General features: G+C 43.0%; 1 protein-coding gene across 4 annotated transcripts; it reads left to right on the top strand.

The window, feature by feature from the left end:
* Window positions 1-26,476: 26,476 nt before the first annotated feature.
* Window positions 26,477-67,644, top strand: MFAP3L (microfibrillar-associated protein 3-like). 4 transcript variants are annotated; one of them, XM_011967814.1, is made up of 4 exons: window positions 26,477-26,819; window positions 46,844-46,977; window positions 47,569-47,999; window positions 61,911-67,644. In XM_011967814.1, exons 3-4 carry the CDS (start codon window positions 47,702-47,704, stop codon window positions 62,840-62,842), a joined length of 1,230 nt encoding a protein of 409 aa, XP_011823204.1. In that variant the 5' UTR covers window positions 26,477-26,819; window positions 46,844-46,977; window positions 47,569-47,701; the 3' UTR covers window positions 62,843-67,644. The 4 variants fall into 4 exon arrangements, with proteins under 4 accessions (XP_011823204.1, XP_011823203.1, XP_011823206.1 ...); XM_011967813.1 differs by lacking the exons at window positions 26,477-26,819; window positions 46,844-46,977 and adding an exon at window positions 27,299-27,495; XM_011967816.1 differs by lacking the exons at window positions 26,477-26,819; window positions 46,844-46,977; window positions 47,569-47,999 and adding an exon at window positions 27,299-27,495.
* The last annotated feature ends 4,445 nt before the right edge of the window (window positions 67,645-72,089 follow it).

The following is a 72,089-nucleotide window of genomic DNA, read 5'->3' as shown; positions in this document are numbered from 1 at the left end:
CTCCCTTCGCGTGCCTGACTCCTACTCATCCTACGGGGCTCAGAGGAAATTCCACTTCCTGGTAGGACCCTGCCCTGGGCCCTAAGACTAGTTAGGGTCTTCTGTTAATTACACATAGGACACGCAGTCTCTTTTCCTGTGTAGCACTTACCACAATAAGAAGTAATTATTTGTGCGAGTATTTGTTCATTTCTGCCTGTTCCCTTCTCCCCGCAGACCATAATCTCTGTGAGGGCAAGAACTGCGTATCTTCACAGCTGTAACCTCAGAGCCGATTGCAGTGCAGATGTCTTGCTCTCAATAGATATGTGTTCATGGAATTGTACACTTTATTATTTTTTTTTTAATTTCTTTGAGATGGAGTTTCACTCTTGTTACCCAGGCTGGAGTGCAGTGGCACGATCTCGGCTAACCGCAACCTCTGCCTCCCAGGTTCAAGCAATTCTCCTGCCTCAGCTTTCTGAATGGCTAGATTAGAGGTACTCACTACCAGGCCCAGATAATTTTTTTTTTTTTTTTTTTGCATTGTTAGTAAAGACGGGATTTTGCCATGTTGACCAGGCTGGTCTTGAACTCCTCACCCCAGGTGATCCACCAGCCTCGGCCTCCCAAAGTGCTGGGATCACAGGCAAATTGTACATTTTAAATGGGTGGATTTTATGGTATGTGAATTACATCTCAATAAAGCTGTTTTGAAAAAAGGTTACCATGAAAACAAATTAATTGCTTGATTAATTAAACATTAACTGATGAAAACTGGTATACAGTAGCCCATAATGCAGATAGAAAAAGTATTTGAATTGTATTGAGAGGTGACAACATGCTAGCAGCCCTCACTCTCGGCTCCTCCTCAGCCTTGGTGTCCACTCTGGTGGCTCTTGAGGAGCCCTTCAGCCAGCCACTGCACTGTGGGAGCCCCTCTCTGGGCTGGCTGAGGCTGGAGCTGGCTCCCTCAGCTTGTGGGGAGGTGTGGAAGGAGAGGCGCAGGCGGGAACTGGGGCTGCATGCAGAGCTCACAGTCCAGCGCAAGTTCCAGCAAGCCCTGGCACAGGCTTGGCAGACCCCCCACTCAGAGCGGCTGGCAGTCCTGGGTAGTGAGGGGCTTAGCACCTGGGCCAGCAGCTGCAGAGGGTGCGCCAGGTCCCCCAGCACTGCCAGCTCGCATGCACCACTCTCAAATTCTCGTGGGGCCTCAGCCGCCTCCCGGAGGGGCAGGGCTCTGGACCTGCAGCCCCCCATGTCCAAGCAGCCCCCTCCACGGTGGGCTTCCTCAAACCCGAGCCTCCCTGACAGGTGTCGCCCCCTGCTCCGTGGCGCCCAGTCCCATCAACTGCCCAAGGGCTGAGGAGTTCAGGTGGGGCTCGGGACTAGCAGGCAGCTCCGTGGCAGCCCAGGTGCGGGATCCATTAGGTGAAGCCAGCTGGGCTCCTGAATCTAGTGAGGACTTGGAGAACTTTTATGTCTAGCTAAGGGATCCTAAATACACCAATCAGCACTCTGTGTCTAGCTCAGGGTTTGTAAATATACCAATCAGTACTCTGTATCTAGCTAACCTAGTGGGGACTTGGAGAACTTTTCTGTCTAGAACTCTGTGTCTAGCTCAAGGTTTGTAAACACACCAATCATGCTCTGTGTCTAGCTAATCTGGTGGGGACTTGGAGAACCTTTGTGTCTAGCTAGAGGATTGTAAATGCACCAATCAGCACTCTGTATCTAGCTCAGGGATTGTAAACGCACCAATCAGCACTCTTTGTCAAAGCGGACCAATCAGTTTTCTGTAAAATGGACCAGTCAGCAGGATGTGGGTGGGGTCAGATAAGGGAATAAAAGCAGGCTGTCCTAGCCAGTCAGGGGCAACCCACTCGGGTCCCCTTCCACACCTTGGAAGCTCTGTACTTTCGCTCTTTACAATAAATCTTGCTGCTTCTCACTCTTTGGGTCCATGCCACCTTTATGAGCTGTAACACTCACCAGGAAGGTCTGCAGTTTCACTCATGAAGCCAGCAAGACCATGAACCCACTGGGAAGAACCAACAACTGCAGACGTACTGCCTTTAAGAACTGTAACACTCACTGGGAGGGTCTGCAGCTTCACTCGTGAAGTCAGCGAAACCATAAACCCACCGGCAGGAAGAAACTACAGACACATCTGAACATCTGAAGGAAGAAACTCCGGACTACCATCTTTGAGAACTGTAACACTCACCACCAGGGTTTGCAGCTTCATTCTTGAAGTCAGCAAGACCAAGAACCCACCAGTTCCGGACACAGTATGTCTATTGACATAAGAACACATTCAAAACATATGAGGCCAAAGAGTCTTTGTAAAGCAGTTTGTACCATACAATCCCATTTTTATTTGCTAACAAAAGGGTATGTTTATTCAAACTGTGTGTATGGATGCCCACATTGCCAGTAGTCGTTCGGAGTGTTTGTGACCTATCAGTGAATAAGTCCTTGTTATCATGGAGCTTACATTCAAGTATGGGGAAAGTCCATAAGTAATAAGCATCCTAGGCCAGGCTCAGTGCCTCACGCTTGTAATCCTAGCACTTTGAGAGGCCAAGGCGGGGGGATCACTTGAGGTCAGGAGTTCAAAACCAGCCTGGCCAATATGGTGAAACCCCACCTCTACTAAAAATAGAAAAATTAGCTGGAGCACCTGTAGTCCCAGGTACTCCAGACGCCGAGGCAGGAGAGTTGCTCGAACCCAGGAAGCAGAGGTTGCAGTTGTGTCCCCTCACAGAGGTGGTGGCTTGACATGGTGGGCTGCAGGTCCAGAGCCTTGCCCCGTGGAGAGGCGGCTGAGGCCTGGTGAGAATTCGAGTGCAGTGCATGAGGGCCAGCAGTGCTGGGGGACCCTGCGCACCCTCTGCAGCTGCTGGCCCAGGTGCTAAGCCCCTCACTGCCCAGGGCGGCAGGCGGCTCTGAGTGCAGGGCCCTTCGAGCCCTCCCCTGGGCCTGCCGGAACTTCTGCTGGATTGTAAGCTCCGTGCGCAGTCTTGGTTCCCGTCGGAGCCCCTCCCTCCACACCTCCCCGCAAGCAGAGGTAGCTGGCTCGGCCAGCCCAGAGAGGGGCTCCCACGGTGCGATGGTGGGCTGAAGGGCTTTTCAAGCACCACCAGAGTGGACGCCGAGGCCGAGGAGGTGCTGAGAGTGAGGGCTGCTAGCCATTGTCACCTCACAGTGAGCCAAGATCAGGCCACTGCACTTCAGCCTGGGCAACAGAGCAAGACTCTGTCTCAAAAAAATAATAAATAAAAAGGAATAAGCATAATAAATAAGTGCATTGCATAGCATGTTAGAAGTGTAACCATGATGGGTTGGAGAGGGTAAAGAAGAGGGTCTGGGAGTGCAGGGGAGGGGCATGTTGCAGTGTTCGGTTGGGAGGTAGCTCAGTCCTCTTTGAGAAAGTGAGAAGGTGAGCAAAGACTCATGTTAGACAAGCAGTGGCTGAGGGAAGAGCAAGGTCATAAAGCAAGTTTGAGCCTCCTCAATTCAGCAGCCCAGGAACAGGCAGGATACCAGCATGGCAGCAGGAGAGGAAACAAGGAGTGTGCAGGCCTGCCTCACTTTATTGAGCTTCAGTTTATAACACTGTGCAGAGATTGCATTTCTTACAAAGGGAAAGTTGGTGGCAACCTTCAGCATCAGCGCCATTTTTCCAACCACATGCCTTCACTTTCTGTCTCTGTGTCTCATTTGGGTAATTCTCACAATATTTCATTTTTTAATTATTATTATATATGTTATTTTGTTTGATAATTATCTTTGACATTACTATTGTAATTTTTGGGGTTGCCACGAACTGTGCCCCTGTAAGATAACAAACTTCAATAAATGTTGTGTGTGTTCTGTTTCACATACCAGCCATTTCCCCATCTCCTCAGGACTCCCTATTTTCTGAGATGCAACAATATTGAAATTAGGCCAATTAAGAATCCTACAATAGGCTGGGCGTAATGGCTCATGCCTGTAATCCCAGCACTTTGGGAGGCTGAGGCGGGTGGATCATGAGGTCAGGAGATCAAGACCATCCTGACCAACACAGTGAAACCCCGTCTCTACTAAAAACAATACAAGAAATTAGCTGGGCATGGTGGCAGGCACCTGTAGTCCCAGCTCCTTGGGAGGCTGAGGCAGGAGAATGGCGTCAACCCGGGAGGCAGAGCTTGCAGTGAGCCAAGATCGCGCCACTGCACTCCAGCCTGAGCGACAGAGTGAGACTCTGTCTCAAAAATAAATGAATAAATAAAAATAAAAGAATCCTACAATACCAGCCGGGCAGAGTGGCTCACGCCTGTAATCCTAGCACTTTGGGAGGCTAAGGCAGGTGGATCATTGGAGGCCAGGAGTTCGAGACCAGCCTGGCCAACATGGTGAAACCTTGTCTCTCCTAAAAATACAAATCACTCCTAAAAATACAAAACAAAAACAAAACAATACACCTAGCCAGGCATGGTGGCACATGCCTGTAATTCCAGCTACTTGGGAGGCTGAGGCAGGAGAATTGCTTGAACCTGGGAGGTGGAGGTTGCAGTGAGCTGAGATTGCGCCACTGCACTCCAACCTGGGCGACACAGTGAGACTCCATCTCAGTAAATAAATAAATAAATAAACAAACCTACAATAGCCTGTAATCCCAGCACTTTAAGATGCTGAGGCAGGCAGATCACTTGAGTCCAGAAGTTCAAGACCAGCCTGGGCAACATGGAGAAACCCTGTCTCTACAAAAACTACAAAAATTAACTAGCATCCTGGTGCACACCTGTAGTCCCAGCTACTTGGGAGGCTGAGAAGAAAGAATCACCTGAGCCCAGGAAGTGGCGGCTGCAGTGAGCCAAGATCGTGCCACCACACTCTAGCCTGGGTGACAGAGCCAGACCCTGCCTCAAAAAAAAAAAAAAAAAAAAAGGACTCTTACAATAGCCTCTAAGTGTTTAATTGAAAGGAAGAATCTCAAGTCTCTCACTTTAAATCAAAAGCTAGAAATAATTAAGCTTAGTGAGAAAGGCATGTTGAAAGCCGAGATACGCAGAAATCTAGGCCTCTTGCACCAACCAGCTAGCAACCTCCCAGAACCTCGGTTTCCTCCTCATTTGTAAAATGGGGCAAATCTGCTTCCAGTTGTTTTGAACATTAACTTAGGTAATGCATGCAAAGCACATAGCGTCATTGTTGTTATTTGTGAGCCTTAGAAGACTCTGCTATACATGTCTATTATCAGCAGTTAAAAGGGTCACCGAGATGTGAAGCATGACTTTCTCCCTCATCTTTATTGCCAAATCCATTTTTTATTCTCGTTTTCCTTTCTCGTGTACTTTGAAGACCTCCTTCCTTGGCAGACAGACTTTGCAATCCCAGGGACTCCGAGTTTCCTGCATCACCCTTAGCACCACAGAATTCATCTGGAGCCTGGGGAGAAATGCCCCGGGCGTCCTCCAAACATTTGAAGCTTCTCCAGCTTCACTTGTCTGTTTCTTACTTAGTCTGTGCGCATTCCGCCTAACTTTGTATTTGCTAGATGAAGGGGATAATGATTATGACTGTTTCAGTAAGCAAGAGCAAGTGAGGCAATTAGTTCAATAAATGTTAATTAAGTGCTAACTATATGCAGCTACTCTGAGAGGTGCTGGAAATACAAGACCAGGAAAAGAGCCCCTGTCCAGAAGTTCACAAAAATCTCTTAACTATTTTAATCCCAACAACAAAGTAACTTTCCTGGCTGTTATATAATGTCACATTTGAATTTATCAAGATTTCCTTTTTACTTTTCTTGGTCTTACAAATTTCCCATGCCTGAAATTTCTCATGTTTGCCTTTTTTTCCTCAATAGAGTTGATAGATACCTCTGCTGGCTGGGTCTCTCTTGGCCATCCTGAATAAGCGGTGTTCATGATGCAAATTAAGCATTTGGAAAGCACATTCATCTTTTTAAATGCAGTATTTAGCAAGTTCTTGCTACCTGGAAAGTGTTCCGTAAATATTTGTTTTAATCATGAAAAGGATTTTCAAGTTGTCAGGGTACAATTTAATTTCAACATGCTCAGTAAGTCTGGGGAGAGCAGACAGGATGTCCGTAATTTGGTATTCTTGGGAATAAGGAGAAGGTGGAGCACTGTGTGGGAACTGAAACTGACACCCAAGAACTTGCATCTGCACTTCCTTTCTTAGACCTGAGCCCCTTGGAACTCAGCATCAGCCTCAGGTCAGGGCAGGTTGGTGGTTGAAGCATTTTGGGAAGGATGTTTATAACAACTTATTTTTTTACTTATTATAAAAGGATTGCATGCTCATCACAACCAAAATGAGTAATTGAGGTAGCCAGGGGTAGAGCAGGCCTTCAAACTCAGGTTATCTGTCCCCTAGAGTAGGGCTGCCCAACCCCCAGTCCATGGCCCATTAGGAACTGGGCCGCACAGCAGGAGGTGAGCTTCATCTGTATTTACAGTCACTCCCCATCACTCACATTACCTCCTCAGCTCCGCCTCCTGTCAGATCAGCAGGGGCATTAGATTCTCATAGGAGCATGAACCCTATTGTAACTGCACATGCAAGGGATGTAGGTTGCACACTCCTTATGAGAATCTAATACTGGATGATCTGTCACTGTCTCTCCTCTCCCCCAGGTGGAACCATCAAGTTGCAGGAAAACAAGCTCAGGGCTCCCAGATTCTACATTATGGTGACTTGTCTAATCTTTCATTATATATTACAATGTAATAAAAATAGAAATAAAGTTCACAATAAATGTAATGCACTTGAATCATCCCAAAACCATCCCCCCATCCCCGGTTCGTGGAAAAATTGTCTTCCACAAAACCAGTCCCTGGTGCCAAAAAGGTTGGGAACTGCTGCCCTAGAGTCATGATACAAGACTGTGTCATCTTAGGGACGAGCTGAGGATCGCCTGAGTGATGGGTGACCTTGGGGCTGGGCTCAGAGCCAGTGAGAGGAGTGGGGGATATCTTTACGCTGGGGTTCCAGAAGAGGACAAAGCAGCATTGCCATATGTTTGTGAGATGTTGTCAGAAAAAGGTAAGGTAAAGGAATGCAGTTATGCAGCAGGTTCAGCAACACTTAAGAGATCTCTCACCTACAGATGGATGCTTAGCTCACACTGCTCAAGAGAAAGTAGCGTAAATGCAACTTAGCCCCTAAATTGTACATTTCAAAGACTCAGAAATATGCAGCCAGAGATTTGTTATCAACGGTCACCAAGAGGGAAGGACAAACACGAAAAGCTTGTGGGAATGATAATTGTTAGAACGTTCAAGCATCAATAATTTGTGACAATCTAGGACATCTCAAAAGTCTGTATGTTGCATCGCTTTGAATTGTATTTATCACATCCTCTGCTATAGTGAAAAACAAGTTTGAAATGTGAGTGAAGTAACACATCGTGACCAGCAGGCGGCAGTCTTACTTCATATAATTTCTTTAAAAGCGTGCAGAAAGAATTACAGTGAATTATTTTATTCTATGTGATAACAGGACTCTAAATATAAAACTCATATTTAGAATGAATTATAAATTCAATATTACTTAATCATACCATGGCCTGGAGTTCTATGACTAATGTTAACTAAACCTGTTCATTCAACTAACTGCAAAAATACAAGATAATACATGTAGTAATTAGTTGAATGTATCATCAAGACATATTTCAGCACACTAGATAGAAAAGTATAATGTCTAGACTACTCTAAGTCATAGGGGGGCAAATATAGTTAAATATCAATTTTCCAATTAAGATATTTAATTTATTTTGCCTTCCTATTTCAGGCCTATATACTTTTATATTATATACCTCAGAAGTCTCATCCATTTTTTTAAATGTGTAAGTTTTCATTTACTCTAAAGAAATATTACTTTCAATGTTTTAGAAAGGTTAATATATGGTTGCAATTTTTATAACATTTAAAAGCATATGTCACATATGTAGTCCATTTTGTGTTGCTTTAACAGAATGCCACAGGCTAGGTAATTTATAAGGAAAAGAAGTTTATTTGGCTCACGGTTCTGGAGTCCTGGAAGTCCAAGTGCATGATGCTGACATCTGGTGAAGACTTTAGTGCTGCATGATCCCATGGCGGAAGGCAGAAGGGCAAGGGAGGGTGAGGGCAAGAGAGGGCCAAACTTGCTTTTATACCAAACCTGCTCCTACAACAACAACATTAATCTATTCATGAGGGCAGAGCCCTCATGGCCTAAACACCTCTTAACAGTCCCACCTCTTAAACTTGTCACAGGCTGGGCACGGTGGCTCACGCCTGTAATCCCAGCACTTTAGGAGGCCGAAGCAGGTGGATTGCCTGAGGTCAGGAGTTTGAGACCAGCATGAGCAACATGGTGAAACCCTGTCTCTATTAAAAATACAAAAACTAGTCAGGTGTGGCGGCATGCACCTGTTATCCCAGCTACTTGGGAGGCTGAGACAGGAGAATCACTTGACCCGGGAGGCAGAGGATGCGGTTAGCCAAGACCTCCAGCCTGGGTGATAAGAGTGAAACCCTATCTCAAAAAACAAAAACAAAACAAAACAAAACAAAACAAAAAACCTGTCATAATGGCACTTAAATTTCAGCATGAATTTTGGAGGGCGTATTCAAACCATAGTGCATACCATTCAAAATTAAAATGGCAAACTCCACTTGGTAATTATAGTAAATTTATGTTTACTTGCAAAATATTTACTGAGTCTATTACAGTAAGAACACATTTTTCTTTTTTTCTATTTTGAGACAGTCTCACTCTGTTGCCCAGACTGGAGTGCAGTGGCGTGATCTTGGCTCACTGTAACCTCTGCCTCCCGGGTTCAAGCGCTTCTCCTGCCTCAGCCTCCTGAGTAGCTGGGATTAATGGCGCCCCCACCACGCCTGGCTAATTTTTCTATTTTTAGTAGAGACAGGGTTTCACCATGTTGGCCAGGCTGATCTCGAACTCCTGATCTCCAGTGTCTGCCTGTCTCAGACTCCCAAAGTGCTGAGATTTCAGGTGTGAGTCACTGCGCCTGGCCACATTTCTCTTTATTTACTTTATTTACATTCAAGAAGTCTCTGGCTTCACTAATGCTAATGTAATACATTAATAAGCATGCCTCTGCCCTCAGAATTATGCTGGGCTTTAAGAAATAAAGGAAAAGTTTCTCGCCTTCAAGGAGCACATAACCTTGTTACAGAGACAAGCCAAATAGAGTCTGATGTCCCTGGAAACTCTCAAATTCCCGAATACATGATTGCATATACATTCTCAGCCATTTGCTTATGTTATCGAAGTGGAAAATGGCAGCTGGTTTGCTTTTCGGACAATGAATAGTCAGCTGAGCACTCAGTGATTAACAGACTTGTTGCCACCACACTCCTCAACTCCACCCCGACACGTTCACACACCCACTTTTTTTCTTTTTTTTTTTTTTTTTGAGACGGACTCTTGCTCTGTCACCAGACTGGAGTACAGTGGCGCGATCTTGACTTACTGCAACCTCCACCTCCCAAGTTCAAGTGATTCTTCTGCCTCAGTCTCCCGAGTATCTGGGACTACAGGAACACGTCACAACACCCGGCTAATTTTTGTACCGGGTTTCACCATATTGGCCAGGCTGGTCTCGAACTCCTGACCTCATGATCCACCCGTCTCGCCCTCCTAAAGTGCTGGGATTACAGGCGTGAGCCACCGTGCCTGGCCTACATATCCACTGTTAAGATTAATTAAGGTGATTAATCTTAAGGCGGGAAAGTTTCATGTGCCTAAGTATCAGAGTTCCTTTTTATAATAAAACCAGGAAGTGCTCAATTTATAAATGCCAGGAACCTAGTAAATGCATGGCATGATAGATAACATATGGTGGTATACAAGCTTTAAATATCAGCTAGAAAAAAATCAGGAGACAGAATGGACCAAATTGCTAGAGGTTGGTGGTGAAGATTACAAGTGCAGAGTTGGGCAAGATCCCTGCCAATGAGAACAAAGATTTCCTGATGACAATAAGGTGAGCTGGAGCTGAGATGATGGGGAGATTCAGAGAGACAGAGAGGAGGAGAGGGGTCACTGGATTGGGAGAAAGGCATGAGGAGGCCGGGCGCGGTGGCTCACGCCTGTAATCCCAGTACTTTGGGAGGCTGAGGCGGGCAGATCACTTGAGGTCAGAAATTCAAGACCAGCCTGGCCAACATGGTGAAACCCCATCTCTACTAAAAATACAAAAATTAGCCTGGTGTGGTGGCGAGCACCTGTAATCCCAGCTACTTGGAAGGCTGAAGCAGGAGCATTGCTTGAACCTGGGAGGCAGCAGAGGTTGCAGTGAGCTGAGATGGCACCACTGCACCCTAGCCTGGGCAGCAGAGACTGTCTCAAAAAAAAAAAAGAAAGAAAGAAAAAAGAAAAAAAAGGAAAGAAAAAGAAAGGCATGAGTAAATATAAAGGAGCCTTCATTGTTACCTAAAGGGAAGATCCTTTACTTAATTTAATTTCAAAAATAATATGTTCTCTACTGTCCAGTGATCTTTTGTGCAAAATAAGGTTGCACCCAAGAATCTTGCAGAATCCTACTGGTGCTAACCCTCCGTAGGCTGGTTATTGTCATTGTGTCCCCCCAAAATTCATGTCGACATCCTAAACCCAAGAACCTCAGAATGTCAGCTTATTTGGCTGTAAGGTTGTTGCAGATGTAATTAGTTATGATGAGGTCATGCTGGAGTAGGGTGGGCCTTAAATTCAATACGACTGGTGTTCTCATAAAATGGGAATATGTGGATACAGATGCACACAAAGGGAGAATGCTGTGTGAAGACTGGAGTTTGCTGCCGCAAGACAAGGAACTACCAGAAGTTGGGAGAGAAGCCTGGAACAGATGATTCCTTAGTGCCTTCAGCGGGAGCATGGCCCTGCAGACACCTTCATTGTGGACTTCTAGCCTCCAGACCTGTCAGACGATACATTTCTGTTGTTTGAGCCACGTCTGTGTCCACATATTCCCGTTTTATCGGAACACCAGTCATATTGAAATTAAGGGCCCACCCTACTTCAGCATGACCACATCATAACTAATTACATCTGCAACAACCTTATATCCAAATAAGCTGACATTCTAAGCTTCTTGGGGTTAGGATATCAACATGAATCTTTTGGGGACACAATGACAATAACCAACCCATAGAGAGTTAGCATCAGTAGGATTCTGGAAGATTCTTGGGTGCAACCTATTTATGGTACTTTGTTCCAGCAATCCTAGCAGACTAATAACACCTATCAATCAAAACACACTGCCTTTATCTCAATATTTCATATGTATAAACATATACAGTGAAGTCCAACATAAGCAGTCAGAGGTAGTCACCCCGTTAGACTTGCAGATTGGGGAGAAACTCATGCAGAGGACTCTAAGTAAATTCTCATTCACCAATTTATTTATTTATATTTATTTATTTTGAGATGGAGTTTATTATTATCTTATTATCTGTTAACCGTATTTCCCTATAGCAGGCTCAATAACAAAATATAACTCCTTATGTAGGAAAACTCACTTTGTGAAAAATGTTTTGTGTATGTGTGTTTCTGACTTGCTCTTGTTGCCCAGGCTGGAGTGTAATGAATAGGGTGCTCTCGGCTCACTGCAACCTCCGCCTCCCAGTTTCAAGCAATTCTCCTGCCTCAGCCTCCTGAGTAGCTGGAATTACAGGCACGCACCACCAGGCCCAGCTAATTTTTTTTTTTTTTTAGTAGAGACAGGGTTTCACCATGTTGGCCAGGCTGATCTCGAACTCCTGACCTCAGGTGATCCACCTGCCTCGGCCTCCCAAAGTGCTGGGATTACAGTCATGAGCCATTGCACCAATTTAAAATTAAGTGTGGCTGGTGGTGGAAGCCAGCGAAAAAGTAGCAAAAGGGTCCATATGAGGCTACTCTCTGGGTTTTGCATGAGGTAGAAGGCTGGTTGCACCAATGCTCTATAAATCATCAGCTTGTTGGAACATCATCCTGGCTTTAGGTGTCCACACTAGCTTTTGAGTCATTTTTCTTCTTCTCAGCCAAACATTGCCTCAGTTGACTCATGTACCCTGTGCAGTGGAACTGGGCTTTTAGCTTGGACTACCACTCTGAAAGGTGATCCAGAATGCCCCTGATACTGATCCTCAAACCTATGACTCTCCATCTTCAGGGTTAGTACTGTGCTGATTCTGAGAAGAAAAAACAATCTGTCCATATATCCTTGTTTATTTAGTGTACTTATTTCATTGGCATCCCTGTTTCCAAAAAGGACTTGAAATGACTTACAATAAAAACACCTGGCCAAGATGAACATTATCAACCACGTGGCTTGAAACGGACAGGGTAGTTACACATTCTGTCCAGTCAGCTTTCATGGAACGGTAAGTTCTACTCAGATACCACATGGAAATGCATGCCTGGTCTGCGCTATTAGAACAACATAGGCTTATGTTTTGGGATCTTTGGGGTGCTGCTGCTTCTTTGGAGTGTCCGGTGGCACCTTTGCCCAAGTTCTTGTCCTACATCCAGGAAGAATCCAGGAAGAATGAGGTATGTAGACAAATGAAGGGTGAACAGGACCAAGAGGAGCTTTATTAAGTGCTGGAACAGCTCAGAGGAGAGCGACAGTGGGTGGCTCCTTTCTACAGGAAGGTTGTCCCATCAGCTCTGCAGCTCTCAGCAGAGAGGAGGCTCCTCCCAACGGGTGTCCAGCTCTCAGCAGATAGGGTAGCTCCTCTCTGCAGCTGGTCGTCCCATCATCTTCCCAGCTCTCCACAGAGAGGGCAGCTCTTCTCTGCAGCTGGTCCTCTAGGGACTCTTCGTCCTCTGCTCTGCTCTGGCTGAGCTGGGGGGCGGAGTGGGAGTTGCGTTTATGGACCTCATAGGGTAGGACCTTATAGGGTAGGAAGCATGTGCCAGTTGGTTCATGGGCAGGTCCAGAAAAGGCACCACAAGTCCCCACTCCAGTCGGTGGATCTGGAAGCCCCTTCCGCAGGCTTCCGGCCCTCCCTGGCCCCTTCCACCCAGGAATCTGTCTGCCTCCTGTCATTCATGGCACCCAGGCTTGGCCAGACTTTGCTCCAAGATCAGAGCTGGTGCCAACAGTAGGGAGAAGCCACGCAGCAGGGGCAGGGACTTCCAAGCCTGCAAGGGCAGGGGAGCCTTCCTGGGCTCCCAAGAGTGCAGGAATATCTAAGTCTGCAGCCACTGGTTTGGGCAGCTGCAGCTGCGAAGCAGATAGGAACAAGGGCAGGGCTTCGCCTTCTCCCAGCCCCTAAGAGCCCCCAGCTGCACATTGGGATCCCTCTCTGCCTGATCTCCCTGCTCCCCTGTTGTGCTGCTCCTCCCTGCAAGCTGTAGGGGAAAGTGAGTGGGCTGTCTGCCTCCTCCCCATGCCCTGCAGCAGCTGGCGTGATGGTAGCCGCACAAGACAGCTGCTGCTGCTGCCATCACTTTCAAAGCCTGAAACAAGCTTTGTCTACCATGACGTTACTTTTTACATAGAGCAGCTAATCAGAGATAAATTGGTCAATATAATGGCAGAGAAAAGTGGGGGGAAGTTCTCATTTTTCATTCTTATTATCTGTTAACCATATTTCCATATACCAGGCTCAATAACAAAATATAACTCCTTAGGTAGGAAAACTCACTTTGTGAAAAATGTTTCATGTATATGTGTTTCTAACTTGCTCTTGTATATACTTTTTTTTTTTTTTTGAGATAAGGTCTCACTGTCTTGCTCAGGCTGGAGTGCAGTGGCATGATGACAGCTCCCTGCAGCCTAAACCTCCCAGGCCCAAGCAATCCTCCCACCTCAGCCTCCAGAGTAGCTGGGCCCAGAGGCATGCACCACCCTACCCAGCTAATTTTCTTATTTTTTGTAGAGACAGGGTCTCCCTATGTTACCCTGGTTGGTCTCAAACTCCTAGGCTCAAGCAATCCTATTGCCTTGGCCTCCCAAAGTGCTGGGATCACAGGCATGAGCCACCATGACTGGCATTTGTATGTACTCTTAAGTGACAGCACTAAAAAACAAGACACAGAAAAAACTATAATCTGAACCAGTTGTATAACAGGAAAACAAGGAATACAAAAAAAAAAAAAACAAAAAAAAAAACAGTAGAAATAAAAATGAATTAAGTCAGTGAATAAATAATTGTTTCTAAGGAAATAACAATACAAGCACTACAAACACAATTCAAGAAAAGAGGTAGGGGTGGGGAATGATTTATGTAATTTAAATATTTTAACAAATTAATTTTGATTTTAAAAGAAGAAATCAGAGCCCAATAATTTATTTTAGAAAGAGCAAAATGATCATGGGCCTTTTCTCTCAGATATCTTGAATTATACTAAAGTATCCCAAAACAAACTAACAAAAAAGAACCATTCTTCAAAAATACATATATACAGTAGGGTTGCATTTGAAACACAATTCCACATGTACCACCTACACATTACTCCATGGCAACATGGCATGCTCTACTCTGACAGCTTCATTAAATCACATCCTTGCAGAAAGAAAAACTCAGCCAGTCATCTCAGCAGCCCATTGCACTAACATGACACTAATATTGGCCCCTTCTTGAATTGTTAATCAATTGTCTTGTTGTAAACCAATTCCTCTGTACTGGCAGACTTGAGTCACAGTAAGACTGATGAAGGTTGACACTATGTCTGTTTTGGATGAATGTTTTCTATTTCTTTCTTTCTTTCTTTCTTTCTTTTTGGGACAGGGTCTTTCCCTGTTGCAGAGGCTGCAGTGCAGTGGTGCAATCTCGGCTCACTGCAGCCTCCTCCTCCTGGGCTCAAGTGGATTCTCCCACTTCATCTTGTCCAGTAGCTGGGACTACAGGCATGCAGCACCAGACTTGGCTAATTGTTTATATTTTTTGTAGAGACAAGGTCTCACTATATTGCCCAGGCTGGATGAAAGTTTTCTTCTGCTCATATGTGCACAGTTGTCACACAAACCCAGCAGAACTGAACCCATGATTTTTGAGTCTGCAATCCAGGCTGTGATTGTGCTAACCATACCACCACTAAAGTCATGGGACACTTTTATATGGAGCTTCACTTTCAAATGGTGCACTCCACACTTACATACATGAGGTCACAAGCATCTGAGAGAAAGACCATTATCCCCATTGTGGAAATGAGGTGGTGACTCAAAAGGTGGGAATACACAGGCGCGAGGAGAGAAGGGTGCATTGCAGGCTGGCCAAGGATGCTGGCTGGAGGGCCGTCTGCAGAAGACTCCTTCTCCTGAGTAATTCAGTGCATTGGGAGGCAGCTAGTCTGCCTCCATGTAATGCCAGCCCATTGGAAAGGAGTTTATTACATTGCACTCTAGGTGGGAGGTATGAAGTGAAATTAAAATGAGAAGAGCACAAAAATTTTTGGAGCCCATAGAATCATGCTCTCCATCACTTCATTTTTGCTCAACAGTGTGGCAAATGAAAGTGCTCTTGTGACCCCCAGGAAACCATTCTGAAGCTGAAGCTCTTCATAGAATTTTCAGGAATAAATCTCATTGCTCAGTCAGGTCACCATGGTTGCTGATATCTGGAGCTCAAACTTAAGTCAGCATTCCTGGCAACTAAACCATTGTTTCAGGATAAAACTTGCACGAGTTTGACCATACAGGTTTTTCATGCCCCGAAATACAAACAAGTTACAAACAAGGCCCTGGATAGGCCTTAAATTAGTAAGGATCTCATTAAAAGAAAGGCTGAGAAATGTACAGCAGGCTCACACCAATGGACAGAAATACTACATCTTTGCCCAGAAACAGTAGTGATGAACTTTGGATGCATAATCCACTTTAGACTGCTCACCAGATTTTGCACGTTTTCCCCAATCATGGTGACACATTGCACTAGTACACTATGCCTTATACGGTCCCATGGCCATCTTAAGATGGTTGGACAAAGTCTTCCTAAGACCCAGAATAACGTGAAATTAAATTTCAAACATAAATGATATTTTGGTTTTACTGTCATACTGTAGTTCATCATGATCTGAGAGCAGTAACCAATCAAACAGGACTTCATCAAGCAATTCTTTACTGGATCAAAACTTCTCTGAGCAAACCCCACTCCAGGATGGCTAAAGCATGAAGCTCTAGCAACTGTGAAGGGATAGAACTGAATCCGAAAACTGCCATGGATCTCCAGTCTCCTTTCACATCAGATAAAACCATATTCATAAGATAAAGGGCAGCAGGCTCCCTGACTTGAGCATCCGGCCCTTCCCTCCATAACACACAGAAAAGGCGACTCCTTATCAGTTTTAAACCCCATAGTGATACATATTAAAGCCACCATGGTTTAATATTAAGGCTGAATGGAGTAAATCCTATGGGCAAGCAGGAGGCCCGGGACATCTCGCCCTAGCCTTTGCTTACCTGGCCATTTGACAAATCCCTTCAAGACAGATGGCTCTGATTGTCACCCAGACATTGGCATAGGGACTTCCCTTTTATCCCTCATTTTGGAAGTTTTTGTGTGCATAAGAATTACTGCATAGATTATATACTCAAACATATGTTAAATTTTATGGTCAATGCAAGGGATTTTCTAGATTCATTTTTACTATGTACTAACTTTGGAACCTAAACCTCCCTGAGAAGCCACCTCCATGAATACCAACTGGCTTCTAACCAAATAATCTTTTCTTTTTTCTTTTTGGAAAGAAAGAACAGCTACTCAAAATGAAGTCATTGCCTTTCTTTCACATATCTAGTTCCTAATATAGAACAGTTTATTTGAAAACTGTATACATCAATAGTAAGTTTATGTTTTCATTAACAGGCACTCAGCAATACCTTTATGTGTAAGACAATACCTGGATGCAACAGCTGCAAGAACATGAGCTGTGTCCTTTGTTCTCAAGGGGCTTTAGTCCTAGTTTGGGAAGATGGGCAATGTACATTAATATAGTTTGTATAATGAAACAATTTTAATGTGAGTGATAAAAATAATATCACTTATTTTGTTGTGCAGCAAAATTTTTCAGACTGATTAAAAATGTAAAATTCATTTTATTTTTATTGTTGCTGGTATTTTTTTTTCTGTAATTCTGTCACTGAAAATACATTCCTCACGCTTAATGTTTTTATTAATCTTCCACCATAAATAAATCATGGGATAAGAGTCACTGTCCAATTTATTTTACGGCTTAAAAAAAAGGCACTCTAGTTCTTTCATAAATGAACTGTCACAATAAATTATGCAATGTTCCTAAACTGTTAGACAAATCTGGCATATTTATTTTAAATGAATTAAAATGTATGCAGTGGACTAGATTTCCCCACTTATTCACAATACTCGTTTCACTGGTCCGAAATATTGAATCTAATCCATTCTAAAATGCATGAATCATATGGCTAATTTCTCGTGGTGACATTAAGAGCAAATCGTACTGAAGCTCATACGATATTTCCCAATTTACCACTTCAGAGACACAGTGGTGATGTGTAGTCATCTTAATGTCTAGAATGATACAGTCTGAGAGTTAATATGCAACAAATGAAAAATATTCTCTCCCCAAAACAATCAATATGCATTTGTTTATATTAAATATATTGATTCCATTAAAAAGTTACACTTGGTTGACAAGAGCATAAGATGAAGACATACCTACCTGCTTCTTAAATTCTGTTTCCTGTCATTCCAGGGTCCCACCCCCAGGCCTCTCTCAAGCAACTTCTTGCTCTAACTGTCACCCCAGACAGAGCTGCAATTCTGAGAGGTGGACTAGATTTTAGGGGATTCTGAGGAAATCCCCAGGGGTCATCCATAGCACCCAAGGTATCTTGAATAAAACTGGGGCAGGTGTAACAGTGCCTGAAGAAACTGGCACGAAATTAGCAAGCCCGCAGCCCATGCTCAGGGAAGCAGGGACAAGAAGAGGAGAGTGGAAGAGTCCTTTCAGCCCCAACCCCAGGCTTCAACCTCTTCTGCCATCAGGAGGGGCTGGGAGGCCATTGGGTAATTAAGGGCAGTGGTGAATGACTACCACATTCTTCCATCATCCTCAACCCTGGTGATCAAGGACAGGGGCCAGGAAGTGGCTGGAGCATGAAGCAGGGTAGGACACTCCTGACCAAAGGTGACCTTGAGCACTCAACAGGCCTCCATCCTCCTGGGCTGCTTCTCAGCTTCCAGGCCCCCAGGTACTGCTTGCAGAAAGATACTCACACCATGGCCTTCTCCTTGAGGAAGTGAGACCCTGATGGAGCCAGGGGCAGAGGCACTTTAGGGGAAGCTGGGGAGGTTAAGCAAGGACACCTTAAAAGGGAGTTGGTAACACAGCAGCCTCTTTGAAGCAGGCAATATTGATTTCTTAACAGTTAAATGCATTCTGTAGGTTGATCTCACAGATAAACAAATGGTATATTCATGGTGAGTCGAAGAGTCAGAGATCCTTGAAGTATGTAACTTACGTGTTCCTGACTTTGTATCATATCTTATGTCTAATGCCTTAGGATAGACAGCAACTGCTATTTAAAGCAAACCTATGCCTGAGCCAGCTGTCTTATAGGAAATAATCAACCATTTATGCCTGTAGCCTTTGAAAACTGTCCTGGAAGTCAGGCCGACAGGAATGCTGTTGGAGGCTACAACCTGGCTTACATCTGAGAAGTCTCTCGGACGCTTCTAGTAATGGTTTTGGTTCCTCATTTTCCCATAAGTCTTCCCATAATATTATGAAAGAGGGCAAATAATGTCCTCAAGAAAAATAAGTAGCATGAGAGTCAATGCGAGCAAAAACAAGAAGTAGAGACAGAAAACCAGATTAAGCCCTTTAGAACTTGAAGCTTCCAAGTACCAAAACTAGCAGGCAGTCAACGCGCAAACAAGTCCAAGCCATAAAATGAGTGTAAGGCAGGGCGGAGGAGCATGATTGTTCTGTGATGACTCTTTTGGTACTCTTTTGTAATATTGACCTTTTTAGAGCTGTCTTTGATTCTCCCGCTTTTCTGGTGCCCTCAGAACGGGGGCCTGGTGCTAGGTGAATCACAGGCTCGTTAATGGCTAAGCAATAACCAGCAGTTTTGCTCGGAGTAAACTCATTACCTAACTTGTCTCTTATGGGCAATAAGCTACAGTTGACTTTCAATATAATTAAATGTAATATTAATGTAACAGTCCAAGATTCCTGAAGGCATCTGGCAATTCCCTTTTTAATCTTAGTCCATTTTCAGTAATTAGTACTACAGGCCAAAAGCACATACACACACAGCAGTATACATCACTGAAATCAATCACATTGACAGAGATCTGCAGGGTCCTTTTATCCTCCACTTTCTCTCTCTCCCCATCATTGCTAACCCACATCATTATGCTTATTTGCAATTCTTAACTGCCCTTCTTACCCTACACTCCATACTTCTGAGCAGCAAGTTGTAATTTCTATTCATTTTAGCGAACTGTCCCATTTCATTCACAAACACAATGACAACATTCTTCAAATTTTAGGGATGGTTAATTTCCACATGCTTTTAAAATTCCTATTAAAGCAGCAAGGAAGGCTCATTGGAATTAGCAGTGAGGAAGGCTCACTGGAACAAGTAGCAAGGAGGGCTCACTGGATTTAGTAGCAAGGAAGACATTGGAATTAGCAGAAGAAATGCCCACCTATGACGAGAGAGCCCATAAACCACGATGCTGAAAAAACAGCCATTGCTTCAAGGTCATCTGTACATTCGGCCATATATTCATCGTGGATTAATCAATTTTGTCTTTTTGCTGGATGACTGAAGTCAGGGAGAAACATGCTGGTAACAGATCTGAAACATGTCACTAGAGAGAAAAGCAGAATCAATACCAAATAGACTTGAGGCCAAAGTCTGAATGATATTTCAGACAAACCAAGTGGACTGATGGTTATCTGTATTTTAAAATGCCTTCCTCCAGGATTCTCCAGCATGAGGTTCTACCACCAACTTCCAGCAGATAATTCAACAAAATGTATTGGCATCTCTTGTGTGCCAGAAACTTTACTAGATTAGACCAAAAAGACTCCTAAAGAAAAGCTGCAAAGCTTATAAATGCCTGAATATCATAAAAGAAACATAATTTCTTAAGAAATTAGGTCCAAATAAAGAAACCTACTTCCTCAGCTGGATAACTGCAGTTATGACATATGCTCCACATAATCCATAAATAAAGAAAAACTACTGACAAGCATATTTCTCCATGATGGAGAACAAAACAAACCAGCCAATCATTCCTGGAATGAAGGATAGAAATGGTATTTATTACTTTGGGAAGACAGAGCCAGCATCATACCGAAGGTGACAGCATTTGGCCTCTTATGATGGGAGGAAAAAAAGGTTCAATTTGTTAGGAAACTTCATTTCTGGGGTTGGATCAAGTCAAAATTGTGACATCATCTAAAGTAGACTTTAGTGTCAACACACTTTCCCATTGTGACAATCCGCTTGCACATGGCCCGGGTCTTTGGGCTCCCCACTGTGGAGCCTCTCACAGCGGACCCAGGCTTTGGAGAGCTGGCTCCATGCTCTAGCAAAGCCTCACTTCGCAGTGGGGAGGTCCCAAGAAGAGAAACCAGATACCCATATAAAGCTAGCCTGCTTAGCCTTCCAGGGTCCTTCAGCTCTTACCAAATGAAAGCCGGCTTGCTCCACCTACTGCCAAGCCAGCATCTTATTCTTCCCATTCTTGTCTCTGTAAGTCCCCCAGACACCACTACTAAGGCCTTTGTACACCTCTACCATCCACCTCAGCCTCATCCCTCCTGGCCTTGGCCATACCTTGGGGCTTCTCCTCAGCCTCTGCCTTCAAAAGAGCCACTGTGCCCACACCAGGATTTTTGGCATCACGACTATCCAAAAGATAAAAGACAAGGCTGGGTGTAGTAGCCCATGCCTGTAATTCCAGCAGTACTTTGGGAAGCCAAGGTGGGAGGATCACTTGAGGCAGGAGTTGGAGACCAGACTGGGGAACATAGCAAGACACCCATCTCTACAAAAAATTGAAAAATTACCCGGGCATGACAGTGTGCACCTATAGTTCCAGCTACTTAGGTGGCCCAGGTGGGAGGATTGCCCGAGTCCAGAAGTTGGAGGCTGCAGTGAGCCATGATTGCACCACTGTACTCCAGCATGGGCAACAGAGCAAGACCCTGTCTCAAAATAAATAAATAAATAAACAAACAAACAGAATTCTGTTTCTTCTCTCTTAATTCTAGTAAACAACTACTCAAAAAAGAGAGCCATGAAAGTTACCGGCCTAGAAAATTACAATCAACTTCAGGAGCTTCATTTGGATTTCTCATCATGCAATAGCAAAGTCACAGTTATTCCTACTAAGATCACAATGGCGCTGTCAGAGCCTCCCCTGAGCTTGAGAGCCCCCCTCTTCTAAGCAGCATTTGGAGGTGAGTGGCACGGCCTCCCTGTCAAGTCTGGGGATGAAGGATTCACCTGGTGGGCCGCACTCCTGGAGAATATGTTGGCATCTTTGTATGTTTCTTTTCCCATATGTTGACTGCTGATGTTTGTTTCCTTGCTTATTTGTTTACTTGGGTCACCCAACTCCAACATCCTCCATTGTATAGTGGGAAAGTGGATGTCTGGCTTTCCTTCCTTCCTGAGGAAATTATGAACTAGAAGAACAAACTCCAAGCTAAATACAAGTCATGACTTTTCCAGAATCCAAAAGCAAAGTAACTGTGAAGTCAGATTCTTTACAAAGGGGTCCCCTCTAGAGCTCAGCCATCCCCCTACTCGGAGCCTCCAGGGCTCTGTTTCATACTTCCCTCACCAAGACATTCCTTTGCTAACCTTCCTCTGCAAATATCCACCCACCTTTCAAGAAATGCCACCCCTACACACAAGAGGCAAAGTTCCAGATGCATCCTTTCTCCTGCCAATAATCCATGGCCCCACATCTGAGTTACGGACTAAAGTGAAACCCTGGTGGGGTGGAAGGCTCAGCTGTGATGGTCATTAGTGTCCCAAGCTGGCAAACTGTTCAGGAGGTGAGGGCTTTGGTGTGGTCTCAGAGTGAGGTCCAGGAAGGATGTGAGCCTTCACGCTGGGTCTTCTGCCCGCTGTGAGTTGCAAGCATGCAATTTGATCTCCTGATCCTTCCAGCTGGATAACCACTTAACCCACACACATGCACACCCCTCCAAGAGACCAACGTCAATGCTGAGTCCAAACCCAGAATGAGGAAGGGGAACATCTTCCTAATACAATATTGACTCAGCCTTTTCAAGAGGCCTTGCTCTCCTTAACCAGCAAATCACAAGACTAGAGAGAAGTACTGGCTTTCTTTCATTCTTCCCCTAACCCTCCTTCTAATTGTGCTGTTTCAAACTCCCAGGACTAAGGGAAAGCCTAATGTAGGTAGGATCATCCACCTTTTATTGTCCTCTTCCAGGAAGACTGTGAGGTCAAAACTTCCAATGCTCCACTCACTCTCTGTTGGAGGGGTTAGAATTTAGGAGAAACTGGAGAGTACAACTGGGCCTTGCATCGATTACCAAGTAAAATCTCTATGTGGTTCAACAAGTGGAAACACAAGCAACTACTTTACCAGGTTACTCTTCTATGTTCTCCAGACCCTCTAATATAAGCCAAAGCTATGTAATAAGCACAGATATAAATAACACTTTTATTAATGGGCAGATACCTCTCCCACCCACATAGATCTCTCTGCCAAAGAAAACCCAATACAGGGGCTACTTGAAGTTTTTGACCAAGAGTTATTATTCTTCCTTTTATCCATATGACTTAGAACTGTTTCTCACAGAGTGTGTAGAGTCACCAGGAGGACTTGTTAAAAATCACTGCCTCCTGGACTACTCTATCCAGAGGTCTGGAATGGGAACTTCATCCCCCAGGTGATCCTGAGGCTGGTGATCAGTTCGTCCACCCATAGTGAGTACCAGGTGCCCCCAGCAGACACTATGAGCTGATAGAACTGTAAAAATTATGCTCATTCCCAAAAGGCTAGTCTGCCCTCCTGGGGTGCCATGCTTTCAACAGAAAAAAATAAACTAAATCTGTTCTAAGGAGTAACCACATAATTAGAAGGTTATTACTACATTGTGGAAAGAAACAAATACCGTGATAAAGAACAATGGAATTTGCGGGTTAATTAGTACTACAGTGCCGAGCTTCATGCAGTTACAGACCAATAAAACAAGGACATCAGACTGGCTCACAAAATACTTCCTCATTTCTGAAGCTGAAGAAAATTCATTGGGCTTAAGGAGGTCAAATTTGACAGCTCACTTTTCTTAGTCTCCTAACTTAGAGTTAGGAGCTTAACCATTCAGCAAATATGATGTGACTTCATTCTGGCATTTTTGCTTTGCAATCTGTTTATAATTCTCAGCAACAATTTTTTTAAATGAATAAACTTTAAACACTATATCAGTCCAGATGTTTAATATTCATTTATTAAGTAAAATTCTATTGAAGACTAAGAACGAAGATACAAAGATTGCTGAGACACAGCCCTTGCAATCAGGTTGCCTACAGTGTAGCGGAGGAGATGAAAGAAAATCAATCAAGGTTAGGTGTCAAATGAAAACAGGTGAAATACTCAAGAGGCGTTCACCTTGGGAAGATCAGAGGACACCCTGCCTGAACTGGATCTCCAAGGCTTAAGAGCTTGTCAGGTGAACAAAGCAGAAAGAGAGACAAAAGATCTAACAGGCATATGGAGGCGTGAATTCACATGGCAGGTAATTTGGACTGGTGAGGATATGGGATATTAGGAGACACAGGCTGGAGACTAATCTGGAAAGGAAGGCAGCAGCCAGTTCATGCTTCAAGTCTGGACCTTATCCTGAAGGCATTATGAATTCACTTCAGGATCTTTAGCAGACATATTGTAATATAATTTGCTTAAAAAAAAAAAAGTCTAAGGAGCTATAGAGGACGGACTGGAGGAGACAGAGAGAGGATCCATCTAGGAGTCTGTTGGTCTGTGGTTGATCAGGAAGATGATAGGGACTGAAGTGAGCAAGACAGGCAATGAGGCAAGGAAGGGAGGTGTTCAGAGATTAATAAGGACAGGATAGATAATGCCAGGCGACCAGCTGGATGATGGGGGAAAGGCAGATGGATGAATCGAGGGTAACGCCAAGATTCGTAATGTAAGTGACTGAGAAGAAAGGGGTACCTGCTAACCAAGCTAGGAAATACAAGCAGAAGAGTAATTGCAGGTCATGAGTTCTGTTTGGGTCATACTGCGTTCAGTTTCCTGAGGATCATACCAGTTAAGATATTTGGTAGATCACATATGAAAATCTGAACTCGGGGAGATGTGGAGAGGAAGATGTGATTTAGGATAAAGATGACATCCAAAATATTAACAAACAGGCCTGTAATCCCAGCACTTTGGGAGGCTGAAATGTGCGGATCATTTGAGGTCAGGAGTTCTAGACCAGCCTGGCCAACATAGTGAAACCCTGTGTCTACTAAAAATACAAAACAATTAGCCAGGTATGGTGGTGGGCACCTGTAGTCCCAGCTACTTGGGAGGCTGAGGCAGGAGAAGTGCTTGAACGAACCTGGGAGGTGGAGGTTTCAGTGAGTCAAGATCGTGTCACTGCACTCCAGCCTGAGCAACAGAGTCAGACTCCATCTCACAAATAATAATTATATATACATACACACACACACACACACACACACAGTATGGATAAAGGGAAGATGCTGACCAATCTAAACACCTACCTGATCAACCAGAAAGGATTCCAGAAACGAACACCTAGCATGGCCATGTGAGAACATACCAGCTAACACCTCTTTGACAGCAGCAATCATCAGAGAGGATGACAGCCCTCAGGGAGAAGAGACCACAGAACACCTACAATGCGGTGGTGCAAAGGATGAAAACCTGGAGGAGGAGGATGAGAAGAAACAGTCAGAGAGAGAGGTAGGAGAACCAAGAAAGATTAATGTCATGACAGACTCAGCAACAGAAAGCTTCAGATGGATAGAAGTGGCAGTAAAGACTGTTGAAAAGACATCTTGTCCGCCTTTGTAAGGCTAGGCTATTCGTGATGTGAATGTCAAGGGGCACCTGGGCAAGTTCAAGGGCAGTGCTCACGGCATACCAGCAACAATGGATTCTCAAAGCACAGGAGGAGGATGAAGGGGACACTCCAGCACAAGCTAGGATTCATGGTGGAAGCAGCTAAGTAAATGTATTCTTCCAGTGACCTTCCATAGAGATAGTGTCTCTGACCACGCTGAAGCTCAACTGGAGCTGGGCAAGGCAGAGAGGTTCAAATGAAGGGTGACTCCCACTATCATACCAAGCCTCACTGGGCAGCTGTCCTGCTCATCCTCTCCCTCCTTAAGACAGAAGGTGAATTCCATTCGCCTTCCTGCTCTCAATGAAAAGCTCTCTTTGGGTTCTTTACTAATCTCGAAACTGTAAAAGTATTTTCCCTGTGACTTTTCTCCATTTCAGTGCTGTCTTCTCTAAATGAGAATTAAAAGCAAGTTCCCCACACCGACCTCAAGTGGTTTCTAAGATAGCAAGAGTGCATTTTGCAGGTTCTGAGAATTTAAAAGAGACGGGGGAGGGGAGGAAATAGAGTGAATGCAGAAATGCTGGAGAAGAAAACGTGACATAATACTGCGGAATATTTTCATAGTGGGGACACAAATGTAACAATCAATAAAGCAGGTGGAAAGTTTGTGCTCTGGTGCAATTGTAAAGAATGTTTATTAAATACTTAAAAACAAAGAAGATTTACGTTTCTTGAAAGAATAGCTGAAAAATCCCTTGAGCTAAAATGTGTTGCTATTCGAGATGCCATAAAACTGTTAAAATATGATATCTCATTTCAATCTTTTTGGGGGAAAAAAATCAGGCTTTGACTCACTCGTAAGACAGATCCCACGCACCCACCCACCAACATGGCCCTTGGCTGGGCGACCTGCCCACGTGTCGATGCAATCGTGCCTCTCTAGAGCCCTGCTTCCATCCGTTTCCCGAGCTTCAATGTCGTGACGAGAGACCGCGGCTACATCAACCTTGGGCAACCAGATGCAGCCGCGTGCGGCAGCCTGGCACTGCCCGGAGCATGCTCAGTCGGGTCCTGACCCACTTCTGCAGGTCCGACCTGGGGGCGTGGGGTCAGAGGCATTACTTTGTCAGTTTGCCAGGAACAGAGAGGAGCAGAGAGACTGAGAGTTGCTAAAGCTCCTCTCTTGGCACAGCAATCCCTGACCCGGCGGCGGAACATGCCCAGTCTGGCTGCCGGAGTCGCCAGGAGCATCAATGTGCAAAGTCCACCTTTCCGGGTCTTCGCAGCAACCCACCGGGAAGAGGGCGGAACGGGAGTAAAAGGACCGGAGTGGGGCGTGGCCAAGGGGGCGGGCACTAAAAAGCCTGGGGGAGGAGCCTGGTCCCGCCCCAGAAATTGAGTCTCTCTCTTTTTTAAAATTAAAAAAAAAAAAAGAAAAGACAGGAGGTAAAGAGGGCAGGAAGCCACTTACATTGCAGGATCGTGCAGCAAAACTTCTGTAGGTACTTAATAATTTTAGAGTACTCTACTTTTTAATTAAAAAATCAACTTATGGTTCATCAGAAAAAACGTCGAAATTACAAATAATATTTTTAAAGAAAATGAAAAAAAAAATTCCTGGAACCCCACCACTCATAAGTCACCAGGGAACGTCCCGTTGGGTTTTCTTCCAGACTCTTTCATCTGTGGACTTTGCTTTAAGAGACGTTTAAGGCTGACAACGCAGTCGCCCGGGAAGGCCTGAGAAGCTTTTGGATGCAAGGTGGTTTGCTCGTGATCGCATTTGATTGCAAGAAGACAGGGTAGGCTTGGGGGTGGATTGATTGGTTCCCATTTAGTGCCCCAGGATGGGACCTTAAGAAGCCTTTTCCTGGGTATCCTTGAACACGAGTGCGATAAGACGCCCACAAAAGTTGCGGTGGAAGCCCCGGGAGCGCCCCGCCCCACGACGAGGGTCAGTCGCGTCGCCCCGGCGGGAGAGAGAGCGGAGTGAGAGTTCCGCGGTGCCGCGGAGGCCCTGGGCTTGCGGGTGCCGGGCTGAGGGGGCCGCCGAGGCCCGGCCCAGAGGCTGAGCGGACTGAGCGCTGGGCTCCCCGGTAACGACAGCCTACGCTGGCTCCTCCACTGGGCCGGTCCGCTGTTCCGACTGGCTCGCCCTGCACCGCCCGCACCGCCCGCCCCGCTGCCCCCGCCCGCGGCTGTCGCGAAAACCCGGAGGCTACACCCGCGCCTCCGCGCCGCCCGAAGAGCCGCACTGGGCATGCTCGGCCCCGGCCGGCCCAGGCTCCTGTAGGTGGGAAGCTCCGCGCTCCCGGCAGCCGGCGGCGCAGCCCGCAACGCTGTGAGGCGCCGGCGGAGGCGGCTCGACCGCAGTAGGCGCTACCGGGCGTCCGGCGCAGAGTGCGGCGCAGCGGCCGCTGTCGGGCTGGCCATGGCGAGGGGTGCACGGCGGCCACCTGAGTGGCGCGGCGGTGTCAGGTTAGCTGGGGGCACCCGGAGGGATGGGGCGGAGGGGCACAGGTGGGGGCCAGCCCCGCACCGGGTCGGCGCCGGGGCCGCGGAACTTTCGGGTGTTTGGGCTGACTGAGACTGCGGCGGAGGCTGCGCTGCGAGGCGCCGCATGGTCCCGGCAGCGGGCTCCAGGGGGTCGCAGGATGCTTCGAGATCCGTGCGGGGCGGGGGTTGGCCGTTTGGGGACCGCCGCATCCCGGGTTCGAACCGTAATCTTCCGAGGGCGAGGAGCGCGGAATCCACTGCCAGCTGCCGGCGAGCCTCCTGGATGTCCTGGGGGAAGGGGACGCCGAGCAGCTGTGGGGGCTTTCGCTGGGCTCCGGATCCCTCGCGTCACTGTGCCTCAGTTTCCCCGGACAGGGAGGAGGGTAAGCTGGCCAGGGCTCCGGAGAACGTGAATGCGGGTTCCGCGTCGGGAGGGCGCCGTGTCCTGATGCCGCAGGAGTGCGGGCGGCTGTGGGTGCTGTGAGCCGCCGCCTCGCGACTGAAGCTCTCGGAGTTTGTCGCATTTGACTCCATAACAAGTTGACATCGAATGGCTTCATGGCGTGGAATGGGGAAACGTGCTTCATCGGATTAAAATACAGAGTGATTGCAGAACCGATTTATTTTAAGCTTGATCATTAATCTGTCTTCTCCATCCCTGAAAAAAAAAAAAAACAAAACTTACCTTGCAAGATTTATAAAGCAAGCTAGCAAAAAAAGGTTTGTAGGTGTATTATCTGCTCACGTTGTAGAAGACAGTTAAGATACGATCGAACTGTCATTATTTTTAAGGATACTTAGCAGAAAAGTTTGGTTACTGTGGCAATCTTTATTTTGCGTTATCTTCGATTTAATGTTAAAATCTTGGAAACCGAGCATTGCAGAAGCTCAGTGTTTTTTGTAGTTTTCTCACTTTTGTTTCTAGATGAAACACATTTTTTTTCAGTTGCTACTATGCTGAACATAGTAAAATCCTTCAGGATGAAATACAAGACGGAAAAAAATGTCTTTTCGTGAGACCATAAGTTATAAGAGTGTAGTTCTTCTAACATTTTACTTACACAGAAAGTGCAATTTGCAGGTCCCACTGTGGTTTCTACAGTTGTTTCTTCCTGAAGCATTTAGTACCATTAACACTATTAGGATTATTGTATCTAATAGGGGCAAGATAAACAATCCTGTTCTAGCGGGAACGAGTTCTGCTAACTAAAGCTAAATTCTCAAGCCTCTTTCTATAAGTAGCACTTAGTGGGTTCAGTTGTTTTATTCATTAAGCTTATTACAAAACTTCTAGTTTACAATCTTAATAGACCTTAATAGACTTTAGAAATGCATTGACTTTTCATTGAGTTGTGGGTAGGCTTTAAGGTTGGTGCTTGCTTGCGAGCCTGAGATGACTCCAGCTCTAATTCTGGATACTCTCTGGGGTGATTTCCCCCAGTATAGAGTTCACTCTGTCCTGTGATGCTACATAACCGAGGTTTAATAATAGGAAAGGCTTGAAACGTCCAGACAACAACAGCAGTAGCAACAACATGATTACCATTTTTATGAATTAGAACCTGCAGTCCCCCATTTTAGCCAAATAGTCTGGTTGGTGATGTTCACTGCTCCTAAATTTATTTCTAAATACATTTATAGAAAAAGAAGTTTGAAAACCCCAACACAAATATTGAATAACTGTGCTTCTCTTTTCTATAAACATGCATCAAGTTTAAAATCTTTCATGAAGTACTGCCTGGATGTACACCTTATCCTGTACAGTAGGTCTCGTATCCTCAGGTGACATTCCCCTGTAGAAGTAGCTAGAGTCTCTCCTTAGCCTAGGGGTCTTCCTGACCTGGAGGAAGCAGCAAGTCCTCAGTTTACTTTTTGTGAATGTGAAGTTTAATACAGATCAATAGGCCCCCTTCTCGATCCAGAAATCCTAAGTACAAATCCTAAGTATTTTCTCAGTGTTAAGAGACACGATGAAATTTAATCAAAGGCTTATTTACATACTGCCCTTGGCTTCAAAAAGTCCACATTTCCCTAACCTAAAACTCAAACAACAACCGGAGTTAGGTTGAAAAGGGGTTTTATTACTGCTCCTGAAGAAAAAAATAGACTTTGTAGGCATGTTACCAAAAAAAGGTGATCATTTCTTCTCTTTTGTAGTTAACTGTTGGGTTCTTGCAGCTCCCTTGCTAGGCACATGATTTTTAGGTTTATTTCCATGTGTTTAGATTTCTATACTGTATGATGATGTTGGTGACATTAGACATTTACAGCAAATTACTCCCTTTAAAAATAGATCTACCCCCAATCCCTGTGACCTTAATTTATCCAGCTCCTATTTGGCTTGCAATTTGAATACTCAAGGCATTTTAAATTGTGCTTAATTTGGACTTTTTATTCTACTTTTTAATGCAAGAACTTTTAGATACTGGAATACAAATAAATATTGTAGCCAAGTTGCTTTTAATCTCAACCCAGCCTAGTCAGATTTGTTAAAGAAGTGTTGATTTAGTTTTTGGAATTTAGAATTGCTGATACTATCACTCCCCTGAGTTGGCATCTAACCCAGCACTTGGGGTGTAACTTGTCTTTTCTAGCCGAGGCCAGGAAGACACTTAAAATTTTGACAATGTTTTCAATCTATGGCATATCACATTATGGTTAGGAATGGCCTGAAAATGCCAGTGGTTAATTTTAAGTTTGGCAGAATACCTCCCTGGCATGGTTAAAAGATGGTTACAAAGGGTTTGCTTGATTGGGTCTTGGTGTAACCACTTAAGAGCTATCAGAAGTAGTTTATAAGTTATGCTCCAAACAGAAATCCTGTGAATTTATTGGTCTTGCCTCTGCTTCCACCTGAGGTTTTTACTCATTAAAATATCACGTTAATTTTTTTTTCCACAGACTTTTATAGTTAGGCTCCTAAGGCCACAAAAATGAGTAAGAGTAACTCACAGTCGAGTCAGAGAGAGATGCTTGAGGACAAATAAAACACAGTACAGGATGAGTGCTCCAGAGAGGTACGCACATGGGACTGAGGAGGCGGGGGAATGAACCCCATAGATTGGAGGAGGAGAGGACCTCATGCTTGGAGTGACATTTCCATGGGAAATGATATTTCGTTAAGGAATGCCCGAAGAGTTAGAAGTCTTCTAAGCAGAGAAGTAGACACTCCAGGAAGAAGGAGCACCACTGGGATAGGCAGAATAATGCCCCCTACCAAAGGTGTCCACTTTGGAATCAGTTAATGGTCTTGCCATGGGGAGGTTATTCAGGATTATATAGCTGGGCCCAATGCACTTCTGTGGTGTGGGAGTTCAACATGGGTCTTAGTGGGCAAAAGTCAGGGACTCTGCAGGGCCTCGTTCCTTCTAGAGGCCCTAAGGGAGAATCTGTTTCTTTGCCTTTGCCACCTTCTAGAGGCCACCCACATTCCTTGTTTTGTAGCCCCATCCGTCTTCAAAGCTCGGAATGGCCAGTCCAGTCTCTCTTGTGGGGGCATCACTCTGATGCTGACTTCTGCTTCCCTCTTTCACATGAAAGAACCTTTGTGATTACATTGGGCCCACCTGAATGATGGCTCTTCAAGACGTGTTTGAACTTCCATTCCCCAGAACTGCAAGATAAATTTGTGTTAAATCCCTCAGTCTGTGGAAATCTGTTACAGGAGCCATGGAAAGCAAAGACAGCTATATCCACCGAAAGGTTTGGTGTGATGGACTAATAGGCAAGGGCAGGAGGAGGGGAACGAAGTGGTCCTTTTACTGTGATGAGCTCAGTGTCACGTGAAGGAGTTTGGATTCTGCCCTATCATAGATAAAATATGGGAAACCGGAACATGAAATCAACAGACTGATGCCAAATTTACTTCCTAAAAACATAGTGAATAACTAAACCCCAGGTTTCACAGGGCAGCTTGATAAAGGAAGTCCAGCCAGAGGTGGTCAGTGGCCAGTAGAGGTCTGGAACCAGCATGCTGTAATTCAGCTCTCTGAATTCATCTGAAATGGCAGCACTTGTATGCATGTATGAAATTCATAGCTTAAAACTTTGATTCACAATAAGAAGGATGTACGTCATAAAGCAGCAGAGGCAAGTCATGTTTCACTTTGTTTCTGCTCATTGTCCTGTAACAGTAGTCAGCTGTTCTGCTGTCTGTGTACCATGCACATGTGAGCAAGGGGCTGTGAAAGCTAAAATTCAACATAATTAACTTGAGAATAATGAGATTTCACATGGGCCAACTCTGACCAATTGGTAATAGCTGCTTGCAATGTCAAGGGCTTGTATTGGTTCAGCTGGGAAATTGCCACAATCAATCACCAATGTTGGGATGGGCTCCATATTTGACATTGGCGTTGGGGGATGTGGGAGTTGACAGCTATAATACTAGATGAACTAACTTCTGGATTTGAATATTAGAAATGTAGTAATTATTTTCAAACATATTCATTTAGTCTCTTTTATGTACAAGGCCTCAATATCTACCTTGCAAAAAATGTGTTATCTCCTGGTTAAATTGACATCTTTGTGTCCGGAAAACCTAAACTGAAGGATTCATCTACCTTAGTGTTACATGAGTGGCTTTGAATTGAAACTGAACTCTATGTAAGAAAAACAGATTTTTCAGACAATGTGGTAAAAGAAGCCCTGGGTTAGCAGTATCTGATACTGGAAACAACAGTATGATTTGACTAAAATTTATCCTAATTAAAAACAAAACCTTATATTGTATAGGTAGCATCCATTTGTATAACTTCATAAGACTTTTACCCAAATGTTCTCGTAGAATGTTGCAGAAATAATTGTTTTCTATTGTAAAGTACTAGGTCAGTGTAAAGCATTCCCTCTCTCTTAAATTTTAATAGGGAAAAACCAGGATGTGGTAGCCAGATATTTAGGAGTGAGAACCACCAGTTCTCACCAGAACTACCAGTGGTAGAATTGTACTCTATCTGTGGGCAGGGAAGGAAAGGAAGCATTTTAAACAACTCCCATGTAGTTAATTGGGTTATCTGTGTCAGGCTCTGCAGAAGTGCAGAGGGCCCACCTGCTGTGGCCTTTGGAATACTGTACCCTTAACTATTCCCAAGTTTTGTTTTTTATTGCTCTTTCTCTGAGGGCTTGTCCTCTGCTTTCCCCAGGTTCTAACCTGGGTCCTCTTGTCTTGCTTGTGGCCCTCTGTGTTCTTTCTGGCTGACTTATTTTTCCTCATGACTGCATCAGTCACCCATGCACCAGTGTCCAGCCTTTCTCAAGTCCATATTCCATCCATTCATTGATTCATTCAACAAGTAGTGACAGGTTGAGATTTTAGTCTAATGAAGGGTCAAATGTGCAAAAAGACAATTAGAGCAAAAATAGGAAGTTATGAGTAAAAGGTGGTGAGAAAAGGAGTGTCAGGGGCTACCTGGGGAGTCCTGGAGGGCTATTGAACCAAGACCTCAAAGCTAGGGGTTTGCCAGATATGCAAGGTAAGGAAGGCTGGAGGTGTTGCTGTGGGGAACTACTGGGAATTCAGGAAAGAGAATTTGCTGGGGTTGGGGGAATGGGAGGAGGGAGAGTCGGAAAGGGAGGCTCCAGAGATGCAGTCAGGGAGGTGGATGGGAGTCGAAATGTGAAGAATCACCTAGGTCCTTCGTAGGACTTGAGTTTCACACTGTTTACACAACGAAGACATGGAATATGCTTTAGATCTTTCAGGGTCAGCTGACTTTAGTAATGACATGGTACGTGGATTGGAGGCAGGTCAGCAAGGAAGGAGTCCAGTGGAGATGATGAGCACATAACCCAGGGGAAGCCCAGGATGTGGTAGCCCGATATTGAGGAGTGAGAATCATTAGAACTCAGTGATTGATTTGTTTCTCAGGGCAGGGAAGGAAAGGGGACATTTTAAACAATGCCTTTGTAGTGAATTGGATTCTGTCTTGGGTACAGCAGAAATGTGGAAGGCCCACCTGTCTCAAGGGATAGTGGGGTCACAGCATCTCTCAGGGGTTTTCCTACCAAAGGCAAGACTTTGCACCACCAGAGAGACTAACTTCCACTGCCTGTACTTAACCAGAAGACTTCAGGCAGGGGAGGAGCTGCAAAGCCCACACCTTCCCTGTGTGAGGGAAGAAGTCAGAACCTTATCACAGGGCACAGACTTTGTAAGAGAGACATAAAAGAAAAAAGAAATTAATTCCCTGATGGTCCCTTTTGGACTGAAGCGTTGGGGACTTGCTAATGAGACTGAAAGAAAATTGTTGTGGGTTGGCCTTCCCTAATTCTGAATTGAGAGGGTGACTTACTTAGAGGCTGTGCTGAAATTGACTCTGGAGTCAACAGGAAAGAGGAAAGCTTGCTGAGCAGATACTGAATATAATCCCAACCCCTTCCTTCCACTGAGGATTTGAGTTTGCTGATGGTGTGAGGAAGAGCATAAGGGAAGGGTTTGCTCCTTGAGGAAATACATGGGTTAGAATAAAGTGCTCCAGAATTGTCCACTTCTGGGACCCACTCAGTTCAGGTGCAGGCTGAGACGAATTCAAATCATTCTCATCGGTTTACGAAAGCAGTACGTCTCTTTAACAAGATAGAATGCATCTGTTCTCAAGTATTTACCTTTCATATGTGTGTGTATATAGATGAGGTCTTGCTCTGTTGCCCAGGCTGGAGTACAGTGGCATGATCATGGCTCACCGTAGCCTCAAACTCCTGGGCTCAAGTGATCCTCTTAACTCAACCTCCAGAGTAGCTGGGATTACAGGTGCATGCCACCATGCCCAGCTAATTAATTTTTTTGTAGAAATGAAGTCTTGCTATGTTGCCCAAGCTGGTCTCAAACTCCTGGCCTCAAGCTGTCTCCAGACTCAGCCTCCCACAGTGCTGGGATTACAGACATGAGCCATTGCACCAGGCTGCATCTGTATCTTTCTGTTCCTTCTTGAAATTAGCAAGGGCTCTATATTTGTGGCAGTAATGACCACCGTGAGGAGATCAGCCAACTCCTTTCTTCTCCAAAGGCCAGACTCCCCTGCAAGGAAGTAGGTAGATATACAGCGACTGTGCTTAAAGATTCAAAACCCATTTTCTCTGGTCCTAGGCAGGGAAAGGTATTTGAGTGAAGACTAAGTTAGTGTTTGACTCCCAGCACTTCCTGTTAGGTCTTTACTGCCCAGGATGGCTGTGGGTAGCATCAACTCTTGTTCTTGCTTCTCAGCTGCTGTTATTAAGTTCATCTTGAAAATTGCTCCTTACCTGCTAAAGCTAGGTGCTGGGCTTCACTGCCCCACCCCCGGCCAGGCCTGCACTTCTGTCTGCCGACTCCCTGCCATTTCTGCTGGCAGCCCTACGTTGGTGGGAAGGTGGTTTTTTGTTGTTGTTGTTGTTGTTGTTGTTTTGTTTTTCTTCAAGGTTTGGACAATCCTAGATTACTTGGTCTTTGAGTCCTGCTCTAGTTAGAACTTCTCAAAGGTAACCTGTTTTTCTCCATTTCAAAACACTTTTGCGGAACTTGAAATTCATTTCCAGAAAACATCTGAGTATTACCCATCCTTTGCCTTAATGGGGGCTGATCATTTCTCCCTGTGCCTCTGTACCCAGGACCTGCAGTGGACTTTTGATTTCTTCTTGCCTTTGTAAGGCATCTCATCTCTACCTCCAAGTTGTGGCCGCCTCTCCTCCTTTCACTGGGGTGTTAGTTCTTGTGCCTAAGTAGTGGATCAAATGTCCCAAAGTCCTCTTTATCGTTTCTCCTAAGACGCCCCAGAGGTCTTCTTCTGGAATAGAATTTCTGAAGGAGTTCCCTGCTGTCCCAGAGCTCTCCAGACAGCCTTCCACAGCAGATCCACTGCATGATGCTTGCAAAAACCAATGCCACCTAGGTTTTTATTACTGGCATGCTGTGTTTCTTTCTACCCTTATTTGTCTAGACTAAACCATTACTCTTGCTAGGAGAACTGTCTGGTCTCCTTTTATACATTCTGTTATCTTCCCAGCTTGGCCTCCTCTGAATTTTTATGGCATTTACCTAGTTTAGCGCATGATTGCATATTGCTTTATATGCAGGTGTCACCAAGATTCTAAGCACCTTTGGGGTAAAGGCCTGGTCTTAAACTGTTTTTAATCCCCATAGTAATTGGTACTAAATGGATAATAGTGGCCTCATAAGTACTTTGAGTTCATTTAATTGATATGACTTGCTCCTAATTGTGTTTATCACTTAGATAAAGTTGACTGCCCAGTGGAGAGATCGTTGAGATGACCTGGAAAGTGCTCAGCCTAACAGGGCCTCTTTCCATCCAAGCTGAGAGAAAAGCAAAGTGGAGACCACTAAAGCCCTATTTTCAACTTTCTTCTGGTGGTTTTGTTTAATTGCAACAATTTGCCATGTTGTCACACTGAAAAACACTTAGGTGGAAGACTGACCTTAACCACTAAAGTCAGGAAGAAGATTTTTAAGATGGAATCAAATTCTGAAAAAGATTGCTTTTATGAACAAAATTGTAAAATAATTAGTTACACTGTTACGAGGGTTGCCGAGGCTTTGGCATGCACTCAGTAACCACCATGTGCAGGTAACAGGAACCCTGGACTGAGAGAAGATGTGGGCTCTGCAAGGGGCTTTTTCTGTAGCATTGGTGGCTTGGCCCTGGATTCTTACACTGTTGTGTGAGCAGAATCACAGGCCTGTCCCGACCTTAGAGTGGTGCTGAGGCTCCGATGAGATATCATCTGTCGGGGTGTTTTGTAAGCCATAAATGCTAAGTGAATTGTAAGGGAAGTTATCATAGCACTCTTAGTAAGAATTAAATCCAGTAGGGCTTGAATTACAGGATCTCTTCTGTTTTTCACCGAGATCCGGTTCTTAGTGAAAGAGCCTATAATGACACTTTTCATGGGAGATTCAGGGAAGTGTTCACGATGCAATTCCACTTTGTGATAATGGGCTGGTAAAGAGGAAGGAGGAAATGCTATTTAACTACCCTCTCCAGTTATTGAGTGCATCTTTTCAAATAGATGAAATTTTATCCTGATGAAAGAGGAAACCCTAGGTGATCCAGTTCCTATGCTGTGAATTTGAATGGTCTTAATCAAACAACCGCAGACACAGGAGTGAGGGACAGTTCGACATTTTGAAATATAAATTAAGTAGGCAATTGCTTTTCCCTTCAACAATAACAAGAGCATACATTTCCGGCATCTCTGCCTCCTCTTCTGTGTTACCCTGAGCCTCTGTTCTCAGGCCTGTCTTTATCACCAGCCTCTCAAATTCCACTGTAAGCAAATGATGCATTTCTGAGGACTCACTTAAAGAAATCTTGGTTTATACTTAGTTCTGTGGTTAAAGAATAGACATTTTCTAAAACTGTCTAAGAAATGAATAGAATTTCTACCAAAGGCGAGCAGTAAGTTAGTAATAGGTCTAACTTAAAGGGCATTTAAGTAGAATAAATTCACTCAGCAGATATTCAAGTGTTTGTTTTGAGCAAAGTGTGTTTCTCAACAGTGGGGATACATCAGTAAACAGCAGCAATGATAGGAGCTCAGCCCTCTGGGAGCTCTCATCCTAATGGGGGCACAGTATGTAAATACGTAGTAGTTAATGCTCTAAAGACAAAGGCCAGGGTCAAGGTAGATAGAGCATGATGGGGTGAGCATTGTTTCATATAGGTGACCAGGAAGGGCCTCGCTGATTAAAGGGTTCCAAAGGAAATGTTCCAGGTATCCCAGAACTCATTTCAGATGGTGGAAATAGTAAGTTCAAGGATTCCAGGGTTTACCCATTCCAGGATTAGCAGAGGCCAGGGAGGCTGGTGGGGAGTGAGCGAGTGTAGAGAGGTTGGATATGGAGGCTGTGAGTCTGCCAGAGGCCTACTGTCAGGCCATAGCAAGGCTGCCTCTGGCTTTTACACTGAATGATGAACTGCTGGGAAAATGTACGTTGTAATAATTTAAGAATTTTAGCGTTTTATTTTCATTATATTTTGAGACATTCCCCATGCACAGATTGTTACTAATCATTAAATAATAAAAGTAATGAATGCATGCTGCTAAGCACCATCAACAAATATTTGAATGCCAACCCTTTTTTTAATGGGAGAATTTTGTTGATGATAAAAATTACATTCCCAAATTGCCAGAGTAGACACAAGGCCTCTCTGAATTATCAAGTGAAATGAAGGTTTCAAGGCCCAAAGACACGGGCCTTGGTCAGACCCCTTGTGGAACAGCTCAGATTTACACAACCAGCAGTTCTTGGTCTAAAGAGGAAAAGTTGGGTCTGTGGCACGGCCAGAGGCACTCGGTTCATCACCTGCCCTTAGTCCAGATAACAAGGTAAAAGTAGTGAGGCTCAGGCTTCACTCCAGGCTGCTCTGGAAGTGAAGTTGGAGGGAGAAACCTGCAGCTGTGACCAAGAGGACTGGCCCATCCTCCATATAGGAAGTCTTAGAGGAATCTGGGCTGATTCACATCTGCAGTGAGATGAGGACATCTGGAGAGGGTATGAATGGAGTGTCCTAATACTTTGAGAGCTTGAATCCATTTATTCCCTCATTTTATTGTCCAGAATGTAAGCGACACACAAGAAGTTGTCTTGCCTGTGGAGAACAAGTTCTCACGGGCTGCGTGGTGCACAAGCTGTGTCTGTGGCCATCTGCCAAGTCACAAATGGCTTGGCCATCACAGTGCTTTGCCCTATTTGTATTTACTGCAATGGAATTTTTAGCAGTGCACCAAGAACTCCCTTGTTCTTTCCCTTTTCTCTTTACCCCTCACCATTTCTTCCCTTTGCCAGCGCAGTCTTACTCCTGGTTGTCATGATCATATTATGATAGATTTGGAAAGGACCTAAGAGATGAGTCTACAGCTCAGAGAGATCAGCTGACTCCCAGGGGTCATCTCGTGAATGAAAAATTGAGAAAAAATGAAAAATTCATCTTGTAAATGAAAAAACCCACTCCCAGCTTGTGGGTCTTAATCCTAAAATTCTAAGCTGGTCTGCTCTTCACACGTCACCCCGGAATTTCTGTTCTTGACCTTAACCTCAGAGCCCAACCCATCTCTCATCCCAGGCACCTGATCCTATCCATTTGCTGTATTATAATCTCAGCTCCACAACTGCAGAGAGACCTGCAGTGAATTCTTCACACTGGCTGTTGCTAAGAACACTGTATGTGTTTCTGTTGGAAGTTGTTCTGTGTCTCGGTTGGGTACTATTAATGCTATCTTTCAGGCTCGTGATGAGTTAAGTAGCTTTATTCTGAGTTGTCCCACCACAAAATAATTAACCACCTTTTGTAAGATTGTATGTGAAATTACCCTCCCAGTTCCAGAAAAGGGGGTTTTGTTTGGCCAGTTGGGAAGCCATGTGTGCACAATCAAATAGGTGGGAGAAGTAGGAATTGAGAAAGGCACTTTCATTATCAAAGGATCCAGAATTAGCAAGAAAATGTACACTCACAATTATTTCAGGTCCTGAGTCATATTAGGAAAGCATATTAAGAAGATTGCCCTCTGATTTATAGACAGTGTGCTGTGTGGGCTGCAGAGAAGACAGGGTTTGCTTCTTCCATCCAGGCAGAGCGTGGGCAGCCTGGACTTGTGGGCAGGCAGCCAGGGATCAGCACCTCCATAAAGCAGCTCCCTGGTACATGGCATCCTCTAGCCATTTTTCTCGCCAAAGAAGAGTTCTGACTCACTGATGTGTCCAGGCTTCCAGACATCCATCAGCTCCTGCCTGGTTTCACTCTGAATATAGGAGCTTCACACTAAATACATCAGGAACTTCTTGGAAAATGGGCTTGAGATCAAATAAAAATAATTGAAAGCTGGCAGAAGTAGTGCCATGTACAGATTAGCAGGTGACATAAATTCATTGGACTGGAATGAAAATTCAGATCTCTACATGCATACTCCAAATGAGTAGGAAGAATGTTTTGAAAGGACATAATTTTTTAAAGGAGGGAAGTGTTGGAAAAATATTCTAATGAAAAGAAAGACAGCAGCTAGAGATGCTTCTGTTCCAGCTTAGATTGAATATAGACTCTAATAAGGATGGTGTCAAAGATCAAAGAAAAATGTGAATACAGCATTGTAACCCTTTGATGTGCATTGTGATCCGTTTTAGGGATTGGCCTGGCAGCATGAAGGCCCTATGCGCCAGTGTGTCTGTCCCATTTCTATTCAGTTTCCAGATTTGACTAATTCCTTGGATCACCAGATTTCTGGAGAAATGTCTCTCTGATCAATTAAGGATGACCCAATTAATACAATGAGCTATGATGGTGCCACTGCACTCCAGCCTGGGTAACAGTGAGATGCTATCTTAATACGTGAATGAATGAATAAGAATAAGAATTTGACATTAAGTATGTGCTGAAACATCAATAAACTCTTCCAAATGATATACCTGTGATTAGAATAGCCTTCATTGCACGTTTCAAGTGCTAGAACAATTTAATAATTGCCTTTATGGAACTAAGAAAACAATCCCAGTCCTGATCTGGGATTATTATTAGCCATCATGGTCTTTTTATTTTGGTTCTAAGCCACTAAATTAATTGCATGCCCATGTGTAATACCATACCTTCTCTAGGCCTCCATTTTTTAGAATAAAGAAAAAGCTTTATGAAAAGATACCCAAGTTTTTCCAAGTCTAATGTTCTAGTTCTGAGAAGAGATGTGTAGACGTGTTTTTATCTTGCTTAATAATTATATATCTATAGAGAGCAACCTTTAATGTAATTTTTCCCTCCTCCTTTATAAGGGTTTGTGATTCTCTTTTTCTCTTTAAAAGACTGTAATAAAGGTCCCTTGAATGTCTCCCTTCTGATGATCAGGCTTAACCAACATTTATGTTTAGTAGGATATCAGCAGTATGTCATCTCCATATTAGAGTGATTTTTTAAAATAATGATTTGATGACCCTGGGCAATTTAAACAGTATATTTCTGAGAGCTTTATTTTGTATTATTTTTAATCAGAAAAACATACCATGTGAACAAAGTATGGAGATTCAAGAATGATTTCTTAATATTATGCCCCATTAAAAATAAAGTTTTATGAAGATGGCATCTCTGGGCCTGTAGTTTGTTTTTAGGTTTGAAAAACAGTGATTTAACACAGATCAGTTTTTGAAAAAGTACGTGCCTTCTGTGTATTAAAAAAAAATAATAACAGCGTAAAATAAAATTCTGTAGAGGCCGAACGTTAGTGTAGTTGGAGTCATAATGTTGTGGCCCCTCTCAGTTGTTCCACGGGCTTTAACAGTTCATCTGGTGGCTGTTCACAGCAATCCAGCAAGTCTGGGTGTATATTTAGTTCTGCCCATTAAGTAGCTGGAAATTTTCCTAACACTACGCAATTAATAAGTGCATGTGGTACCAAGAATGCCATGAGGTCTCTCCTGAGTCTCATTTTCCTCCTGAGGGGCCACTACTTTAAAAAGGCTCTAATTCTTTTCATGGTGTGCTGCTGTATAGCTCTTAATTTGTGAGTTTTTATATTTAAATGTCATGACTGTGGCTTGTCATCACAACACCGTCCATCAGCCAGGGGTACAGAGAGAGGAGATGGTGAAGCTAGGAGGAGCAGTGAGGAACCAGGCGGGAGCGACCATGTACTCTGCCAGGTCGCTGCTAGCAGACAGGCCCTCATCCAAGAGTGGCAGCGGAGTGCTGCCCAAGGGAGTGGTTTGTTTGAATTTCTTAATTTGTGTATTCCACTGACAGTGCCAGGCATTGGTTTTTAGCAAATGAGACACTCCCTTCCTAAGAGTTGTCTGTATAATCATAGGTGCTGCTGGTCAGGAGGTCTTGTACTGCTTCAACCTGTTATCAGATAATCATTCTGTACATTCTAATTCCTGTACTTCTTTGCATCTGCCCACTTCTTTCCTTCCCCGCTGCTTTTGGTTCAGGCCCCTGTTCATTTCCTTCCTGGATATTGTATAATACTAGTCTCCTAGCCAGCTCTGCATTGCAGCCATACGAGGATCAAGCTGATTTTTGTAAACACAGAACTAGCCCTGCCACTTCCGCTTTTCAAAACCTATGAGTGCCCCCATCCTTGGCATTGCATACTATCTGGTCATTATCTGGGCCAGCCTGCCTTTCCAGCCTACTTCCCCCTCCTCTGTTCTTGCACACACTACCTGGCCATCAATGCCTAATTACAGACATTTCCCCAGGTTCTCTGTAATCACCGTTTCTTTCAATATTCTATTCCCCTTTTGGGTCAGCTTCTCTCCCTTGGTCCACTTGGGGACTTCTTTAAAGAATCACTTCCAGAAAATTCTTCCTGGCTCATCCAAACTATATACTAATACTTTGATCTCTTGTCTGGTGCCCCAGTGGATCTTTGACACCCTGTGATGGGTAGCTGTCACACTGTCTTATAATTGTCCATGTATGTTCCTCTGTCCCCTGCCGGATTCTGACAAGAGGGGAAAGGCCTGAGTCTCACCTCTGTGCGCCTCAACCCCTGGCAGTGTGCCCAGCACAGGGTCATTTCTCAGGTAATGCATATCGATTTGGATTGAACTGATCCCCTTTAGATGCTTCTAAAAGTAACCTAAAAGCAATGCCCTTTCATACTTTCCTGTGATTATCACATTTGCCATCTGAATTAGGTATTACCTTTGTGTGATTAGAGGCTTCGAGAAACTCTGTACAGAAATAGACTCTAGAACATGGACAAGAAAGGGCAATATGAATCTCTGTAGTAGGAATTTGGACATTGAGATAAGACTTAGCTGATTTATCACTTAAATGATTTGACTCTGGACTGCAGTAATGGCTAAAGGAACATTCTTGTTCCATAGATTTCTTGGCCCTTGACTTTAGATTCCTGTATGTATCTGTTATCATGCTGCTAATAAAGACATACCTGAGACTAGGTAATTTATAAAGCAAAGAGGTCTAATTGATTCACAGTTCCACATGGCTGGGGAGGCCTCACAATCATGGCGGAAGGCAAAGGAGGAGCAAAAGCATGTCTTACATGGCGGCAGGCAAGAAAAGAGCTTGTGCAGGGGAACTCCCATTTATAAAACCATTAGATCTCATGAGACTTACTACCACAAGGAAAATATGGGGGAAACCACCCCCATGATTTAATTATCTCCACGTGGCCCCGCCCTTGACACATGGGGATTATTACAATTCAAGGTGAGATTTGGGTGGGGACACAGCCAAACTGTATCACCATAGTTTATATTCAGAGATCACCCTGATTACCTAAAATTCAGTATAGTGGATGCTTGAACAACATGGGTTGGGGCACCCACCCACTCCCCATGCAGTTGGAAATCTGTATAATTTTTGACCCAGAACTTAACTACTAATAGCCAGTTATTGACCAGAAGCCTTTCTGATGAAATGAACAGCTCATTAACACATATTTTGTATGCTATGTGTATTATATACCGTATTCCTACAATAAAGTAAGCTAGAGAAAAGACAATGTTATTAAGAAAACCTTAAGAAGGAGAAAACATATTTGCCATTCACTAAGGGAAGTGGATCATCATAAATGTCTTCAGCCTCGCCATCTTCGAGTTGAGTAGACTGAGGAGGAGGAGGAGGGGCTGGTTTTGCTGTCTCATATGTGGTGGATGTGGAAGAGGTGGAAGGAGAGGCAGGCACACTTGGTGTAACTTGTAACTTCTGTTAAAGAAAAAAAACCTGCATATAAGTGGACTGAGTGGTTCAGACCCATGTTGTTCAAGAGACTCTATGCTGATCCTGAAAGATGTTAGGTGGGATAGAATGGGCCTATGAGAATTTTGTTCTCATTATTTTTTTAATTGCAAAAACAAATTTTTAATTTTTGTTTAAAAAAGACATGGATATTTTGAATTCATTATGATATATGGGAAAGGAAGTGGCAGAAACATATTCATAAGTGAAATGGCTTGAGTTGACTACCAGTTTTGAAAAGATAGCATTCATGTCTTAATGAGTCTTTTATTGCCACTTTCCAATTCATATGAAATTGGGCTTTCCCCTCCATGCTTCATGAGTGTAACCCTATGAAGAATGTGTTTTCATGTAGAAGGTAGCTTATGTGCCTGTGGCATCATTCCCACGCAAATTAAAATAGGGGTAACTCTCAGTAGGTGTTGCAACAAAATCCAGTTGTATCACTCTACGAATTATTCATCAGAGTAGATGGGGCAATACCCAAATTGACTCTGCCAAGGAAAAACAATAATATTCATTTAGTACAAAACACCCCTTACACAAGAGTTCCTTTTCCTTCTAGCTCCAGAAATACATGGGCAACGGTCTTATTGATTATAGGTGGAGAAAGAAGAAGTAGGACTGAACAAAGCATTTTATTAAACATTTTTAGCTAAAATACAATGGCTGGGAGGTAGGGAAGGGGTCAAAATAAAGAACATTTGATATTTGCTAAATATTTCTCTTTTGTTCTATATATAGAAAATAAAGTAGTCTATCAAAGTTTTCCCAAATATTGTGAGGTTTAACAACTTGTCCATTGTAGCTTTTGTTAAGCCTGCTTTGGAAATCTGTGGTCTTTGTTCTTGTATTTTGAAAGACTGCATTTTAAGCTGCTGGATTATAGTACTTAGGGTTTACTCTTTGCTGGCTCAAATCCCTTTCACAATGTTAGATTGTTATTTTACTCTTTGCTGGCTCAAATGTCTTTCACAATGTTAGATTGTTATCAGCTAAACTTTTTTTTTTTTTTTTTTGGAAACAGCATCTCGCTCTGTCGCCCAGGCTGGAGTGCAGTGGTGCCATGTTGGCTCACTGCAACCTCCGCCTCCCAGGTTCAAGTGATTCTCCTGCCCCAACCTCTCAGGTAGCTGGGACTACAAGAGTGCACCACCACGCCTGGCTAATTTTTGTATTTTTAGTAGAGATGGGATTTCACCATATTAGTGATCCACCCACCTCAGCCTCCCAAAGTGCTAGGATTACAGGAGTGAGCCACTATGCCTGGCTCAGCCAAACTTTTCGTGGTGCTGTCTGTAAGATCCTAATCAAACAAGCTGAAAAAGTACATTTGCAGAATATTTTGCCAGCATCCAAAGTCATGTGATATCTTATGTTCTTCAGGCAACACATTGTAATTTGTTCTTAAATAATTGCAACTGGATTCCATATAAGCATGGCTTCATACAGCAAGTATATAAACATGATTATGGGTGCCTAGCAGTATGGAAATCCTCCTGAACTATATGTGTAAGTTTTTGCTATCCAGGAGCTCTCCTTGTAATCAAGAAGGAATTTCCTCAACACAAAACAGAAAAGTGCAAGATCATACACCAGGGAGCAGTGTCAAGTTTGGTAGGTGCACATGCCGTGGGGTGATGAGAAAGACTAGAAGTTTCTACCCTGTGAGCTCTGGGACTTGCAGAAAGGAAAGGCAGAAGAGGGCCTGGATGCTGGATGAGTGGTCAACAAACATCATCTCTAGGTGGCACCAAGCTATTCGGTGCCCCTCCTTCCTACCCAACTCCAAGCCCATAGCACCTAGAGAACATATCGAAGTTATCTGTACATCTTTCCCCTACTAGACTGTGAGTGGACATGGTCTGTGGTTTATTGAGCTTTGTGGCACTTCCCATCCCCTAAATCCTGGCAGTGTGCCCAGCACATAATAAATACCTTTTGAAAAATCTGAAGTGAAAGAGTAAATTGAGAGTGAATTCTTACTGAAACTGTTAATTCATTAGTGTTAATTTGGTGCTTTACTTTGAATCAATTTTCACAGAATTGTAGAGTAAAACGCTTTTATACAAACAACCTGTAAATGATGCATTATGTCTTCTGTACCTTAGTAACTCTTCCAGATGGGAGAGGATGAGAGTAAAAATGAGGAAGAGGGAAACTATTTTGCTAACTGAAATTCCTGCATAAAATGAAAGTCTCTGCTTCTGTATCTCATAAGGTCTCTAAGGGAACTAGATTCCATTTCAGAACAGTTGCTGTGTTTGTAGCCCAAAGCACCTACTGACATTATTAAAATATAATAGCACAGCAGTGTCCCCTTCTCTTTACTCTGCTAGCACAATGTGTTTGCAAGTAGAAAGCCAAATATGGAGAGCCTCTGTTTGAAAACAGAGTATCTTGAGATACGCACTTTAAAATTCAGTTTGATTCTCCATTTGTTGCATTCTCTTTAATTGGGGGAAAAAGTTGTATTTACCACCCATATTTATTAGAACCCATCTCCCAACCTGTCTTGTCTCTGATTCTCCCCCATGGTGTTTAGCCAGGCATCTGCTATGGCTTGGGCACCAGGGAGTCAATAATGAGTGACCCAGCTCTTGCCCTCAATATGCTCACCACAGAATACACCTAAGGGGGCAGCTCATGCATTCTCAGACTTGAGCCCCTGCAAAGGACCCAGTGCTGAAAGTCATTTATAATTATTTATAATTTATAATAACGTTGGAAAGAAAACTCAAGGTCTGGCTTTTAGAAGACATAACTTAAAAACAGATTCGAGAAGCATAATTTCAATAAAGGATGCTTTATACAATGTGCTAATAATTCTTGTTTATCAAGGCAACAGTACATACATGTTTGATATACATTTGATTGTGAATCCTTATAATTGTCTTGTACTTGCCCAAGACACACAGCCAGTGAAAGTGGTTCTGTCCAGAATCCTGGCCTTCTCTCTCTCTCACCCGAGGCCATGCTCTTCACAGCTGTTCTGTATTCAATAGGTCAGCTTTCCAACCACAAAGGAAACCACAAGTTTAGCCAAGTAAAGAAAGACATTTGCAAAGTCATGGCAGGGTGTCTATCATGCCACTGCAGTCTGTGCTATCTCCCTTGGCCACAGGGTTTCGGCTGGTGGCGTAATGTGTTGGCTTCCTAGGGCAGGAAAGCACTCCAGTTTAGTGGGGTGTATAGAAATCTATGACAAAACAAAACTCTTTTCTTTCCTACTAAAAAAAATATGATCTGAAGCTAATTTATCATCACCAGGTGCCCCTTCAGTGTTACTGTAAGCAGAATTGAAATAACAACTTCTGCCTTTGAAGAAGGCATGGCTGTAGGATTAGAATGAAATGGAGGATAGAGGACTAGGTGAAGGTTAGATCTTTGGACATAGAAGTGCAGCCAACCATAATGTCTGGTGATGTTTCCCAGCCTGTGGAAGGCAGGTGAGATTGAAACCAGGGCGTACATGAGTGATCTGGAGCCCGTAAGTAACAGTAACACAGAGCAGAGAGTGCTAGATGAGGTGGAGCTCATAGGAGCATGGGAAGTTGAATGAGACAGTAAGGAACATTCTGGAAGCTGTAATGGGGAGTTAGGAGAATGCCAGAGTGATCTGATGCAGTCCTTCCAAATGCCGGCAGAGCCCAAGCCATGACCAGTGACATAGACTAGAAGTCACGTTTATTGGGAGAGAAGAGGTTAAGGAGCACCCAGGTGAACAATTAGGTCCTCCACAATGAAGGCAGGTAATGTGGAGGAAAGAGAGCTTGTAATGGTAAATGAAAGCAGCCTGAATCCATTTTTGAGCTCTATGAAGTAAAATATAAATTTAATATACAAAATATATTGTTCCTATAAAAGCTATATGTTTTGATAGCAAAAAACAAAATTATGATTTCTGTGAGAAATACGATTCACATCCAGAACATCTTATGGTTGTATTTTGTTTAAAAAGTACGTAGGTTTGACTGGGTGCGGTGGCTGACGCCTGTAATCCCAGCACTTTGAGAGGCCGAGGCGGGTGGATCACCTGAGGTCAGGAGTTTGAGACCAGCCTGGCCAATATGGTGAAACCCCATCTCTACTAAAAATACAAAAATTAGCCAGACATGTTGGTGGGCACCTGTAATCCCAGCTACTTGGGAGGCTGAGGCAGGAGGATTGCTTAAACTTGGGAGGCGGAGGTTTCAGTGAGTCAGGATCACCCCACCGCACTCCAGCATGGGTGACAGAGCGAGACTCCATCTCAAAAAAAAAAAAAGTATGTAGATGTTTGTATTTTAGCTGCATTGCTAACATTTTATAGTATTTTTAATGGATGAATGCTAATGTTTATGTATATATATTTTTGTTTCCTTAAAAACAGGTTCTTGCTCAAGTACCAACTCTATGGACCCAGGACAGGTTTGTCCCATGACCTGCTGTGAACAGTGTGTTGTCTGATAGAAGATTCGGTTGGCAAACCATCTCTCTATTGCCTTACAGAGCAAGCAAAGAAGATGGATCGATTGAAGAGCCATCTGACTGTGTGCTTTCTACCTTCTGTGCCCTTTTTAATCCTAGTATCCACTCTGGCCACTGCTAAGAGTGTGACTAACAGCACTTTAAATGGCACTAACGTGGTCTTGGGCTCTGTGCCCGTAATCATTGCCAGAACTGACCATATCATAGTCAAGGAAGGGAACAGTGCCTTGATTAATTGTAGTGTTTATGGCATCCCTGACCCACAGTTCAAATGGTATAATTCCATTGGCAAGCTGCTGAAAGAAGAAGAGGATGAGAAGGAGAGAGGAGGAGGTAGGCTTTAAAGTTGTATCAAATGTCATAATAAAATATAAACAGGAGCTTGGGAGCCAGCACCCATGATGTTAGTTCTTCTCATGCAAATGATTTAAAGATCTCATCTTGTCTTGTTTTTCTAAGGCAGGAGAGCGAATATATATCCTTAAGGATTCAAAGAAGCAATTAATTCATTTTTTTCATTCATTGACACAAAGACAAAGGACAAACACAGAAGTCTTTTAAAAGACTTCTTGGAATTTTGTAATATAATACATCCAATACATTATAGAGACAAATGTAAAATGGATTTTCCTAAGTAATATATTTAATTTTTAAGGGAGTTTTGTTTTCTTTCATGGAGATGGCTGGAATTAACAATATAGCCATTGTTTATCATTAAATGTTCATTTAATTCATTGGCTGTGGATTTAAAGACCACACTTCTGAAAAGAAACCTCAGTGCAAGTCTCAGCCACTGGCTGGGATCCTTCTGTATTCCTGGAGACCTGGCTGCAGTTTCTAGGCTGAGGCTGGGAGGGAGGGAGGATGCAATAACAAGGAAGGATGTGGGGCAACAGGAGACTGCTTGGTTTTTAATAAATGCATTTGTGACCAAAAAGTGTGAATCACCTCACTCTGGGAAAGACTAGCCAGAGAGAGGATTGGGTCTTCGGGAATCAGTGCATTTCTTGTTTTAGATGCGAGAAGTAATTGTCTGAAAACCCAAGCCTGGTCAGATTGACCAGAAGGAGTTAATCTGCTTTCCTAGGCATTTACTGTGTGAAGTAGAGGGGTTGGGGTGGGGGAGTGAAAAGACCATTGTTCTGAAGTAGCAGCTTATTAGTTTCTTCCATTCACATTGGCCTCCTGTTCCACAGTTCTTTAACCAATGAGCAATCCCCAGAAGAGTTTCTGCTCCAGGAAAACCTACATTTTAGATCTCTTTCCCTCATGTTATCTTAATTGCCCTGAAAAAAGAATAGAGGCTAATGCTGTATATCTCCTTAGGAGCTAAGTGAATGGCATTTTCTTGCAGTTGCCTACTTCTGGTTCACAGCTGTGTTCCAAATGGTTAAGGCTGCTAGCTCTCTAATTGGCCGGATTGTGGGGTTTGCTGTAGTGCTGTCACTCACATTGCTTTTGGTTAGCCAGTCAAGGTTGTAGAGCATTATAAAGCTTCTTCCTTTAAGTCAAAAATATTATATATTATGAATCGTGTTTAAGCTAGGAGAGTCGAACTTTTACCGACCAAGAGGAATTGTGGGACCATAGCAAAGGTAAATTAGAAGGCACCTTGGAGATGTTATAGTTCAAATGCCCCTTTACTGAAATTTGCCCAAAGTCCTGCTATTATTAAGTGGCTATGACTAGGCCTGTAATCCCACCACTTTGGGAGGCTGAGGCAGGCGGATCACCTGAGATCCAGAATTTGTGACCAGCCTGGCCAACATGGTGAAACCTCATCTCTACTAAAATTACAAAACTTAGCCGGGCATGGTGGCATGCACCTGTAATTCCAGCTACTCAGGAAGCTGAGGCAGAATAATCTCTTGAACCCAGGAGGCGGGGGTTGCAGTGAGCAGAGATCATGCCACTGCACTACAGCCTGGGCGACAGAGTGAGACTCCGTCTCAATTTTAAAAAGTGGCTATGACCAGAACCTTTACTACTGACAGTGGAAAGATGAGGGAGCACAGCCCCTAGCCCACAGTGGTTTTGGTTCCTACAGCCCCTTCCTCCAGGACAAGTCAGAAGGCAGTGATGTCACACTTGTGAACAGAGGGCAGTAGCCGTGGTAACAAAGACTGCAGCCCAGGTACCTTAGCAGGTCTTTCTGCAGGGCTGAGCCATCGCTAGGGAACCCAGGGCAACTGAATCAAAGGGAACAAAGACCCCAGACCTGGATCTCCCTTTTACATGGACCCTGAAGCAAAGGTTATCCCTGGGTATTAAAGAGCTGGGTTGGGGCACTGAATTCCTCAGTCCTAGAGAGGAAAAGAACTGTGGGAACAGCATAGTGCTGGGGCCTAAATTTCAGTTCCAACATTTTGAGGATTATCCCAAAGTGTAGTATCTTACTGCTTCTGAGTTACATATGTGGTGTCTTAGCGAAAAGGTCCTTAGAACTGCTGACTCAGCATTGGCAAGCTGACTCTGCACCGTGCCTCCTTCACCTGCATATTGAGGGCGTTGAACTAGTTCGTAGCTGTATTTGGCTCCGTTTTCTTTTGTTTGTGGGTGCTAAGATGGACTATAGTAGTAGCCTGTCAGTAGACTCCAGGCTAGTGGCTGCCAGTCAAAAGCCTTTGGCGCAGAGAACCGCTCCATCAGAATTCAGCACTCTGGTTTGTAGCCAGCAGCCTTGCTGATAAATCAGTTAGCTATTTTAAATCTCTTTAAAACTTTCAAGTTTTAAAAAGAACTCGTGATACTAGCACTTGATGTTCCAGCTCAGCTTTTGTAATTACAATGCATGATGGTAATTTCAGAGCATAAGCAACATGGGATAATATACAAAGCAGTGTACCTAACAACCAGGCAATACGCAGAAAACAACAGAAATGAGAGATTCTTGCTCATAAAATATCAGAATCTGACAGCTGGAATGGCCTATTGGTAAACCCATAGTCTTTAACTTTTCATTTTTGATGGGGGAAATGCCCATATTATAACATGGACATAGATTTCCATTTTTCAGGCCTATAGGCTAGAAGTTTAAATGGAGCGGTGTTGTTTTTTGTTTTTTGTTTTTTGTTTTTAATAACTCAAGAAAGAGATGATTGAATATAGTATGAAAAATACTGGGCCAGGCACGGTGGCTCACGCCTGTAATCCCAGCACTTTCAGAGGCTGAGGTGGGTGGATCACGAGGTCAGGAGATTGAGACCATCCTGGCCAACATGGTGAAACCCCATCTCTGCTAAAAATACAAAAGTTAGCTGGGTGTGGCGGCACATGTCTGTAATCCCAGCTACTCAGGAGGCTGAGGCAGGAGAATCACTTGCACCTGGGAGGCCAAGGTTGCGGTGAGCCGAGATCACACCATTGCACCCGAGCCTGGTGATAGAGTGAGACTCCATCTCGAAAAAAAAAAAAAAAAGGAAAAAGAAAAATGATACTAATATCCTAGAACCCTATACACTAAGACTACTGTTAGAACCAAACTAACAAAATTATAATTTTCATTAACAACTGCCATTTACTAAGTCCCTGCACCAAGTGACATATATTATTTCTAATCCTTATAATAAGCCCGACAGTGAAGTGTTATTAATCCTCATGTATACAGATGAGAAACCAGGTGAAACCAGAGGATATGACACAACCAGAGTGTGGCCAGCGGGTATTCATTTTCCCTCCGTGACCCACCACATCATCCTTTAGATTCCCATAGGTGAAAAATGTTGAAGAGCCTCTCACCCAGACTGAATGAATGTGAGAAGAATTCCTAGATGGAAAAGGCACCCTCACTACCAATAGCAAGGTCAGACAGCGTTAGGATTTGTGCCGGAACGTGTGTGTGTACATGGCACGCACATGCACAAAAAGGCGCTCAAAATCATCGGTGAGTCACTCAGGGAGCACACTGCCATTCGCTTTGTGATTAGACTGGAAAGGAGCAATTTCATGTCTTGTTTCTGCTGAAAAGCTGAGAGAGCTGTTATTCCTGCCGGCCCCTCCAGGCCCAGAGAGAATGGGGCTATTTCCTGTCATTGGCAGGAGCAGCAGCTGGTTTGCTTTGCTTGCCTGGTGCTGTCACTTCAATTCCACAGATCAGGAGAGGCTCATGTGTGATCTCTATCTGGAAGACTTTTGTTTTTGTAGTTCAGCAAGATCCTGTTTGGGGTAGTCCACCCACCATAAAACAGACAACATGCAACAAGCAATAACCACAAATGGCCACGAAATATACTGTTTTCAGTTTTCTTTTTGCTAGAAGTGAGTAGAAATGTATAGTAGCCAGGAATTAAGTCCTAACTATTTCAGGCACTGATTATCCAGTGTATTTTCACTGTTGCTTCTTACTGTGACTTTAAACCATTTACATTAATATTAGTACCTAAGATAAGTAACAAGGGTTTCAAGAAAATCAACTGGTTTCAGCCCTTGTATAAGTTTGAAATTCTTCCATTAAGTTAGGTTTTTTACTTTTCTTGTGGATTTGTTTTCTGTACTCCTGTAGTGTCTGGTTGCCAAAAACAATTAAGCACTGAGTCCACAATTGTCACAACTGCTACTATAGTGCTACGGAATTCATTATTATAAATTTTGCCTCTAGTTTACATTGCGCTATTGTATTTATCCCTCTACTTTTGCAGGTTTCTTTGAATAGATTGTAATATGCCTTTTAACTAATTCTGCAAGGGACCATGACAAGCTGTGTCAGCCAGTGTTAAGACTGTAGTTACCACTTTCCTACTTAATATTTATATATCAAGAGGTCAGTGTCCACGGCATTAAATTTAAATTATCCTTTACCTCTAAGATCAGTGTAAAGTCCTATATTAACCTGTTATACTGAATTCTTGTTTAGTATATTAAATATTTGAGATTTAAAACACTCACCAAGGCCAGGTGCAGTGGCTCATGGCTATAAGCCCAGCACTTTGGGAGGCCAAGATGGGAGGGTCACTTGAGCCCAGGAATTCAAGATCAGCCTGGGCAACATAGTGAGACCCTGTCTCTATGGAAAAAAAAAAAGTTAGCAGGGCTTGGTGGCACACATCTGTAGTTCCTGCTACTGGGAAGGCTGAGATGGGAGGATTGCATGAGCTTGGGAGTTTGAGGCTGCAGTGAGCCTTGATCACAACACCGCTTTCCAGCCTGGGCAATAGCAAGATCCTATCTCAAAAACACAACATCAAATGGTACCAAACACAATTTATGATTTGTGAACATATTATTTATATATTATTGGAAAATATGTAATTATTAATATATGATTGGAAATTCAGAAGAATCACACTATATAGTCTTTAAGGAAGTTCTTTGACTTTTCTGAGCCATGGTTTTCTTGTCTGTGAAACAGAGATAATCCTTTTTTACTAAAAGTGGGATTGTGAGTCTTAAATGCTTAGCAGAGGTACCTGGAACATAGCAAGCTCTCAGTAAGTGGCACTGCTATTATTATTGTTAATATTGTACTATATCCTCACAATAATATGTTTCAGTTGCTAAAATCCCTGTTTCTTAATATAGTGTGTTTTGTAAAGAAAGGAAAGAGTTTTCTGGGTAATTTAATATTCTCTCAATTTCTCAACCTTTTCAAAACTCAGTAAATGCAAAACAAATTCATATCCCTTAAATGTTATTTGAAATTTCAAAATAATGCCCTGACTGCTATGACAGTGAGTTTGGGATTCTCATCAGAAGCCTCCTTTTCTGGTGCATCACTTCTGCGTACAAAGGGCCTTTGGTATCTAATGTGCTGCTACCTCAGAAGAAAGCAGTGTATGTGGAAGTTACAAAGTATTATGCACCAGATGAACTTTGCATTTGCCTAACCCTGTGGTTCTCAGCTGGGACCTGTTTTCTCCACAGAGGACATGTGGCCAAGTCTGGAGACATTTTTGGTTGTCATAACCAGTGGAGTCAGGCGGGTTGTGCTCCTGGCTTCAAGTGGGTACAGGCCAGGGGTGCTGCTAAACAGCCTACATTGCACAAGACAGACCCCTGCAATAAACAGTTATCCAGCCCCAAATGTCAATAGTACCCGAGTTGAGAAACTCTGCTCCTAACCCAAAGGAGCAACCCCTTGGCTAACTAAAGAATCATTCCAAAGTAGATCCCATAGAAGCAGTTCAATTTACATTACTAAGGTTAATTTTCTGAATTGAGCCATATCAAGTGCCAACGTGGTGACCACCATTTGTGTGTTTCTTCAGTGAATTGTGCTCCACTTGGGATGTGAGCCCAGATAGCTTTAGTCTTAGCAGTGAAAAGACCCTTCCAGATCCATCTCAGATACGGTGACAGCTAAGATTCCCAAAACAGAAGTGATTTATGTGAACTAAGTGTAGGGTGCTCTGATTTTGGAGGACCACCTGTAGCTACTCTCTAGAAAAGACTATTATGAACCCACATGGAATTACATACTTGGCACTTTAAATATTAAGATTACCAGATCAAATTAGCTAGAGGAACAGATGTTTTCTTTTCCAGGAAATAAAAAGACAGTAGGTTCTTTTCAGATATTAATACCTTGAAGTAGAACAGAACTACAGATTCCGAACAGCAAAATCCTTCCATCCCCACCTTCCTGAGTGAAAGCTTAGCTAAGCCTGTATTATCCCAGGCCACCTTTGCTCCGCATGATGTAAGAAATAGCTTGTTAGAGCTGCCCCAGTCCTCTCTGAAGAGGTCTCTTGGGAGGGTTGTGGGTGGGGCTGGGAAGGCACAAGAGCACTTGCAGCTTCTGGGATTCATAACCTGATGCTGCAGTGGCTTCAAGGAGCTGTCATCTTCTGCAGAAGCCTTGTAACAGGTGCAGCCGTGCAGTGCTAAATTTGCTTTCAATTATGTTTGGTAAAAGGGCATGAATCCTTTCTCTTCAGTAGCCTATATTTCACAAAATGTGTGCCACATTTATAGACACAAACACATATGCACACATCTTGTACTTCTTTGAAGGGTGCTGATTGTACGCAATCCTTGTTTGAGTGAATGTTGTATTTCATTTATTGTTTGCATAAACATTTATTGGAACTCTCACTATCTGAATGTTTTTAAGTTGGTTTCAAGAAACTAACATACTTATTTTGGCAGATTTAAATTCTTCTCCTGGAAAAGCATGGGTGTGTGAGGCTTAAGAGCCAAAGTGTCTAAACAGGATCGTTAATACAGTTTTAATCCGTTTATACCACTCATTGGGAATATAGACAAACCATACGTCCATCACTGTTTACACACACGCATTCATAAAAAGATGTCTCTGAGGAAAAAGAGGTCCTTTTTTTCAAATAAGTGATTGGAAATTTTAAGAGCTTAGCATTTGGGTATAATGTTAATTTTTTTTTCAGTCAGCTTTCTCAAGTTGAATATGTAATTTTTAATGCTCAGTGATCCTAAGGTAAACCTGGAAAGATTTAAGGTTTCGGTAGAAGTGATGTTTGGAGAAAAGCTATGATTACAGGATCTGTGGAGGTTGTGCTCTCACTTCCCGTGTGATTCTTCAGTTCAGAATGCATTGCTCATTGCTGCTTCTTGCTGTACAGCAATAATTTACTCAGAAGTTGTTTGTGTGAGCGTAAGTTCTGATGTTGTTGTATGTTGGTTTCACACTAAGTCACAGTCACCCCTGGACTGTAGAATCTCTTGCTGTTTACAGGTTTAATTGTAACCATAGGATGCTGTTGATCTGTTCTCTCATTGCTAGATGGGCTACCTGGCACTGTCCTGTTGAGGAGACTTTGGGCCATACCACGTGGGTATCTCAGGTCAGCTGCCTTCCTGGTGTGGAACTGACCACGGTTATGGCTTCTCCCAGAGAAAGTGAGCTGGGGAGGAAAGCTCTGAACTGTGTCCCTGGGAAGAAACACTGTTCTTAAAAAGATACTTTTATATTACCTTGGTTTGTTTACATCATTACTGTTTTTCCAGTCAACCTAGGCTTGCCTGATTTGAAGAATTTCAAGAAGTCTAAGAGTGAGTCATAGGCTACTTTCATTTTAAGTTGTGATCAAATCAACTTTCCAACAGTGTTACCAGCCTGACGACTACCTGCAGTGCATGGGAGTGTCCCTTACCCTACATTCTCAGCAACATTAAAAAAAAAAAAAAAGGAAAAGCATTAATGAAAGAAGGCTGAGCTAGGCAGGGTCGGCCATCCAGGCTGCGGTGAGTTGTGTGTGATAGAAGGGCCATGAGCTACCGGGCCTGCCCCTCACACCTACCCAGCCAGGCAGCCGTCACTTTCCACTGCCGGCAATGTCATTAGCGACTCCCCTATATTCTGGCAACCTGAAAGATGAAAAAGTTGTTTTAAAAATGACTGTAATCTCTATAAATGTAATCATAATTTACATATTAGTGATTTTCTACACAGACACCATTCACATTTCTTGTTTTTGCCAATGATCTGTTCATAGCCTTTTCCTGTTTTTTCTTTTGGGTTTGTCTTGACTTGCTTGATTTATAGCTGTTCATTATGTTTTAGAGTCATTAAGCATTTGTCTGTCAAACATTCTAGAATTTTCTCCCAGTTCGTCATTTGCTTTTAACTTTAATATGGCATATTTTATAGGGAAAAAAATTAATTTAGTGGAAATCTGATCCACTGGTGTTTTCCTTTACAGCTTCTGAGGTGCTTGAAATGCTTTAAAAAGGACTTCCTATTTCAAGGTTATAAAAATATTTTATATCCTCTATTAATTTTATACTTTTAATTTTACATTTAGATCTTCAGAGTAGTTGGAATTTATTTTTATGTATCACATAAAGTAGGAATTTGCCTTTATTTTCTTGCAAATGAACAGTCATCTATCCCAATAGTCTTCCACCCCACCCCCCCACCCCGCACCCCGCAATTTGACACGCAGTCATCTTCAACTTTAAACTTCCTATGCTTGGCTGCATCTGCTTCTGGACTTTCAGGTTTCCTCCACTGATTTAATCAGAGTTCACGCAAGGCCTTATTGGGAAATGGAGCAAGACTTGAGGATGGGGTCTTAACTGGGGTAAGTGTGTGAGCCTGGGACTTGGGGTGGGGAGAAAGGAGGTCTTGCAGGCGAAAGGGAGCATGTGGGAAGGTCCTGTGGCCCCTCTTAAGAAATACAGTAAGGCAAACCTGTCAGGGGAAAAGTCATGTAAATGAGGTTGGGAAGCAGGCGGGGCTCCCGTTCTCCTGCAGGATAGATATAAAGCTCTTGCACATTTGGGGCCCCTCCTGTAATCCGGCCCTGCCTTCCTCCATCTGAGCCCTTCTCGGTTTTCTAGTGGTCAGCTCCAGCGGCTCACAGTGTTCTCTCTCGTGCTCATGTGCTCCCTGTGACCTCAAAAGTTCTTTCTCTTTTACTCCCATTCCTCTCCCTACCTGTGCCAGCGGATCTGGGTTAGCAGTGGCCTCCTCTAGGAAGCCCTTGCTCTCTGTCCTGTTTAGTCCCTCCCAGATGCCATTATACTTACCACATGATGCTGTGGTTGTGTCTCAGTGTCTGTTTTTCCTTTGGAACTTGATTTTTTTTATTGCAGTCAGGGGTCATGTCTAACTCATCTTTGTGTTCTCATCATCCAGCATGGAGCTTGGAACATAGACAGTTTGCTCAATGATATTTGTTGACTGAATTAGTGAACAAGATAAAAAAAGATCACTGCCCTTCTACAAATGTCAGCTTTGTTGTGTGGCATAACCCGTGCACTGCAGTACAGCTCAGAAACAACATCTGCTAGCTTTTGTCTTTGCAAAGGAGAGACTATCACCACAACACTGTTATCCACCTCTAGGAGATTTTCATCTTTAACTCTTGTGCCTGGAGTTTCTTGGTGAAGACTGTGACAGGTCCCTGGCAATTTCTAGTCTCCAGGAGACATGAGATGCAGCAGCCTTTGTCCTGCAGCTTGTGTGAGCATTTTAGTCTAAAGCCTCAGGTGTGCATCACCTTCCAGAACAGGAGCAGAGAGAGAGGGGATGGAAGAAGGGCATTTCCGGGGGTGGGGGGAGGGGGCGTGGCTACAGTCTGCGCAAGGAACAGGAAGTGTGTGACTGAGCCCAAGTGCAGGAGGAGCGTGAGAGTCTTTCCTTTTCTCTTCAGAAGGTCATAGCAAAATGGCTGCCTCTTGTTTCCTCCAAAATCATCGCATGTAGAACTGAGTTGGCATCCACTGCTGACATTTTGGGTTTTATTTGTGCTGAAGTGATGCAGCTTCATGAACATTCAGTGCATAAGCTTGACATTCCCACTCAGTTACAGTTTAAAATACATGGGGACTGCACTGTGTATCCCCACTTCATGTGTAAAGCACCGAAGATCTGTGATAGTCACCGTAGGTGTTCGTATAACTTTCTGGCAGCTGAAGTCGGGACCCTTCTAGAATGAGTCGCAGGGCCAGGTATTTATAGACTGATGCAAATGGTAACATGCAGCAGCAAGAACGTTTTCGAGATGTTCCTGTCTGGACAGGTGCCGTGTGGATGGAGATTCTTCTTGAGCATGAGTCCAAAGCTGATGTGGGAGGAGTCTCCAAACAGAATTTGCACCATCTTTAGTTTTCAGAGCTGTATATGGCAGTGGAATGTGCAGAAATCTTTACTTTTCACTAATGGAAGGGCAGGCTGAGGCTGAGAGGAAATATTTGGGGTCTTGGTTCCCAGAACAAATTAATGTATTGGCCTTTACAAAAAAAGGGGGTGGGGAGTACAGACATACATAACCTTCGAGGCTGCAGGACCTTAGTTTTCTTCTATGCTAGTCTTAGAACTGTGTTGACTTGCAAAGAGTTGGACTTGCTTTGTGGTCTGGTAATAGTATATTCTTATCCAGGTCACATACTCATTTTACCATATCTCACCCAACAGAATTCTAAGTGACATTAACATTACATTAACCTGGCCAGGCGCGGTGGCTCACGCCTGTAATCCCAGCACTCTGGGAGGCCGAGGTGGGCGGATCACGAGGTCGGGAGATCCAGACCATCCTGGCTAACACGGTGAAACTCCGTCTCTACTAAAAATACAAAAAAATTAGCCGGGTGAGGTGGCGGACGCCTGTAGTCCCAGCTACTCGGGAGGCTGAGGTAGGAAAATGACGTGAACCTGGGAGGCGGAGCTTGCAGTGAGCCGAGATTGCGCCACTAAACTCCAGCCTGGGCGACAGAGCAAGACTCCGTCTCAAAAAAAAAAAAAAAAAAAGGCTGGGCGCGGTGGCTCTCGCCTGTAATCCCAGCACTTTGGGAGGCTGAGGCGGGTGGATCACAAGGTCAGGAGATGGAGACCATCCTGGCTAACACAGTGAAACCCCATCTCTACTAAAAATACAAAAAAATTAGCCTGGGCATAGTGGCGGGCGCATGTAGTCCCAGCTACTTGGGAGGCTGAGGCAGGAGAATGGCGTGAACTGGGCAGGCGGAGCTTGCAGTGAGCCGAGGTTGCACCACTGCATGCCAGCCTGGGCGACAGAGTGAGACTCCATCTCAAAAAAAAAAAAAAAAATTACCTTAACCCATAAAAGAAAAATGATTGTTTCAAGAGGAATCTAGTAATGGACTGAAAATGAAAGAGACGTTTTGGTATCCTTGTCCTCCATTGGAAACAGGAAATTGCTGGCAGAGAGAGCTGTGATGATCTCATTTAGCTAGTTTGTTAGTGTACAGCGCTATAAGTAATAACCCAACTGCTTTAGGATTATAACATGTGCATTCATATTTGTCGTGGTTTATAGTTAATATAGTTCACAGATACATGGCTGGGCTTTAAACTTTCAGAATAAATAAAATTAAGTGTTGGATAAAGTATATGAAAACCATTAAGTCTGGGGACCCACTGTGCTGGATTAAGAATCTGAATATGCTCCTAAGTAGTAATTTATCTGTTAGACATCTCACAGATTTCTCCAAAACGAACTACACATGTCACCGAATTGGACTGCATGAGATTCCAAGCTATGCCCCTTTTAACAATGTCACAAGAAATGTTTGAAGGGTCTATAAGGAGTTGTCTGAATTGAACTGTTTGGTTGTAGATTAGATCAGTAGACAATTAAAAGCATATCTGAAAACTAAAAGTTCACGTTCAGAAACATTTTTAAATATTCAATAGAGGAAAGCATTGGGATGTTGTCACTAGTATTTTCACATTTTATGTTTCTGTAACACTTAGAACATAATTATTACTAAAGTTGTTACTTAGGTTTGGGGGAAAAGCTGTTGATACTACCATCAGATGCCTGTCTTGTTAGTGTTCTCTTCTTCTGTATCCAGGTTCAGACTACTTTTTCCTTATATTTATGGATAATTGTTCCAAAAAGTGGTACAGATGGGGAGGAGGTAAACAAACTGATCCTAACCATTCTTCACACAAATAACCTCACCTTCTCACCCTCCTCCACTCTATTTTCTGCTATATTTTCCAACAAAAGGAAGGTAAATATGAGAAACTGCAAGCATAGCCTGTAAGTCTCTAAAACCCAATGTCTTCTGTATGGAATAAGCTTTCAATCAGTTAGAGTTTTGTTCTGTTTTTGTCCATGCCTGCTGCAGTCTACTTTTATGAGACATGCAAATTATAAGAAAATAAATTGACAAGGTAACTTTCCTGGCCTCAGATCATTGTATATTTGAATAAATCTGCAGCTGAAATATCAAAATCTGTGTTCCTGGAATGAAAGTGGTAGAAGCCTTGCCCATGCCCCATCTGAATTAGCGAGAATTTCACAGACCGAGTAGGTTGGTTTGTTCATACACATTCACAAGAAGCTGAAAATTCACTCGATTTTCCAAACCAGTGTTTTCTACTCTTGGAGGAAATACACTGACTGAATTGTTAGAAGAGGGTTACTCAGGGACACCAGAAACTGCTCTTCACAGATGTTCTTTCAGAAGGCACAGTCATGTGACAACATCCACCAAGAGGCTCCCGCCGGATTCGCCCTGGCCAGTGGGCAGGAGGAACTGTAGAACCCCAGGAGGTACCTCATTGGCACGTCCAGCTTCCTTAAGAAAGTTCCTTGGAGCAGAGGACACTGCGGGAGAACAGGCCTTCTGTTGCCTTATTCCATAGTCCACTGGGTTAACAAAACAAAACAAAAATGCGTTTGGGAATTACCAGGCCTTCTATTGGAATTAAAACAATACCATAAGGAGAGCAAACAAATAATATACAGTGCAATAATAGATACTTAAAAGGAAACTATGTGTTCAGTTGCCCCAGCTCTCAGGAAAGGTTTCTCTAGTCGGCTTCAGGAACTAGAATGTTTTTATGGAGAAATATCTGCCTGTTCCTTAGAACTCCCCAAAAACCTAACTGGGATCTTCATTTGCTCTATGGGATAGTCCAGGGAGGTAGCAGGGTTTCAGAAGGGCTCAGACCTAACACCCTGAAGCCACACCTAGTATCATGTTTCACAGGGGTCTTTGACCTGCTGGTAGATGGGCAGGCTAAATTCAAACCAAAGTGTTTCACTGGATTCAAAATACCATTCCAGAGGCGATGCTAGATCCTTTCCAGAGAGGGCAGTGGGGATAAGAAAACTCGCATGTATTATCAATATGTGTCCTCCTTCGAGTCAAGCTTATTTTCAACTTGATGGATCTGTAATTTATTTGCAAGGCTAAACCAAATTGATATTAATTCCTATCCAGCCTCTGAATACTCACATTGTTAGCTTGTAACTTTAAATAGTATAGATAATTGCGGAGTCTCAAAATGAATGACACAAATTATGTTTTCATTAACTGAGATCATACAAGGATTACTTCAGTCTTAAATTAGAGAAACTCAGGTAAACAATTTAATTGCATTAACCTCCCCAGTGAACATATATTCAGTAGAGGCATGCTTACTGGCAGGTTAGAGAATCAGTTGCTTTTAAAGTTAAGGAACTCTTCAATAAGAGCGCAGCATTTTCCAGATTGTTTATTTCTCTCATTTTTCACTAGGATGTAGAGTTAGACAATATGGTTTGGTAGTTAAGAGTGCAGCCTCTGGAACTCGAGTTCATCTTCCAGTTCTACGGCTTCCAAGCTGGTGCCCTTGGGAATGTTGTCTAACCTGACTGTGCCTCAGTTTCCTCATCCTGTAAAACAAAGGCAGTGTCAGGGGCCACCTTGCAGAGTTATTGTGAGGATTCAATGAGCTGATGCATGTCACCGCCTGCCACATAGTAAGCACGTGAAGTAGATGTTCACAGTAGTAGATATTCTTAGAAACGTATCAGTTTGTAGTCATGGGAGCTCTGTGTCCTTAGTTGAATTTTCTTCTCTCCCTTCCGACAGGAAAATGGCAAATGCACGACAGCGGCCTTCTGAACATCACCAAGGTATCCTTCTCAGACCGAGGTAAATACACGTGCGTGGCTTCGAACATCTATGGCACTGTGAACAACACGGTGACCTTGCGCGTCATCTTCACCTCTGGAGACATGGGTGTCTACTACATGGTCGTGTGCCTGGTGGCCTTCACCATCGTCATGGTCCTCAATATCACCCGCCTGTGCATGATGAGCAGCCACCTAAAGAAGACCGAGAAGGCCATCAATGAGTTCTTTAGGACCGAAGGTGCAGAGAAGCTGCAGAAGGCGTTCGAGATCGCCAAGCGCATCCCCATCATCACCTCTGCCAAAACTCTAGAGCTTGCCAAAGTCACCCAGTTCAAAACCATGGAGTTCGCCCGCTACATCGAAGAGCTCGCCAGGAGCGTGCCTCTGCCGCCTCTCATTATGAACTGCAGGACTATCATGGAGGAGATTATGGAGGTGGTTGGGCTGGAGGAGCAGGGGCAGAATTTTGTGAGGCATACTCCAGAGGGCCAGGAGGCTGCAGACAGGGATGAGGTCTACACAATCCCCAACTCTCTGAAGCGGAGCGACTCCCCCGCCGCCGACTCGGACGCCTCATCGCTGCACGAGCAGCCTCAGCAAATTGCCATCAAGGTGTCAGTTCACCCACAGTCCAAAAAAGAGCATGCAGATGACCAAGAGGGTGGACAGTTTGAAGTCAAAGATGTAGAGGAGACAGAACCGTCGGCTGAACATTCCCCTGAAACTGCAGAGCCTTCTACTGATGTCACATCCACCGAGCTAACATCAGAAGAGCCAACACCTGTTGAGGTACCAGATAAGGTACTGCCGCCAGCTTACCTGGAGGCCACAGAGCCAGCAGTGACACATGACAAAAACACCTGCATTATTTACGAAAGCCATGTCTAATACCAACCCCGAAAAGCTATGCATATCAAGAAAATCAGGGGCTGCTCCTTGTAATACAGATGTAGTACGCACTTGCCGCTAAGCCTTACCAGGAGACTCTCATCCCTTAGGTAGGAGTGATGCCACTTTAAAAGGAGAAACACCTGCCTGCAGTGAATGGGACTGGAATTTCCCCAGTAGAAAAGGATGCGAGAAACATCAGGGTGCAGAATTGATATCGGACAGAAGGTGTCTATGTGATAATGAGTTTTAGAGGCTGATCTCTGCCAAATACCTTAATTGGTGATGCCTTCTTGGCAAAGAGTACACCACTGTAAGATATTCTGAGCTCAAGAACCCTGTCCAATGCACCCTGCATTGCTTTTCCTTTTAAAAAGTGTAGGTCTGCTACAATAGCAAATGCACGTACGTGGGTTTTTTGCACTTTCTTCTCAGTTTTGATTACTTTCACTGTTCCTTTATAATGGGGTCATTGTTATTAATACTAATTGTTCTTTCTGGTTTAGTCCTCATTGCCATTTTTGTCCTCATTTTTCCCTAGAACACGTACCTCAGAGACTTTGGTATCGGTCACCAGTACCAGGGCTGATATCTACAAGTCACATTACATTTGTCATGTTCCAAAGTAGTTATGAGGCTTGTTTTTTTTTTTTTTCATTCCCCAGGCCTATTTTCATAGATTGCTTTTTTTTGTTTGTTTCCAACGAAGCTGCTGTTGTGAAACTGAGAAAAACTTTGCCCCGGAATAGCACTTTAATAGTTAAAAATGTGTTTACCTGTCTGATTCAGAGAGCCTTTTGGTGAGTTCAGCTGAGATGTAGAGGGAGATTGTAAAAGGTTAAATATACCCACACCACCCACGAAAGTCACTTTTTATGTTGAAGTTACATCATCCTCCAAATAAAGACTGATTCTTTACCTGGAAAATGTATTGCTTCCAAAGACATAGGATTCAGTGTATTCCTGTAGGTTATAGAATATTGGTTGGCTTCCAAACAGGCTTGCAGGGACCGAATGCTGTTGGATGACATATAACCAGGTCCACTTTTTGTGAACTGCATAGCTAACTTGGTTGTGCTTAAAGGGGAGAGCGAAAGGTTAGGGTAATAGCAAAGGGAACTGTGCCATCAAATTTTATGCCAAAATTGTTGAATAATTATTCAGTCCTGCAAGAAAGTGGTTATATGTGAGGTGCATGACCTTATGGAAAGAAGACAAAATTAGTCATCCAAAGGCTTAATACCCACTGTGCCAATAACCAGCTGCCTGACTTTGCACAAGTCTGGGCCTCAGGTCCCTTATCCGTAGAAGGGGCAGATGAGATGAGCTCTGAGCACCATTGGAATGGTTTCGCTGTCTCACAGAACCAAACCGATATTAACATCCTTGTTCCTTTTCACAATCACTTTAAAGTTTTTTGCATTCATCTCTCGGTCCACCTAACATTTTCATGCTGCATTACTTAAATATGTTGGTTTTGAGAAATTGTAGCATTTTAAACAAATTGTGGATCTTCTCCTTCCAAAAAAACCATTAGGACCACATCTGCAATTAAGATTTAGTATCGGTGAGAATGAGTGGTGTTATTTAATTTTCCCTTATAAGCAAAGGAGACAGTAACCTTAATACGCTCACAGGGGCCTTGGCCACATCAGGTAGTGGGGTTGTGATGTCCAAGATTGCATGGACCACATTGGTGATGAGAGTAGACCCAGATGTTTAGTCCTCACTCTGTCACCATCTGAGGAAGTGACCTTGGACAACTCCCTTCCTCTCTCTGGGGTTTAATCATTTTCATCTGTAAAATATGCAGGTAGTACTCGAGGGTCTACAGGATCCCTTCTATTTGAAACATTTATAGTTTTATGGAAAGTTTGCAGTCTTCCAGGATAACCTACCCCCATTGCATGAGACAAGCAAAAATGGGTCCATGAAGTTGGATGCTTTTGCCATCCAAACTTTACAACAAACATTATCTGGCTCTGTAATTGAGGGCAGTGGGCTTGGCTTTAAACCTAGCCTTGATTTGTTTATGTATAGATTACTGTTGTAGAAGGTGATAGGACTAGTTATGGAGTTTGATTAGACATCTCTTGAAAAGTACTGAACTGTTGACTTCTGGTTAGAAGTGCTTTGGGCAGTCACATAAAGAAATGAGCAGTGAGAAATCAGGAGAAATTATGACTCCTGTTCAGGCTATTGGGACTAGCATCGTATGTTTTTGGGTCGTGGAAAAGTTTTAACGCCACCTCTTAGGATATAAAAATTTTCCAGTTTTCATGGAGGTCCACAAATTATTTACCATGGGTTTATATGCCCAAAGCGACAAGAGAGGACTTACGTTCATTTTGTGATAATGTATGAATGTTACCCCATTCTATTCCGTTGTCATTCCACCCAAACCCGTGTGCAGGTTTCCACATGGAAGCAACAGGAGAAGGCATCCATTCCACCTAGACACTGAATAGTGATAATAAGCTAAAAGTGGGCAGATTTTCAGTGGAGCAAGAGCAGAAATACGTGGCCAAAGAATGTTTCCCGATTGGTTTTGCTGCTTTAGACTGCAGTGGGAAGAGCTTATGTAGATTTTCAAAACTTTCTCCCTCTTGAAGGCATCGTAATGCTCTCAGTTTTGATAATAGCTGACATAAAGGGAGGTTGACTTAAAATGGGAATTTCTCCTTCCAAAAATGCTACACTCTTCCTATCCATCCTACAGCTTCTTTATGAAATAAGAGAGGCTCTCCTGCTAGAATATGAGATGCAGAAGACCTCACGACTTTCAGCTGATTTTTCAAATACAGAGTGAACTGTTCAGCTTCATAGTAATTCATGTGAGCGTGACTGAACGTGTGTGCATACACACTTATGCACATTGGACTCATCTGGGCAGTTTTAAAAGCTTGACACTAAATCCAAAGCCTCGTCCTTTGGGTCGTATGTAGTCATTCGTAAAATCAACTTCCGGCTTCTGAGTCATCCTGGTCCTATCTCTAGCAATGTTTTTCTTGAAATTCTGAAAATGATTCAAATATGTGTGTATATTTAATTCACTTAGATGATCTGTAAACTTGGATGGTATTTATTCTAAATGGGGAAAACAATTTTATATGGAAAATCTATGTAATTTATAATGGTTTTGTTTTATATATTATATTTTCATATCTTTAGGGCACATCTACTATCCTCATCTTTTTGTATACCATACTTAGCAAAAAGAAATACTAATACTTGACTAAAATCTCTAGGAACCAAATGGGATACATGTGATATATAACTTATAGAAATTGCTCTAAAAATCTCTGAATGTCTCATCCATCCCAAGCATTACTGTGCTGTGTCGTTATGTCCAGAATGATTTGTCTTGGACGCTTATGAGCATTCCTTTTTCACAACTAAGGCTGAAAGACCTGACATCTCACACAATGGGGTTCTGGAATTCCCCTTTCCTCATTTATCTGTTTTTATTGTTTGTTTCATTTTTAATTGCACAAGTCTATGTTGTCTAAACTTTGTTTTGAAGGGCAAGTGTGAGATAACAAGAAAGCAATGTGATAGACTGAATGAATTTAACCATGGCTATGTAAATTATTTTAATGGACTGGTAAGATGTTTCAAGTCTAATGCTTGGATCTTTATTTACTGGTGATCTAGGATCTGCTCAGCTCTTTAGCACATGAAGAAAATGTCAGGTACAAAGGACATTTGCATGTTTTGAACAGCACGCTCTAAGCCCAGTGCAGCCAACACAGATTGACTTGACTGTAGAAACACCAATTCCAGCTGCTGGAAGAAATGTTTAGAAAGGCAAACCAGATACCTTTATTCTGCCCTAGGAAATACAGTGTTGATCAGTGCTAAAACTCTTCAGTAGTAGTCACTGTGGTTCTTTTCCTTTCAGTGTTTCATTTGGTACCAAAATGGAGCATTTACCTTATATTTCAGATACTCTGTTTTCTTAGCATTGTTCAGATACTTTCCTTTATTGCTCTTCACATATCCTTTTGGCAGTCACTTGAGTAATTCTATAAATGTTTCTATTCTTGGTTTTTAAACCAAGTTATTCGTAGTCTTTAAATACCTACCAAATCTCATCATATTTTCACACCCATATCTTGGGCATCAAGATACTGGTCATTTAAAAAAATCCTTAGTAGATAACACAGTTTATTTTCCTAATGACATTTTTGGGGTTTCTTCATTGATCAACCAGGTTTGGGTTAAACAAATCAATTGTGGGGGAAAAATCAGATAAAACAATTGCTTATTGTATTTCCTAAAGGACTGAGCGTTTATCTTTTATTCAAGAAGATATCATATGAGAATGATAATGATCTTTAACAGATTTTTTGGAGATGGAATTTATAAAGAGGCTAATACTAAGAATACTACAATCAAAATTGAAGCTAGAGAATGTAAAAATAGAAAGTAAATAGTTCTGAGAATATTCTGGCATAAATTATTTTTATTTAGCCAATAAAATAGCCTCCAAATGTGTATCTCAGACACCATAGAGCTGCTAACAGTGAGAGTCAAGGAAGATGCTTGTACTTAGATTTCGTTTGTTGTATTTCAGTAGTTCTGGATGTCCTTTGTTAAAATTGGAAAATGGAAAAATGCCTCTAGACAGAAATGTCAATCTGGTGATTTTGTGAACTGTAAAATGTTCACTTTTAAAAATAAAGATGTAAACAAATGACTCATACATAAGTTGGTATTACAGTAGCAAAAACAGAAAACCATGTGATCCATCCTGTATTTTGATTGATGCTTTAATAAAGGGTTTGCACAGGTGTGTGGAATGTGTGTTGTGTCCCACCTGAAGGGTGTGTAACTGTGGCTTGACTCATTCTTTCCAGTGGTATAAAACCTGCAGTCTGTTCTTACCCCTACCCTGTGCATCTGCAGCATTTCTTGGGAAAAGAGAAAAATGAACTAATTTGTATTTAAAACCTGCATAATTTTGTCCCACTACAGAAGCCTAACTCTGTACTGACAAATCTTATAGCAATCGATTTTAATCTATATCAAGAAATAATTTTTAGCACATCACATCGAGCTAGGTTTAGAGAATCCAAGAAAGAAACTCACATCCCTGAAACATTCCACAGGGAGAAGGCATCAGTAGCAGAAATGCCACAAAGCCCCTAAACAACACCAAATCCAAGAACATGCTAAGTAGGTTCATTTGACAATCAGTAAACAGCAAAAATGAAATTCCTCTTGGATGAGATGATTTTGTGGAGTGTATATAAGTGAACCAAGAAAGGAGACTACCAAATGGAGAGTGCAACAAAAGAAATGGGTGGCAAATCAGTATTGTGCAGGGCAGACCAAACAGGCAAACCGAATAGCTGAGTGAGTTATCCAATAAACAGTGCTTGTAGCCATCCACAGGTTTGCTCAGGTAAAAAAGGATTTAAGCAGATTTCACTGGCATAAATGGAAAACTTAACAGCGTGTCATCACAAACGAGGAAACAGGAAACTTTTGTCCTAACAGGAAATTCTTGCTGATCCCTATTTTCAAGACCAGAACAAACTGCTAATTTTTTTTTTTTTTTCAAGTTTTGGAATGCCGCGTTCTGCGTGGGTCTAAAAGGGATGTATCAGCCAGGCTTAACATTAACAAATGATTTTGAAAGAAGCGTGTAGTCACAGAGTTGGAAAATACATGTGAGGGTATCTGATTTATTTCAAGATTTGTATTATACAAATTTATTCTACAATATCCCTGGCAAGTAGTAGTTCAGCTCTGTCTGAAAATCTCTGAGAAAGGGGGAGCATATGATCTCATGTGTGTTCTGTTGTTAGGTGTTAAGTGCTGAGTCAAAAATCCTAATAGTAGTACCCCACCAGTCCTTGTTGAGACATCTGGAGCTGGAAGCATGAGTTAGTCCTGCCACAACAAAATTGTCTTTACTGTCAAGACAAAACTAAAATTATAAATACATATAAAAGATTACAAAAAAAGATTGGGTGCGCCTGATACTACTACATTAGTTATGTGCCATGTGGTAAACACCCTTTTGAGTGGATGGTTTCTGCCAACAGGGATGTTAAAGACAGAATCAGTTATACCCCTCACCCCTTGAGATGCAGTAAAGCTACAGCTCCTTAAAGAGTTGTTCAGTAACCAGGGAAGAAAATGAGCGAACCAGCAGATTAATTGCCTCAGTTGATGAGTATATTTTTGAAGGACCATTAGAATTGACTTCCTGAAAGAAGGACAAACTAGATAGATAGATAGATAGATAGATAGATAGATAGATAGATAGATAGATAGATAGATAGATAGATGGTTGATAGATGGATGGTTGATAGATAGATGATAGATACAGGTATAGATAAATATGTGTATGAAGTGGCATATTGGCGTATTTTAAAATAGCAATTGAAGTATAGCTGGCACCAATTGCATTTACACTGTTAGATAAAATAAGGACACAAGGGGAAACTAATTTTCCTAAAATATGAAGTAACAAATATTACATCATCTTTAAAAATGAAGGTCGATACAGTAATATGAGTTTTTCAAAAACAAATTTCGCGCTACTGATGTATTTTCTACCTCTGGCCCAGTTCATTGAAAGAGGTGAATTGTTTTGGTGAGCCCTTGCAGCTAACTCAACAAAGTGGATTTTCTTGCAATTGATTTGTGTTTTAAAGTTCATTATGGAATAGAAGTCCCAGTGAACCATGCAAAAAATCACCTGAGCATAGAAATCCAACATGGGGACTTTTTGCTGTTCAGCATAAATGGTGCACAGCGTCTATTTCCCGAAAGTTTTCATGGTTTATATGAAGCTGATGTACATTGGCAACCCCTTAAGTGATGAGTGCCTCTGATTTAAGTCAGATTTACTACTGTGTCTGCTGGTGCTGTAGACTTCTGTTTAGACACTTAGTGATATAGATGAACAAAGTCCCAAAGCTTTACAAGGAGTCATAATTCTACAAACCACCAAAGTTTTTACACAAAATGGAAAGAAAAACGTGCGTCTGAAGAAGGTAAAAGTAATCCTGCAACAGCTGCATAGATTCCCTCATAGTTAGCTGGTATTTTCTATTCTCTTTCCTGCTGGCATTACCTCAGCTGTCTGACCAGCAGACCAACTTCTTATGCGTAATGTAAAATACTTGGTTATAGAATAGATTCCAAGAGAAAATTCATCTACTGTGTAGCAGGCCTTTTATCAGTTTAACGCTGTGTGTGTCTGAAATTATTTAAAACCTTACAAAAACTAGGACCTGGCATCAAATTTATGGAAGTGTTTTCATCTAATAAGAAATTTGATCTGTGATGATTGTTGAGAAAAGATAAAAGAATGTTTTAAATAATCTGAAAGTGGTAAGACCTCAGAAAATTTAATTGCATAGTCTACATTCTATTTGTAGGGAAAAAATGGCAGTCAATAAGAGGAATCTGTGATTGTTAGATTGTTTAATATGCAGAATAACTTTCTGTATCAGTTCAGCCTAAATTACTTGTTTTCACAATAATAGTTGAGATGCACTAATGATATTTCTGAACCCTGTCAGATCCTGAAAAAAAAAATCCAAATTTAAAAATAACTATTTTAGTATCATGTTGACTATTTTGTTACCTTATCTCGTTCCATAATGAATTTGAGGTGATTGGATTAAAATATATTCGACTTCCTTTGAATCCTTCGAAATTGGTAATTGCTGTGTTTCATAAAAGCTCATAAACTCTCAGTAACTTATTAGTCAAACATTTTACTCCCAATCTTTTTGAATCAATGAGAGATTTACAGTATGATTATAAAAGCAGAGCAGGTGGGTGATCTATAAATGTTGCTTTAGGAGATAGATCGCTGGAACAGGGTCACAATGACACTGGAAGGGTTCTCATTCAAAGCCACTGAAATGTCACCATGAAAGGTTTATTTCTTCAGTAGAACATTGTTCTTTTTATGCAAACGCCCTAAACTTGTAATCACCATTAGCCCATGTCAGGAATTATTAATTTGTAGTATGAGCTGATTTAATCCTATGACTCTACCTAACAACCCACTGAAATCAGAGAGCCTAGGGGGACCGGGATGTTGGAGAGGGTAGAGAAGAAGAGGGATGCTCACTGCTGCAGGACTTCTGGGAGGGCTGGCCTGGCTGGAGGATCTGAACAGAGAGAAAGCATCAGAAACGGGGATCTCTTGGAAGCACAGGACACGAGTTGCCTAAGAGAAGCATGAGAAAACTGAAAAATAACTCCTACTTCATCCTGCTCCCCAGGATCAGCCATGCCCGGATAGCAATGAATTTTTAAAATACAACAAATAATCTGTCTACTTAATGTAAATTAATCCTTACAATCACAGAAAGTTATACTCATTAACCTAATTTCTAGTCAAGATATCCCTTCGGTCTGAATCTTGGTTGTCTCCTCAATGATACAAACCTCAATTCTTAAAAGCATTTTGGTCTAAGCTATCTGGTGTCCTGTTATAAAAATTAACTTGTTGCTGGGTGCGGTGGCTCATGCCTGTAATCCCAGCACTTTGAATGACGGAGGCAGGAGATTACTTGAGGACAGGAGTTCAAAACCAGCCTGGCCAACATGGTAAAACCCCATCTCTACTAAAAATATAAAAATTAGCCGGAAATCACTTGAACCCAAGAGGCAGAGGTTGCAGTTGAGCTGAGATGGTGCCACTGTACTCCAGCCTGGACAACGGAGCGAGACTCCGTCTCAAAATAAATAAAATAAAAATACAAAAATTAGCCTGGCGTGGTGGTAGGTGCCTGTAATCCCAGCTACTTGGGAGGCTGAGACAGGAGAATCGCTTGAACCCAGGAGGTGGAGGTTGCAGTGAGCTGAGAGCCAAGATCATGCCACTGTACTCCAGCCTGGGTGACAGAGCAAGATTCTGTCTCAAAAAAAAAAAAAAAAAAAAAAGTTAACTTGGCAAATCATTTCCAAGAAATTATTCCCTGGGATAGTGGAGGGCTGCTTGTCAGTTAAGTAGCAACATTAAAGCATTCTTCAAATGCTCATTTATTTTGAGAGTGATAAACTAAGATATTTTATTTCCATTAAGCTCAAAAATGTTATTTATACTTGTAGCAATAACATTGCTATACTGTATTTTCCACTCAAAACTCAGGATTCAGCACAAAAATCTATGGTCCACACTCCAAATATGATGTTTAATTTTATTCAGTAATACCTAACTTTTGTTCTATTTTCTCTGCACATGATGTATTTCAGTTTTGCAAAAGTGTTT

The sequence above is a fragment of the Mandrillus leucophaeus genome, unplaced genomic scaffold (genome assembly GCF_000951045.1).
Source record: "Mandrillus leucophaeus isolate KB7577 unplaced genomic scaffold, Mleu.le_1.0 Scaffold81, whole genome shotgun sequence".
NCBI lineage: Eukaryota > Metazoa > Chordata > Mammalia > Primates > Cercopithecidae > Mandrillus > Mandrillus leucophaeus.
This window is presented reverse-complemented; position numbering and strand designations above follow the sequence as displayed.

Excerpts from the sequence above, each read along its gene's own strand:
- MFAP3L (XM_011967814.1), top strand. The coding sequence starts at position 47,702 with ATGGATCGATTGAAGAGCCATCTGACTGTGTGCTTTCTACCTTCTGTG. Across the intron at positions 48,000-61,910 it reads TGAGAAGGAGAGAGGAGGAG|GAAAATGGCAAATGCACGAC; the intron begins GTAGGCTTTAAA and ends CCCTTCCGACAG.